The following is a 72,089-nucleotide window of genomic DNA, read 5'->3' as shown; positions in this document are numbered from 1 at the left end:
GCCACCTGGTGAGCATAAAGTATTATAGCACGTGGTGATACACAAAGAAAACCAGCCCTTCACGTATTCACTCTGGGACTTGGTTTCTTTATTACCTGACTCTTCATTTGTTTTAACAGTATTACACTATTATTTGTTTTGTGTTCTTATTTTTCACATGCGCTCCTGCTATAATTCTCTACGTACATTTGGGACCCAGTCAAAGGGGTGACTTGAGGAGGAGCAGCAAGATCACATTTTTATCACCTTATTTATTTATTTTGAACATCATCAGCCACAGAGCGCTGAGGACACGGTATTGCATTTACCAATTATATAATTAAGCATTAATAGCCTGTCCCTCCTTGTGCCGTGTATTAGATTCCCATCTGTATCAGTGCCGGGAGCACTCACAGGGATTAATAACCTCTGGGAAATACGTGCCGGCACCCACAGTTTGAACACTTTCTTTTTCTGTTCTTCACTTAAATCATATCTCTCTATATGAGACTCAAACAGATCAGAATTCATTAAAACATTCTTGTTTGGATTAAAATGTGGAATATTTTTCACAATTTTTAAAAGCTGTTTATAAACTTTAAACTGCCCTATCATAATCTAATTCTGGATCACAAAGATCCAGGATAAACGTAGATCTCTGTTCTTTTGTTATAACTGAAACCTGGTTATTCCTTTGCAAAACTGATTCTACTTCTACCAATCTCAGTTCATGCTGAGCAATCCCCTTAGCCAGACAGTCAGTACTAACTGTCACATTCCACTTTTCCCTTATCAGAATGAGAAATAGTCTTTCCTACATTATTTCCCTCCCTACCTGAGCACATCAACATATTAAATGTTTTTACCATTAACATAACATTGTTAATCTTGTGCTTAATCTTAGAAAATCTTCTAACTTTACATTTGCCCCCACACACTGACTATACAGATCTGACCATATCTCTGCATCAGATATAATTCTATGAGGGATTTTAAACTCAAATTTGCTTTTCCTAGCCAAATTTCCAAGAAAATCCATACTCACCAGAAAGCAGAATATTCCTCCTGCGCCGCTATTAATACTTACACAAGTGGTTCTTTTACTCATATAGACATCTGGAAGCTTCAGTTCAGCTACACCCTCCTGTCCCCCTTTGAAGCTGACAGAGTGTGTATATGGGGAGTGTCCAGATCTATAATTTAGGTTGGACTCGCCATCTGTTATAAATATCCTTCTTTAATATATTTGTGTAAGTACTATGGTCAGCAAACACCACTCACCAAGGTGATATTTAAAGTATATTTAATGTGTGGAAAAGAGTTACAGAAGCTTCATACAAATTACCAATGGTTTAGCCTGACAAAAACAATATTGACAGCTTCCCAATACAATACAAAGTATATGTATGTATGCCTTTAAAGTATTAAATATGTATGCATGTGTGTGTCAGGGCTGTGTGTGTGAGAGAGTGAATGTGTGTGTAAGTGTGTGAGTGTGTAAGGGTATGTGTGAGACCAGACTTTTGTTGCTGATATATATCCCTGTTGGAAACCCCCCACTGTATTACCCCTAAGACCATATGTTTCCAATTAATCACATTCCAGACTTAAGGAACAATGGGGTATGTGAGGGATAGTGTGAATGGCAAGTCAGTTGCACACTTGTAACATGTTAACCCATTCAGGTCTGGGGTATAACATACTGAAGAGTCCTAAACTGGAAACTTACAAAAGGGGTGGGGAGAGCACAGTTTCAAGCAGTTATAGAGATATTTGAACCCAAAGGTATTAAAATAAAAGAACTTACTTTTATTTTACATTATTTTACATGGTTTAGTGCATTGTAAAAATTTTATGGTGTGTGTCACGACATATGACAGGAGTCTAAAGTCCAAGCAATAAACTTACCACACACTATGTGAAAGGGGGAGATATACAACTACAACTGGTTATAGAGAGAGAAAGGAATGAGCTTCCAGTTTGGTTTCTTGTTCCTGATTTCAGCGATGGCGGCTGCCGATCTGAGAGACGAGCTGAGCTGCTCCATCTGCCTGAGCATTTATACTGATCCGGTATCCCTGCCCTGTGGCCATAACTTCTGCCGGGGCTGCATTGGGAGAACATGGGACACCCAGGTGGACACTTTCCTTAAAAATCCTTCTTACCCTGAATGCAGACAGAGATTTAAAAGGAGAACTGAACTGGCAACAGCCTGGAAGCTGCGGGGCCTGGTGCAAAGGTTCCGTCCGACTGAGACAGAGCCGGGGGAGACTGGGATCTTCTGCACTTACTGTCTCCTCTCTCCTGTACCTGCTGCCAAATCCTGTCTCCTGTGTGAGGCTTCTCTGTGTGATACCCACCTGAGGGGGCACTGCCAGTCAGCAGAACATGTACTCACTGAGCCCACCGCTTCCTTTATGGGGAGAAAATGTTCTGTACATCACAAGGTTCTACAGTATCACTGCTGTGAGGACTCTGCCTGTATCTGTGTGTCCTGCTGCCTGGCCGGGGAGCACCGGGGCCACAGGGTGGAGCTGCTGAGTGAGGCCTCTGAGAAGAAGAAAGAGAAACTGAGGAAAGTTCTGGAGAAACTGAGCCCAGAGAGAGAGGAGACTGAGAGAGGAGCCCAGAGGCTGCAGGAGCGCAGGAGAGAAGGGGCAGAAGCGGCAGCCGGTGAGACAGAGAGAGTCACTGCCCTGTTTAGGGGCATCAGGGAAGAGCTGGAAGCCCTAGAGAAGCGACTCCTGAGTGACATCTCCAGGCAGAAAGAGGAGCTCTCACTCCCACTCACTGAGCTGATCCAACAGCTGGAAATAAAGAAGGACGAGCTGTCCAGGAAGATCCGTCACATTGAGGAGCTGTGCAACATGGCAGATCCACTCACTGTCCTACAGGAACAATGGGAATCCCATGGAGCTGCCTTTTGTGGGGCTGAGGGGGCAGATACTGAGGGCAGAGAGAGAGAGGATACTGAGGGGGCAGATACTGAGGGCAGAGAGAGAGAGGATACTGAGGGGGCAGATAATGAGGGCAGAGAGAGAGAGGATACTGAGGGGGCAGGTAATGAGGGCAGAGAGAGAGAGGGGGTATAAAGGTCCCGGCTGTAGGGGATCTGGATGTGGGTCGGATCTCAGAGACATTACTCACAGGCTTAGCTGGGATTGTGACTGGGGTAAAGGGAAGGATGATCCCTGGGCAGGAGGCTACAGAGCTGGTACTGGATATAAACACGGCTGGGAATGATGTATCTGTATCAGGGGATGGGAAATCTGCTTCCTACTCACATACAGACCAGCGTCGCCCACAAACCCCAGAGAGATTTCAGACGCCTCAGGCTTTAAGCACCAGGAGTTTCCCCTCAGGGCGACATTACTGGGAAGTGGAGGGCAGTGCATCAGGGCCCTGGGGGGTAGGGGCGGCCTATCCAAGTATAGAGAGGGGAGGGGATCAGTCCTACATTGGGAATAATAACAAGTCCTGGGGTTTGTACAGATGGAATAATAACTATACAGTGATACATAACAGGAAATACACACAGTTACCCCACATCCCTTCCTGCAGGAGAATCAGGATCTCATTGGACTATGAGGCCGGATGCCTGTCCTTTTATGAGCTGAGTGAGCCAATCAGGCACTTACACACCGTCACTGCCTCCTTCACTGAGCCCCTTCATGCTGCATTCTGGGTATTGGGGGGAGATACCTGTGTGAGAATCATTAGTTAGGGCCCTGCCCACTGCCCAGCAGGAACCCCATTCCCAGAGCTGCCCTTAGCCCTGTGATGCCAGGAAAGGAAGGGGGTGCAGGTATCATGTTAATGTATTCCTAGCAGTATTTTTTAATAATAACTTGGCAACCATTTAACTAATTGTGGCTGATTTATGATGAAGGCTGCAACATTGCCTGTAACCAATAAGGCTTTCTTTTTGCAACTTCTAATACACCATCCAAAATGAAGTGCTGACTGATTGCCACTGCCCTTGTGCAATTTAGCACCCATGTTTGTAAATCTGCCCCAGGGATCAGCCATTGCTGAACACAGCTTGGATGGATGTCAGGCCAACTGCACAACCTGCCTCCCAGCCCCATAACTCCACCCATGTTGACTTGGCTGCACCCATTTATTGAAAACCAGTCCCTTGGTGATACCACCACCACCCCAGCCAGTATCTTGACCATCAAAAGGTGGCAACCCAGTTTGTTTTGTAGCGCAAATTGTTTTTGTGCTAAAACTCCCAAAATTCTAATTATGGTTTAAAAACATTAATTTTTGGTATTTGTTAAGTGCAAAAATTTATATTTAAAAATGTTCAAGCTGAAAGCTTGCGAGTTCATGTAGAAGTCAATGGGAGTTGTCCTTGGCAAAGTCAAGTCATATCTTCAATTTGAGTTTTTTGAATTTTTTTTCTAAACTTTAAAATTTGAGTTTTTTTCATTCTTAAAATACAGAAACCGTGCTCCCAAACTAAAAACTAAATCAAATATTCCTTATTTATTGGCTGAACAGGGGATAATACAGAATGTCTATTAAACTTACACAGTCACAGTGAAGGTTATCTCAGTCTGTCGTAGATAAATCTCCCAGTAGCTTCTCTGTAACAGTGATAGTTAATCACCCCCAGTTCCCATACAGCAGTGCTGTCCAACTTCTGTTGTACCGAGGGCCGGAATTTTTCCGACCTACGTGGTGGAGGGCCGATAATGGATGCCAGTTTTGACCACTCCCCCTTTTTAAACCACACCCACTTGAAACCACACCCATGTTATCACATGACCATACCCATATTAATGGTTGTAGTACAGCAAAAACCTGCCATAATCTGCCTGCCCTACCCTGCCTGTGGCCATACTCTGCCTACCCTACCCTGCCTTTGTGTGTGCCATACCCTGCCTTCCCTACCCTGCCTGTGTGTGCCATACCCTGCCTGTGTGCCATACTCTGCCTACCCTACCCTGTCTGTGTGCCATACTCTGCCTACCCTAACCTGCCTTTGTGTGTGCCATACTCTGCCTGCCCTACCCTGCCTGTGTGTGCCATACTCTGCCTCCCCTACCCTGCCTGTGTGTGCCATACTCTGCCTACCCTACCCTGCCTGTGTGCCATACTCTGCCTACCCTACCCTGCCTTTGTGTGTGCCATACTCTGCCTGCCCTACCCTGCCTGTGTGCCATACTCTGTCTACCCTACCCTGCCTTTGTGTGTGCCATACTCTGCCTGCCCTACCCTGCCTGTGTGTGCCATACTCTGCCTTCCCTACCCTGCCTGTGTGTGCCATACTCTGCCTGCCCTACCCTGCCTGTGTGCCATACTACAGTGACACAATGCTGGCACTGCTCCTACAGTCTGCACAATAACTATATATTAAAAAACTTTTTAATTGCAGTACCACCTCAGTATATGTTCTTTTTGTAGAGTGCAGGGATTATTTGTGGGTTTCTACTGCTCCTGAGGTGTGAACAGGGGAACAATGGGGGTAATTACAGCCTGAGCCTGAGGTGTGAACACTGCAGGGGGTGAACAATGCAGAGATTAAAAGGTGTGAACAACACAGGGGATTACATATTTAAACAATACAGCCTGATTACAGCCTGAATCTGAGGTGAGAACCATGCAGGGGGGGCCAGTTATCTCAGTACTGATACCATTTAAAGTTTACACAAGAGTAAGCCATCAAAGCAGCCAGACAGGTGGGGGGCCACACAGAGGGGGGTCGCGGGCCGCATGCGGCCCACGGGCCGCCAGTTGGACAGCACTGCCATACAGTAACAGCCCTTGGAAAAACAAAGAAAATGCCAATAGCCTATCAACACATTATGGCCCTCTGGTATTAAAGCTTTCTGTTCCCCTGTATCAGTCTCCCCCAGCCAATGTCCCTCCTGTTCTGCCTCTGCTCCCACTCCTATACTGTCCCTATGGATCCTCACCTAGGGTGAAGACACACGGAGCTACTAGTAGCAGCTACTTTTTGTGGCTACTAAAATAGACAATGCTGATCATTTACCAATAATTGTCTCTGTGTGTGTTAAGGAGAGGCAATTCTCAGTATTGTCTATGGCAGGGGATTTTCTAGAGTTTAGTAGCCTTGATAAGTAGCTGCTACTAGTAGCTCTGTGTGTCTTTACCCTTAGGGGCGATCAGTGCAGGTTCCTTTCTAGATCCTCCGCTGCATAATACAAACAGGCAGCACAAAAAGAGGGATATTTCAGTAGCTTTTATCCAATAACATCAATAAAAACACTTAGGGGCACATTTATGATCGCTCAAGACTTGGACTTTTTCAGTTCAGACTATTTAGTAAATGTAAGACGTTGAAGAAACGAGTTTATTTGCATTTTAAAATTGAAAAAATTAGAAATGTTAGAGTTTTAGTAAATCTGTGCAGATTCGTGTATTAGCATTTTTCTAAATCATATGAATTATTGTTGGAATGTTGCAGATTTTTAATGACTGTTTTGGAGGTTACTATATAATCTGATCCAATGTATTGTAAGCAATGAAATGTGATCCTGGTGAGATCAATGAATATATCAAATCACATGTTTTGAATTGGGTAAGTTGTTATATATTCCTGTATCTTTTTATAGTTTAGAACAGTTTAAGAAGTATTTTTATAATGGAGTAGGCGGTAAAAATCATGAGAAGCATATGAACCTAGAGAGGGATGATGAGATGTTGTTTTTAAAAAGTCACTGATTTAAATCTGATTGGCTGTTTGTGGCTCTGCCCACTTTTACTTACCTTGAGCTGCAGCCCCCCGGTCACTAAATCTGCAACGTGTGGGGAACCTGCCATTAATGCTGAGAGAAAGGCAGCAGTTTAAATAAAAACTAATGAAATTCAATTGGTGAAATCTGATTGGCTGTTGGTGGTCCCACCTATTGGGGGGAGATACCTGTGTGAGAATCATTAGTTAGGGCCCTGCCCACTGCCCAGCAGGAACCCCATTCCCAGAGCTGCCCTTAGCCCTGTGATGCCAGGAAAGGAAGGGGGTGCAGGTATCATGTTAATGTATTCCTAGCAGTATTTTTTAATAATAACTTGGCAACCATTTAACTAATTGTGGCTGATTTATGATGAAGGCTGCAACATTGCCTGTAACCAATAAGGCTTTCTTTTTGCAACTTCTAATACACCATCCAAAATGAAGTGCTGACTGATTGCCACTGCCCTTGTGCAATTTAGCACCCATGTTTGTAAATCTGCCCCAGGGATCAGCCATTGCTGAACACAGCTTGGATGGATGTCAGGCCAACTGCACAACCTGCCTCCCAGCCCCATAACTCCACCCATGTTGACTTGGCTGCACCCATTTATTGAAAACCAGTCCCTTGGTGATACCACCACCACCCCAGCCAGTATCTTGACCATCAAAAGGTGGCAACCCAGTTTGTTTTGTAGCGCAAATTGTTTTTGTGCTAAAACTCCCAAAATTCTAATTATGGTTTAAAAACATTAATTTTTGGTATTTGTTAAGTGCAAAAATTTATATTTAAAAATGTTCAAGCTGAAAGCTTGCGAGTTCATGTAGAAGTCAATGGGAGTTGTCCTTGGCAAAGTCAAGTCATATCTTCAATTTGAGTTTTTTGAATTTTTTTTCTAAACTTTAAAATTTGAGTTTTTTTCATTCTTAAAATACAGAAACCGTGCTCCCAAACTAAAAACTAAATCAAATATTCCTTATTTATTGGCTGAACAGGGGATAATACAGAATGTCTATTAAACTTACACAGTCACAGTGAAGGTTATCTCAGTCTGTCGTAGATAAATCTCCCAGTAGCTTCTCTGTAACAGTGATAGTTAATCACCCCCAGTTCCCATACAGCAGTGCTGTCCAACTTCTGTTGTACCGAGGGCCGGAATTTTTCCGACCTACGTGGTGGAGGGCCGATAATGGATGCCAGTTTTGACCACTCCCCCTTTTTAAACCACACCCACTTGAAACCACACCCATGTTATCACATGACCATACCCATATTAATGGTTGTAGTACAGCAAAAACCTGCCATAATCTGCCTGCCCTACCCTGCCTGTGGCCATACTCTGCCTACCCTACCCTGCCTTTGTGTGTGCCATACCCTGCCTTCCCTACCCTGCCTGTGTGTGCCATACCCTGCCTGTGTGCCATACTCTGCCTACCCTACCCTGTCTGTGTGCCATACTCTGCCTACCCTAACCTGCCTTTGTGTGTGCCATACTCTGCCTGCCCTACCCTGCCTGTGTGTGCCATACTCTGCCTCCCCTACCCTGCCTGTGTGTGCCATACTCTGCCTACCCTACCCTGCCTGTGTGCCATACTCTGCCTACCCTACCCTGCCTTTGTGTGTGCCATACTCTGCCTGCCCTACCCTGCCTGTGTGCCATACTCTGTCTACCCTACCCTGCCTTTGTGTGTGCCATACTCTGCCTGCCCTACCCTGCCTGTGTGTGCCATACTCTGCCTTCCCTACCCTGCCTGTGTGTGCCATACTCTGCCTGCCCTACCCTGCCTGTGTGCCATACTACAGTGACACAATGCTGGCACTGCTCCTACAGTCTGCACAATAACTATATATTAAAAAACTTTTTAATTGCAGTACCACCTCAGTATATGTTCTTTTTGTAGAGTGCAGGGATTATTTGTGGGTTTCTACTGCTCCTGAGGTGTGAACAGGGGAACAATGGGGGTAATTACAGCCTGAGCCTGAGGTGTGAACACTGCAGGGGGTGAACAATGCAGAGATTAAAAGGTGTGAACAACACAGGGGATTACATATTTAAACAATACAGCCTGATTACAGCCTGAATCTGAGGTGAGAACCATGCAGGGGGGGCCAGTTATCTCAGTACTGATACCATTTAAAGTTTACACAAGAGTAAGCCATCAAAGCAGCCAGACAGGTGGGGGGCCACACAGAGGGGGGTCGCGGGCCGCATGCGGCCCACGGGCCGCCAGTTGGACAGCACTGCCATACAGTAACAGCCCTTGGAAAAACAAAGAAAATGCCAATAGCCTATCAACACATTATGGCCCTCTGGTATTAAAGCTTTCTGTTCCCCTGTATCAGTCTCCCCCAGCCAATGTCCCTCCTGTTCTGCCTCTGCTCCCACTCCTATACTGTCCCTATGGATCCTCACCTAGGGTGAAGACACACGGAGCTACTAGTAGCAGCTACTTTTTGTGGCTACTAAAATAGACAATGCTGATCATTTACCAATAATTGTCTCTGTGTGTGTTAAGGAGAGGCAATTCTCAGTATTGTCTATGGCAGGGGATTTTCTAGAGTTTAGTAGCCTTGATAAGTAGCTGCTACTAGTAGCTCTGTGTGTCTTTACCCTTAGGGGCGATCAGTGCAGGTTCCTTTCTAGATCCTCCGCTGCATAATACAAACAGGCAGCACAAAAAGAGGGATATTTCAGTAGCTTTTATCCAATAACATCAATAAAAACACTTAGGGGCACATTTATGATCGCTCAAGACTTGGACTTTTTCAGTTCAGACTATTTAGTAAATGTAAGACGTTGAAGAAACGAGTTTATTTGCATTTTAAAATTGAAAAAATTAGAAATGTTAGAGTTTTAGTAAATCTGTGCAGATTCGTGTATTAGCATTTTTCTAAATCATATGAATTATTGTTGGAATGTTGCAGATTTTTAATGACTGTTTTGGAGGTTACTATATAATCTGATCCAATGTATTGTAAGCAATGAAATGTGATCCTGGTGAGATCAATGAATATATCAAATCACATGTTTTGAATTGGGTAAGTTGTTATATATTCCTGTATCTTTTTATAGTTTAGAACAGTTTAAGAAGTATTTTTATAATGGAGTAGGCGGTAAAAATCATGAGAAGCATATGAACCTAGAGAGGGTTGATGAGATGTTGTTTTTAAAAAGTCACTGATTTAAATCTGATTGGCTGTTTGTGGCTCTGCCCACTTTTACTTACCTTGAGCTGCAGCCCCCCGGTCACTAAATCTGCAACGTGTGGGGAACCTGCCATTAATGCTGAGAGAAAGGCAGCAGTTTAAATAAAAACTAATGAAATTCAATTGGTGAAATCTGATTGGCTGTTGGTGGTCCCACCTATTGGGGGGAGATACCTGTGTGAGAATCATTAGTTAGGGCCCTGCCCACTGCCCAGCAGGAACCCCATTCCCAGAGCTGCCCTTAGCCCTGTGATGCCAGGAAAGGAAGGGGGTGCAGGTATCATGTTAATGTATTCCTAGCAGTATTTTTTAATAATAACTTGGCAACCATTTAACTAATTGTGGCTGATTTATGATGAAGGCTGCAACATTGCCTGTAACCAATAAGGCTTTCTTTTTGCAACTTCTAATACACCATCCAAAATGAAGTGCTGACTGATTGCCACTGCCCTTGTGCAATTTAGCACCCATGTTTGTAAATCTGCCCCAGGGATCAGCCATTGCTGAACACAGCTTGGATGGATGTCAGGCCAACTGCACAACCTGCCTCCCAGCCCCATAACTCCACCCATGTTGACTTGGCTGCACCCATTTATTGAAAACCAGTCCCTTGGTGATACCACCACCACCCCAGCCAGTATCTTGACCATCAAAAGGTGGCAACCCAGTTTGTTTTGTAGCGCAAATTGTTTTTGTGCTAAAACTCCCAAAATTCTAATTATGGTTTAAAAACATTAATTTTTGGTATTTGTTAAGTGCAAAAATTTATATTTAAAAATGTTCAAGCTGAAAGCTTGCGAGTTCATGTAGAAGTCAATGGGAGTTGTCCTTGGCAAAGTCAAGTCATATCTTCAATTTGAGTTTTTTGAATTTTTTTTCTAAACTTTAAAATTTGAGTTTTTTTCATTCTTAAAATACAGAAACCGTGCTCCCAAACTAAAAACTAAATCAAATATTCCTTATTTATTGGCTGAACAGGGGATAATACAGAATGTCTATTAAACTTACACAGTCACAGTGAAGGTTATCTCAGTCTGTCGTAGATAAATCTCCCAGTAGCTTCTCTGTAACAGTGATAGTTAATCACCCCCAGTTCCCATACAGCAGTGCTGTCCAACTTCTGTTGTACCGAGGGCCGGAATTTTTCCGACCTACGTGGTGGAGGGCCGATAATGGATGCCAGTTTTGACCACTCCCCCTTTTTAAACCACACCCACTTGAAACCACACCCATGTTATCACATGACCATACCCATATTAATGGTTGTAGTACAGCAAAAACCTGCCATAATCTGCCTGCCCTACCCTGCCTGTGGCCATACTCTGCCTACCCTACCCTGCCTTTGTGTGTGCCATACCCTGCCTTCCCTACCCTGCCTGTGTGTGCCATACCCTGCCTGTGTGCCATACTCTGCCTACCCTACCCTGTCTGTGTGCCATACTCTGCCTACCCTAACCTGCCTTTGTGTGTGCCATACTCTGCCTGCCCTACCCTGCCTGTGTGTGCCATACTCTGCCTCCCCTACCCTGCCTGTGTGTGCCATACTCTGCCTACCCTACCCTGCCTGTGTGCCATACTCTGCCTACCCTACCCTGCCTTTGTGTGTGCCATACTCTGCCTGCCCTACCCTGCCTGTGTGCCATACTCTGTCTACCCTACCCTGCCTTTGTGTGTGCCATACTCTGCCTGCCCTACCCTGCCTGTGTGTGCCATACTCTGCCTTCCCTACCCTGCCTGTGTGTGCCATACTCTGCCTGCCCTACCCTGCCTGTGTGCCATACTACAGTGACACAATGCTGGCACTGCTCCTACAGTCTGCACAATAACTATATATTAAAAAACTTTTTAATTGCAGTACCACCTCAGTATATGTTCTTTTTGTAGAGTGCAGGGATTATTTGTGGGTTTCTACTGCTCCTGAGGTGTGAACAGGGGAACAATGGGGGTAATTACAGCCTGAGCCTGAGGTGTGAACACTGCAGGGGGTGAACAATGCAGAGATTAAAAGGTGTGAACAACACAGGGGATTACATATTTAAACAATACAGCCTGATTACAGCCTGAATCTGAGGTGAGAACCATGCAGGGGGGGCCAGTTATCTCAGTACTGATACCATTTAAAGTTTACACAAGAGTAAGCCATCAAAGCAGCCAGACAGGTGGGGGGCCACACAGAGGGGGGTCGCGGGCCGCATGCGGCCCACGGGCCGCCAGTTGGACAGCACTGCCATACAGTAACAGCCCTTGGAAAAACAAAGAAAATGCCAATAGCCTATCAACACATTATGGCCCTCTGGTATTAAAGCTTTCTGTTCCCCTGTATCAGTCTCCCCCAGCCAATGTCCCTCCTGTTCTGCCTCTGCTCCCACTCCTATACTGTCCCTATGGATCCTCACCTAGGGTGAAGACACACGGAGCTACTAGTAGCAGCTACTTTTTGTGGCTACTAAAATAGACAATGCTGATCATTTACCAATAATTGTCTCTGTGTGTGTTAAGGAGAGGCAATTCTCAGTATTGTCTATGGCAGGGGATTTTCTAGAGTTTAGTAGCCTTGATAAGTAGCTGCTACTAGTAGCTCTGTGTGTCTTTACCCTTAGGGGCGATCAGTGCAGGTTCCTTTCTAGATCCTCCGCTGCATAATACAAACAGGCAGCACAAAAAGAGGGATATTTCAGTAGCTTTTATCCAATAACATCAATAAAAACACTTAGGGGCACATTTATGATCGCTCAAGACTTGGACTTTTTCAGTTCAGACTATTTAGTAAATGTAAGACGTTGAAGAAACGAGTTTATTTGCATTTTAAAATTGAAAAAATTAGAAATGTTAGAGTTTTAGTAAATCTGTGCAGATTCGTGTATTAGCATTTTTCTAAATCATATGAATTATTGTTGGAATGTTGCAGATTTTTAATGACTGTTTTGGAGGTTACTATATAATCTGATCCAATGTATTGTAAGCAATGAAATGTGATCCTGGTGAGATCAATGAATATATCAAATCACATGTTTTGAATTGGGTAAGTTGTTATATATTCCTGTATCTTTTTATAGTTTAGAACAGTTTAAGAAGTATTTTTATAATGGAGTAGGCGGTAAAAATCATGAGAAGCATATGAACCTAGAGAGGGTTGATGAGATGTTGTTTTTAAAAAGTCACTGATTTAAATCTGATTGGCTGTTTGTGGCTCTGCCCACTTTTACTTACCTTGAGCTGCAGCCCCCCGGTCACTAAATCTGCAACGTGTGGGGAACCTGCCATTAATGCTGAGAGAAAGGCAGCAGTTTAAATAAAAAACTAATGAAATTCAATTGGTGAAATCTGATTGGCTGTTGGTGGTCCCACCTATTGGGGGGAGATACCTGTGTGAGAATCATTAGTTAGGGCCCTGCCCACTGCCCAGCAGGAACCCCATTCCCAGAGCTGCCCTTAGCCCTGTGATGCCAGGAAAGGAAGGGGGTGCAGGTATCATGTTAATGTATTCCTAGCAGTATTTTTTAATAATAACTTGGCAACCATTTAACTAATTGTGGCTGATTTATGATGAAGGCTGCAACATTGCCTGTAACCAATAAGGCTTTCTTTTTGCAACTTCTAATACACCATCCAAAATGAAGTGCTGACTGATTGCCACTGCCCTTGTGCAATTTAGCACCCATGTTTGTAAATCTGCCCCAGGGATCAGCCATTGCTGAACACAGCTTGGATGGATGTCAGGCCAACTGCACAACCTGCCTCCCAGCCCCATAACTCCACCCATGTTGACTTGGCTGCACCCATTTATTGAAAACCAGTCCCTTGGTGATACCACCACCACCCCAGCCAGTATCTTGACCATCAAAAGGTGGCAACCCAGTTTGTTTTGTAGCGCAAATTGTTTTTGTGCTAAAACTCCCAAAATTCTAATTATGGTTTAAAAACATTAATTTTTGGTATTTGTTAAGTGCAAAAATTTATATTTAAAAATGTTCAAGCTGAAAGCTTGCGAGTTCATGTAGAAGTCAATGGGAGTTGTCCTTGGCAAAGTCAAGTCATATCTTCAATTTGAGTTTTTTGAATTTTTTTTCTAAACTTTAAAATTTGAGTTTTTTTCATTCTTAAAATACAGAAACCGTGCTCCCAAACTAAAAACTAAATCAAATATTCCTTATTTATTGGCTGAACAGGGGATAATACAGAATGTCTATTAAACTTACACAGTCACAGTGAAGGTTATCTCAGTCTGTCGTAGATAAATCTCCCAGTAGCTTCTCTGTAACAGTGATAGTTAATCACCCCCAGTTCCCATACAGCAGTGCTGTCCAACTTCTGTTGTACCGAGGGCCGGAATTTTTCCGACCTACGTGGTGGAGGGCCGATAATGGATGCCAGTTTTGACCACTCCCCCTTTTTAAACCACACCCACTTGAAACCACACCCATGTTATCACATGACCATACCCATATTAATGGTTGTAGTACAGCAAAAACCTGCCATAATCTGCCTGCCCTACCCTGCCTGTGGCCATACTCTGCCTACCCTACCCTGCCTTTGTGTGTGCCATACCCTGCCTTCCCTACCCTGCCTGTGTGTGCCATACCCTGCCTGTGTGCCATACTCTGCCTACCCTACCCTGTCTGTGTGCCATACTCTGCCTACCCTAACCTGCCTTTGTGTGTGCCATACTCTGCCTGCCCTACCCTGCCTGTGTGTGCCATACTCTGCCTCCCCTACCCTGCCTGTGTGTGCCATACTCTGCCTACCCTACCCTGCCTGTGTGCCATACTCTGCCTACCCTACCCTGCCTTTGTGTGTGCCATACTCTGCCTGCCCTACCCTGCCTGTGTGCCATACTCTGTCTACCCTACCCTGCCTTTGTGTGTGCCATACTCTGCCTGCCCTACCCTGCCTGTGTGTGCCATACTCTGCCTTCCCTACCCTGCCTGTGTGTGCCATACTCTGCCTGCCCTACCCTGCCTGTGTGCCATACTACAGTGACACAATGCTGGCACTGCTCCTACAGTCTGCACAATAACTATATATTAAAAAACTTTTTAATTGCAGTACCACCTCAGTATATGTTCTTTTTGTAGAGTGCAGGGATTATTTGTGGGTTTCTACTGCTCCTGAGGTGTGAACAGGGGAACAATGGGGGTAATTACAGCCTGAGCCTGAGGTGTGAACACTGCAGGGGGTGAACAATGCAGAGATTAAAAGGTGTGAACAACACAGGGGATTACATATTTAAACAATACAGCCTGATTACAGCCTGAATCTGAGGTGAGAACCATGCAGGGGGGGCCAGTTATCTCAGTACTGATACCATTTAAAGTTTACACAAGAGTAAGCCATCAAAGCAGCCAGACAGGTGGGGGGCCACACAGAGGGGGGTCGCGGGCCGCATGCGGCCCACGGGCCGCCAGTTGGACAGCACTGCCATACAGTAACAGCCCTTGGAAAAACAAAGAAAATGCCAATAGCCTATCAACACATTATGGCCCTCTGGTATTAAAGCTTTCTGTTCCCCTGTATCAGTCTCCCCCAGCCAATGTCCCTCCTGTTCTGCCTCTGCTCCCACTCCTATACTGTCCCTATGGATCCTCACCTAGGGTGAAGACACACGGAGCTACTAGTAGCAGCTACTTTTTGTGGCTACTAAAATAGACAATGCTGATCATTTACCAATAATTGTCTCTGTGTGTGTTAAGGAGAGGCAATTCTCAGTATTGTCTATGGCAGGGGATTTTCTAGAGTTTAGTAGCCTTGATAAGTAGCTGCTACTAGTAGCTCTGTGTGTCTTTACCCTTAGGGGCGATCAGTGCAGGTTCCTTTCTAGATCCTCCGCTGCATAATACAAACAGGCAGCACAAAAAGAGGGATATTTCAGTAGCTTTTATCCAATAACATCAATAAAAACACTTAGGGGCACATTTATGATCGCTCAAGACTTGGACTTTTTCAGTTCAGACTATTTAGTAAATGTAAGACGTTGAAGAAACGAGTTTATTTGCATTTTAAAATTGAAAAAATTAGAAATGTTAGAGTTTTAGTAAATCTGTGCAGATTCGTGTATTAGCATTTTTCTAAATCATATGAATTATTGTTGGAATGTTGCAGATTTTTAATGACTGTTTTGGAGGTTACTATATAATCTGATCCAATGTATTGTAAGCAATGAAATGTGATCCTGGTGAGATCAATGAATATATCAAATCACATGTTTTGAATTGGGTAAGTTGTTATATATTCCTGTATCTTTTTATAGTTTAGAACAGTTTAAGAAGTATTTTTATAATGGAGTAGGCGGTAAAAATCATGAGAAGCATATGAACCTAGAGAGGGATGATGAGATGTTGTTTTTAAAAAGTCACTGATTTAAATCTGATTGGCTGTTTGTGGCTCTGCCCACTTTTACTTACCTTGAGCTGCAGCCCCCCGGTCACTAAATCTGCAACGTGTGGGGAACCTGCCATTAATGCTGAGAGAAAGGCAGCAGTTTAAATAAAAACTAATGAAATTCAATTGGTGAAATCTGATTGGCTGTTGGTGGTCCCACCTACTTTTTCTAACCATTTATCCTTAGTCCCCTAGTGACCAACTGTGAAAAGTTTGGGGACACTGGTGTTAAATATGTAAGAATGGCAGTAGTTTAAATATTCCTATAAACATTAACACATTTATACGATTCTAATGTTTTGGTATCACCGCGGCTGAACTACATCCCTGCCCATTCCCCAGTGTGTTGGAGGAATTGTGGGGAGCGGGGCGCCCTTTACCATATCTTTTGGTCCTGTCCAATTATACAAACTGGGTGGAAGTCTCAGGGATGTTACATACTACAATTCTGAAATATTCCATACTGCAATACTGGTAGAACCTGATACCTACCTACTGGGCAAGCCCACAAACCAGGAGAACCACCCAGGTCCAAATTAATCATATTCTCACAGCTACTTGCCTTTCAATAGCTGCAAAATGGAAAACTTCCATTCCTCCTACTTTGGTAGAAATGAAAGTAAGAGTTCAATCAAATATGGTATTTGAGCTAGGTGCTGCTAGGTTACATATCACTATAACACTGGCTCTAGAACTGGCTCTAGAAATGTGGTCCCGCTGGGAACTTTCCATCACTGACAGATGAGCCCTCTCATTAATGTATAATTCAGCTTGCTAACTCACTATTTCCTTTATTGTCTATTGTTTAATTAATTTACAAAAATTACGGACAGATTCATTGAACAACATATAGAATCCTGGATCTAAAAGGGTTAAATTATTGACCATTGTAGTGTTTTAAATGCCCAACATCAAGCACAAGTCACTCAGAGATACAGACGGGTCCTGGGCATCTCTGTACAAACTGTCTTGTCTCCATAGATGTAACGAATCTCCGCTAATCTCTATACTATATACTTATACATTGTTTGGTTTTATTTTTCTTTACATTTTTGATTCTTATATGACTTCAGTGTGCAACTTTTCTATATGCTATTATTGTAAAACAACTTAAATGAACCAATAAAAAAAAAATCAATTTCCCCATTAAAATCAATTAGATAAATCTGATTGGATATTGATGACTCCACCTACTTTTTTCAAACCTTGAATCATTGTCATTCGGTGACCAACTCTGCAAAGTTTGGGGACCCTGGCGTAAATAGTATGAAAATGGCAGCATTTTAAATGTAAACCAAAACATTTCAAAAGGTGAAATCTGACTGGCTGCTGGTAGCTCCACCCACTTTTAAAACCTTAAAATGCAGCCCCCTAGTGACCAACTTTGAAGAATTTTGGGACCCTGGTGTTAATACTGTGACAATGGCAGCAGGTTGAATTTCCCCGTTGAAAGTCAATAGGTTAAATCTGATTGGCTGTTGGTGGCTCCAACCACTTTTTCAAACCTAAAACTGCAGTCCCCTAGTGCCACCCCAGGGGCCCCACACCCCCAAGGAGCCCCCACTGTGTCCCCTGCACCCCCCAAAGGGGCCCCTGCCTCCCCCATAACCATCTACAGGGGCCCCCACCACCCACCCAACCCCATCCCCTGCATACATAAATTAAATGAACTTTTATTGGATTGGGGAGGGAGACCAGCAGCCCAGGGGAGCGCTGGAAGGGATCGGGCCTGGGCTGGTGGGGCCCATTGGGTTTTTCCCCGAGTCAGTCCGACCCTGCATTACACCTATTAGTAAACAGACCCTATAGAAGGAATAACCATCTTCCCTTAAAGGAGAACTAAACTCTAAAAGTGAATATGGCTAAAAATATTTTATATACTGGACTCACTGCACCAGCCTAAAGTTTCAGCGTCTCAACAACAGCCATGATCCAGGATTTCAAACTTGTAACAGGAGCTCCCCATCTTGGAAAGTGTCAGTGGCACCGCACATGCTCAGTGGGCTCTGGGCGGCTGGTGAGAAGCTGAGCTTAGGGGTCGTAGCAAAATATCAAGCAGAAAATGAGGCTGACCTGTTATATAAACTGATGCTACAGGGCTGATTATTAAATTCTGATGCTAATTGCTCTGGTTTCCGAGCAGCCATGTAGTGATTATCTGATTTAATTACTAATCAGCTTTATATTCTATATATACAGTATATTGTGAGTCAGTCACTAAGCTCAGTAACTGATAGCAGCACAGGAAGGATCATTAACCCTTTGGGTCCCTACAGATACTTTGTTGGGGGCATATTGACACCAGGCATTATCTATGGGACACAAGGTTGTTCTCTCTCTCATCCCTGGAGGGACAGACAGATCTCCCTTCCTGAGAGATAGGCACACACACACACACAGATACACACATACACACATGTACACACATACACACACACACATATATGAACCACACACACACAAACACACATATGAACCACACACACATCACATATACTTATATATTACACTTATACATGTGCAATAATATTACAGATTAATTGCTGTAAGCTGGGTATGTTCTGACTGGCTGTTTGTGTTATGTATATAATTTAACATTACTCCTGTTGATAAATTTTAATTTACCAGAACCTTATTATAGAACAAGACCCTGAGACAAGGCTCTCACATAACTGATGCTTTATTCATTAATGAAAGACAGAATCTTGTGGAAGCTTTCAGTAACACAGAACAATAGCTGAAATGTGTCACAGACAGCTTCCAATGAGACCCTGAAAGTCTCAGCCTTTTATAGATCACAGTATGGCTTATCTCAGAAGTATATAACACTGGGAATGCTGGGAACAAAGGCTACACATGACTATAGATGAAGACCAATGGCAAACAATTCTAGAAAACATCAGAAAGGCATCTATTAATACCATTATCAAAGAAACACCTACAGTTCTATATGACTGGTACCTTACACTACTGAAACTAAACAAAATTTACAACTCAGACCCCACCTGCTACAGAGGATGCAGAGAAGGGGGCACCTGGTGGACATGCCCCCCAAATATCAGAACTCAGGAAAGGCATCTTATTCTGTTTCAGCTGCTGTGGCTATGTAATTACTGATCCCTAGACTGTCCCAAGTCCCAATGGAATAGCAATAACTTACATAAGGGCAGTATCCACAGATAGGCGACTCAATGGAAGACACAGGTTAAGATCTTGAAGAAGTTTAATCTTGCAGTGCAGATCTTACAGTGACAAATTCCATAGGTCAAAACGAAGTAACTTTACCAGATACAGAAAGATGGATGCAGCACATGCTTACAGATACTTGTCTGAAAAATACTGACTGTGGGAGGGGAGACTAAATGGGAGGAACCAAACTACAGGGAAGAGAGAGGGACAAACTAGCTACAGGCAAACTAGCTGATGAACATCATAACACATGTATGTGGGACACAACACTCCCCGCCTGAAATCTTTAGATTTCACTAATATATACCGACATTAGTCTAATGTTAAGTTTACAGCTCAACGAATTAGTCCTTGAACCTGAAAAATAAGCAAACAACAATAAGCATAGCAAACATGTTGAAGAGGTCTCGGTAGGTTCTCTTGACAGAAGTTCTTGTAACACAACAAAGAACAACCCATCTTCAAGTCAGAGAGGCCACAATATGTCAAACCTCAGCTGACTCACAATTGTAATCCAAAGGATAAGCAGTTTCAGGTCTCAGGAGTCTTGCTTTGACCTGAAGAATGTTTTTCACAAGGTAGAAGCAACACCACCTCGGTAACAGGTCTGAAGAAGATTTTAGTTGTACCTCCTTTGGTAGTCTTAACTTCGACCTTCCTCACTTTCCCATCTTCACTGGGAATGGCTTTGACAATAAGTCCAGTTGGCCAGTCATTGCGAGAAACTTCTTTATCTCTCAGTAGCACAAGGTCTCCTTCTTGAAGATTCGGCTTAGTCTCTTGCCATTTATGGCGGCTTTGAAGGGTATGCAGATATTCTATCCTCCAACGGCTCCAGAATACGTTGGCCAGATGTTGGACCTGCTTCCACTGACGTCTGTGAATATTAGAGCAGTCCAAGTCCACAGGTGGTAGTGGGATGTTGCCAACCTTCTGGGTGAGAAGAGTTGCAGGAGTCAATATTGTTGGAGAATCCGGATCTGAGGACACTGGCACAAGTGGTCTTGCATTAATTATCGCAGAAACTTCAGCTAGAAGAGTAATCAATGTCTCGTGGGTAAGTCGAGAACCTGAGTCTAACAACATGGAATTTAAGATTCGCCTTGCAATTCCAATCATGCGTTCCCAGGAACCTCCCATGTGGGAAGAGTGAGGAGGGTTGAAAACCCATGAGCATCCACTGTTTTTCAAGAAATTATCAAGTTGCAGTTCCTTGCAGGCTCCAACAAAGTTGGTTCCACAGTCAGACCTGAGTTGCTTGACGGGACCTCTAATGGCAAAAAACCTGCGAAGTGCATTGATGAAACAGGAGGAGTCCATAGATTCAATTACCTCAATATGCACGGCTCTTGCACTTAGGCAGGTAAACAGTACGGCCCAGCGTTTGTTATTAGCCACGCCACCACGGGTCTTGCGTGCACAGACCGACCATGGGCCGAAGACGTCTACACCAACATAGGTAAAAGGTGGGTCAGTGCTCAATCTGTCTATTGGGAGATTAGCCGTTTGCTGATGCTGATGAGTTCCTCTCAACCTACGACACTTAACACACTTGTAAATCACTGAAGAAATGCATCTTTTCATTCCGGTGATCCAAAGACCTGCTGATCTGACAACACCTTCGGTGAACTGTCGGCCTTGGTGCTTCACTTGTTCATGGTAATGCCGAACTAAAAGAACAGCTACATGGTGACTGCCAGGAACAATGACTGGATTTTGCTCCTTGCTGGAAAGGTTGGATTTTCCAATCCTACCTCCTACTCGCAACAACCCATGTTCATCAATAATTGGATTCAATTTTAGAAGAGGATTGTTTTGGGGAACTTTGCAGTTTTCTGTGATAAGGTTGATCTCCTTTGTGTAGATCTCCTGTTGCACACATTGAAGTATAATTTCTTCAGCATGAGAGATTTCTTCAACGGTGGGATGATTCTTACAAATGTGCCAACCACGGCACTCAAGTGGCATTCCAGAATTACCCTTGAAGCAGCAAGCAATATGTTTCAGTCGTGCAACGACACGGATTATAGATGACCATGTGGAGAATTGCTGGAAGCGGTGTGATCCAAGTGTTTTCTTCTGATGTATGGTCGTGTAAAGAGTGATACTTTCAGGTCTGATTTCCTTGTCAACTTCAGAACCCACTAAGTTGAAGACATCAGTAGAGCTGGACTCAGATTGATCATATAAGAAATCCGGGGGCAATAGCCAGTTTGACCTTGCAAGTTCATTTGCTGGTAATGCCCTAGTGCCATGGTCTGCTGGGTTCTGATTAGTTGAAATGTAGTGCCATTGTTGTGGTGTGGAGAACTTACGGATACGTTCTACTCTGTTGCTGACATACACGTAGAACCGTCTGGTTTGGTTGTGAATGTACCCGAGTACAACTTTGCTGTCAGTGTAGAAGTCAAAGGAATCGATCACAGTGTCCATTTCACTCTTTATGGTTTCTGCCATTTCTACAGCTAACACAGCTGCGCAGAGTTCAAGCCTTGGAACAGTATGTCCAGACTTCGGTGTCAGCTTAGTCTTACCAAGGAGAAATCCCACAGAAGGTCTATTATCAAGTCCAGTAAGACGAAGGTAGGCTACAGCTGCAATTGCCTCAACAGATGCGTCTGAAAAGATGTGAATTTCTTTTCTTTTAGCGGAAGCTAGGGAGATAGGTGTATAACAGCGTGGGATTTGGGGATTTTGGAGTGCCTTTAAGGAATTCTTCCATGTTTTCCATGCCTTCAGCTTATTATCAGGTAGTGGAGTGTCCCAGTCTACTTTCTCCAAAGTAAGTTGCCTCAGCAGAAACTTTCCTCGGATTGTGACTGGAGCTACAAATCCCAAAGGGTCGTAGATGCTGTAAACTACTGACAAAACTCCCCTTTTTGTGAAGGGCTTATCACAGGTTGACACTTGAAAGGTGAGTGTATCTTGCTTGATATCCCAGAGCAAGCCGAGACTGCGCTGCATGGGAAGGTCTTCAGACCCTAAGTCAAGATCCTTTAAGTTAGTAGCGTAGTCATCTTTGTCAAAGGCCTTCATTACCTTGTTGCTGTTGGAGATGATCTTGTGGAGTCTGAGGTTGGCCACAGACAACATTTCTTGGACTCTTCGTAGAAGGTCAATGGCTTCTTCCTCTGTAGGAAAGGATTTAAGGCCATCATCCACATAGAAGTTTTTCTCCACAAAATGACGAGCATCAGTTCCATACTCTTGTTCCCCTTCTTGGGCGGTTCTTCTCAGCCCGTAGATTGCTACTGAAGGTGAAGGACTGTTCCCGAATACATGCACTTTCATGCGGTAGTCTATAACCTTGTCATTCAAGTCATTGTTCCTATGCCATAGGAACCTAAGGTAATTTCTGTCCTGTTCACGGACAATGAAGCAGTGAAACATTTGTTGGATGTCGGCCATTACTGCTATAGGCTCTTGTCTGAATCGGATGAGCACTCCTATAAGGTTATTGTTCAAATTAGGCCCAGTAAGGAGAACATTGTTCAAACTGACTCCTTGATATTGAGCACTCGAGTCAAATACTACTCTAATTTGACTAGGTTTGCGGGGGTGGTATACACCAAAGGATGGAAGATACCAGCATTCTTCACCTTCCTTCAATGGTGGAGCAGGTTCAGCATGATCATTTTCTAAAACCTTCTGCATAAACGATACAAAATGTTTCTTCATCTCTGGTTTCTTCTCAAAGGAACGTTTCAATGAAGCAAATCTGGAAACTGCCTGCTGACGGTTGTTTGGCAGTCTCTCTCTAGGTGTACGAAAGGGTAGAGGGGCTACCCAACTGTTTTCTTGGTTTTGAGTGAAATCTTTATCCATGATCTTGAGAAACTCTTTGTCTTCAATGGCAAGTGCTGGTTTGTCATCATTACTAGTTGAAATGAATACTGTGTCACCAATGCAATCCTCCAGGTGATTAAAGGTGGATTTACTGTCACTGGTGGTGGATTGCCAGTCTCTGGTGCTATTGAATGTCTCCTTTACACTGTAATGATAAGGACATGGTTCGAAAAGGGTTTCGCGTCCATTAGGTAGCATGTAAGTTTTGCAAGAAGAAATATTGGTAGCTCTTTTCGTTCTGTTTATACACACGTTGCCAATGACAACCCAGCCAAGATCAAGTCGCTGGGCATACGGAGCATCATGGGAACCATTTATTTGCTGGCGTGCTTTATGCACCCTTAGAATGTCTCTGCCGAGCAAAAGAAGGATTTCTGCATTTTTATCAAGTGGTGGTAAGTGTTCAGCTATAGCTCTTAAATGTGCATGATGAAAGGCAGCTTCAGGAGTAGGGATCTCTTCTCTGTGGGAAGGAATCTTGTTGCATTCAACAAGGGTAGGCAGTGGCAGTTCTACAATACCATCAAGAGAAGCTATCGTAAATCCATTAGCTCTTCTTCCCGACACTTCTGTAACACCTCCACATGTGCCAAGTGTGTATGGTAGGGAATCTCCTTTAACCCTGAAGTGGTCAAAGAATTCTGGCTTGGCAAGCGAGTGGTTGCTTTGATCATCCAAAATCGTATATAGTTTCATGGCTCTTTCAGGCTGTCCGTTGGGGTACACTCTGACTAGGCATATTTTTGCACAAGATCTGTCGCAAAGATCTTCTCCACAAACCTCAGTGCATGTGGAAGAAATTGAAGTAGAGTTTGCTGTCTGATTTGTTTTCTCCCCGCCATGACTTGTGGCAGGATCAGAATCTGCAGGTATGCTGAAGTGGATGGAGTGCTTGTACATGGGTACTGCTTCCACAATCTTTACATTTGATTTCAGCCTTACAATCCTTTGCGAGATGTTCTGTTGAAGCACAACACTTAAAGCAAATCCCGAGTTTCTTTAAGATTTCTTTGCGTTCTTGCAGTGGTTTTTTTCGGAACCCAATGCAGTTCTTAAGGGCATGTGGTTTCTTATGAATTGGACATTGGCGATTGGGATTTTCTGTATTCTCTCCTTGTCCGCCCCTTTCAAGTTTAGTAACAGGATCAGGTAGCACATTAGTCTTTTTAACTGACATGGGGCCCCTATGACTCCTGGGTTTATCCAGAGCAAATTTATCTTTACCGAAATTCGGACCTGAGATGTTTGACTCATTGAAAAGGAAGCTTGGATCGTTCTTGGTTTCTGCGATGTTCTTGACGAAGTCACAGAAGTAGAAGAATGGTGGGAAGGAAACATGTTTCTCTCTCTTGTACTTTGAGCCCATGGTTGCCCACTTCTCCTGTATTCCATATGGCAGTTTTGCGGCAATTGGATTCACACCATGGGCCGTGTCAAGATAGCTGAGGCCTGGGAGGTGTGGATCTGCCTTAGCAAGCTGTAGTTCAAGCAAAAGATCACTCAGTTCCTGAAATTTCTGATTATCCTTACCGGATATCTTGGGGAAGTCTTTCAATCTTTTAAGCAGAGCACTTTCTACAGCTTCCGGACTACCGTAACTCTGGTCTAGGCGTTCCCAAGCTGCATGTAGGCCTGCAGATGGATTGTCAACGTGGACAGCTTTCAGCCGCTTCACGCGTTCTCTTGACTGAGGACCTAGCCACTTTATTAACATGTCAAATTCTTCACCAGGAGGTATTCCAAGGTAATTTATGGCAGCTTTAAAGGTAGACTTCCATCCTCTATAATTTTCAGGGTGGTCATCGAAGCTTGCGAGGCCAGTGCTTGTGAGCTCACGGCGAACCATGTATCTGGCAAGATCTGACACATCGGCACATGGTGGCCTAGGGTAGTATGGGTTCGCATGGGGGTTTAAGCCAGGAACGGGTTGGAAGTTCATTGCTTTGGCAGGACGTGATTCAGAAGAAATGTTGTTATCAGGAAGCATATCAGTAACTGGAAGAGGTGACGGTAACTTGGCCAGGATGTTGACCCCTGGGTTGACAGACTGATACTTAATAGTCTTGGGCTTGTGAGGCGAGGTATGGCTTGAGGGCCTATCTTGATGGGCAGAGGGACCAGAAGGTTTGAGGTCTTGCGTGGTCACAATATGTTCAGAAAGCTGATGTCTTAAAGGAGTGTATGTGTCATCAGGAGCCTCAGAAGTGGCAGAGAAATTGCTGTTCTGGTTGAGGACATAGTTCTTAGTGCGCTCCATGGCATCTTCTGAATTTGCCATGCTGACGCCGTCTAAATCACTTCCAACAGCCTGTTCTAAAACTCTTAATTTTGCTTCTGCTGTAGCTTGATCACATTTTCTGTCTAAGACTTCAATTTCAGCCTTCTTGCGGGCAGCTTCTGCCTCCATCTCTGCTTTCTTGTCTGCGAAGGCAGCTCGCACCTTGGCTGCCTCTACCTCTGCACGAGCCCTTATAAGTTCACTGAGCGTGGAACTTCTTGAATGGGATGATCTCGAAGATCTCTTAGAGTGTCTAGTAGATGTGGAGCGATGAGATGTAGTTTCTTGCAGCTGTGCAATTCTTGCCTCTGCATTAGCTTTGGTTTCAGACACCTTTTTACTTCTCTCCTGGTTCAGATGTTCAAACCTTTTCAGTTCTTCTAAAGATTCTTCTGTGTTTGTGCTCTTTAGGAATGACATGTACTTAGTGCAGAGCTTCTGGTAAGTTTCATATACAGACTTGAAGCGTAAGAGAGCGCCCTCTAGTTGCAGTACTCTCTGGCTAGGCTGTGTGACTTCAGACATGTAGTGTACAGTCCTCTCCCAGCGATGTGCTAGATCAACTGAGAACTCTTCCATGGTAATCTCAAAGTTTTCTTTAGATTTCCAAGAAAGTTTGGTTATACGTTTGGGTTTGACACTTGCTTCTGTCAGATTATCTGCACCTTCCTCTTGCAGCAGAGTGTCAGCCATTTGCTGATCTTCAGTGTTTTCAGCCTGGCTCAGAGGGGAGACTTGCTCAGCCATGAGTGTCAGGTTACAGGGAGCTGCTGCGCGTGGGTTGATACAATGTAACAGTTTGCAGAGGGTGGGCACAGGGGGGATGCTCTGCAGGTAGAAATGCTGCCTCTCTTGGCTTAATGCAGGCTGATAAGCAGTATTGAGAGTACACAGATTATAATGCACACAATTTATAATGTAGAAACACAGTTTATAATGCAGACACACAGCTTATATTCCTACTGGCCTTTTCACAGATAACTGTAGTGTAGCAGGAGTAGTTCTGACTGAGATGCTGCGTAAGTTCTGTAATATGCCGGATGCAATATACTGCGATCTGTAGTGTGACTAGCAGGGCTCTCAGGCTGCTGAACGTCACAGTGATGACTGTATGGCCTTCTATTCGTTTTGACTATTCTGTTTCAGCTGCTGTGGCTATGTAATTACTGATCCCTACACTGTCCCAAGTCCCAATGGAATAGCAATAACTTACATAAGGGCAGTATCCACAGATAGGCGACTCAATGGAAGACACAGGTTAAGATCTTGAAGAAGTTTAATCTTGCAGTGCAGATCTTACAGTGACAAATCCATAGGCCAAAACGAAGTAACTTTACCAGATACAGAAAGATGGATGCAGCACATGCTTACAGATACTTGTCTGAAAAATACTGACTGTGGGAGGGGAGACTAAATGGGAGGAACCAAACTACAGGGAAGAGAGAGGGACAAACTAGCTACAGGCAAACTAGCTGATGAACATCATAACACATGTATGTGGGACACAACACATCTGACTGCTTAACCAAAACTGAATTCAAACTATGTACCCAAATCTGCCTGGCAGATTGAACAAACGCAGAAAACAAGCTCAGAAAATAAAGTAAATATCTATAACAATGACTGGGTGAGGTCCAACCCCCCCTCCCCTCACCCCCCGTCCCAACTTCACTCTCTCTCTTTTTATTTTCCCCCTACATGTTTTATATGTAACTGATTTTGTCATAAAGCAACTAATAAATTGTTAAGTTAAAAAAAGTATATGACACCCCTTTTACAACTTTCTGAGTACTCTGTGGTTATAGCTGTGCAAAGTGCATGTGGGGCTCAGCCAGTCAGCACTATCATGTCAGGCCCTTGTGATTTTATAAGATGGCATATTAGACTAATATTTTATACTTCACATATACAGCATATTGTATACTTTAGTCTCCTACCTCACCTGCCTTGGGTTGTGCACATGACTTTTCACATCTGATGCTCTCTGCCGCAATATAAGCACGGGGTAAGTACATGTTCTTACAAACCAAAATGGGTTAATATATTTTTCTACTACAAACTGCTGTAGGGACCGATAGGGTTCAACTGCCCCTATGGCTTTAAACCCTACTACTTCCTAATTTCCACTGTTACTGGGCAAAGACCCATGTATCTAGTTTATCCTTCGCACTTATACCTTATTGGTTATTAGGTTGATCACACCCCTTGTACTCCAATAAAGTGTTTAGCAAGGAGGTGTGGCTTCCTCTTTGGCTGCCTCTGTATCTCAGGAACAGGTCACTGAGCCTGGGAGCAGGACAAGGCCCCAGAAGTCGGGGACAGGGACCCCATAAATGAGGAACAGTTAAATAGCTACTCTTGTAAGAGCACTCTCTAGAAGAGTGAGATAGAGAGGAAAGGAAGCAAGAGCAGTTTCGGCTCCACCAAGGAAAGTAGCTGGAAGTATCCTTCCATAAAGGCAGGGTGGGCAGAGAGGGATTTCCTGGCAAATATTCCTGTCCATAGGTACCTGTCTCTGGATACTTCAGGCACAAGCTCATCCAATCTCAATCCCTGGGCCCCCTGAGGAACCTCAGGGTCTGGCCAGCCGTCCCACCCTTCATCCGCCATCTTGGGTGTAGTAGGTGGTGACTGGTGTCATGCGCACATTTTGTTCCTCTACTTGGTGATATGAGGCAGGGTGTGGCAGAAATAGCAGCTGATATAGTGTGCCTGGTTTATCCCACGCAGCCACATTTTGGGCAGGGTGCAACACTAATTGTGGAACAGTCTGTAGCCCTTACACAGGTTTAACCTCCCCAACTGTGTGTGGCTTGGCAGTGTGCAGTAGCATACAGTCCCCCCTCTCACGCGTCTGCAGGGTTAGGTAAGGTGGAGGTCCCAGCTTGTGTGGTGACTGGCAGCCGCATAGTCACTTGTAGCAGTTGCAGGGGTCTCTATTCACTTTCTACAGGAGAAGCTCTAATGCACCTCTGATTCCTAGCAATCTCTCCACAAAATGGCGGTGGTGACGTAAGTTCCGGGAGCCGCCTATAGAACTCTTGCGTCTGGAAGCTTCCTCACGCGAGACTTGAAAAAGTGCGCCAAAGTGTTCTCACGTCGCTACACAAGCACGTGAAACGTGATTGACAACGCAGGAAGCCAATGGGGAACCAGGAACCAGGCTCCAAAACCCAAACCCACGGGCAATTACTTTAGGTAGAATACGTAACAGGCTGATGCCTTTTTCCTAATGAGTCTGGCAGTGCCTGTCAGCAGAATTTAAAGACACAGTACTCGGCAGTGTAGTCCTGAATAAAAATCATGTTGGGCGCCAAATGTAACACTATTTTGGGATATATTGGACCAAAACCAGGCTAGTAGTAGAGCATTTGTTACATGTGACTCTCGTACATCAGGATGGGCCTCCGCTATATGGGAGAAACTACTGAAGGATGTTGTCAAACTATACCCCCGCTGCCACTGCGTAGTATATTAGATGGTAATGCAGATTAAAGAATAGAAAATGGATGCCAGGAACTCCTGCAAAACAAAGGAACTGTTTATTTCTCCAAGACCAAATTGTAAATGCAGGGATATCAATACTCACTTAGATGAGGTAAGCAGGTATTCAATAGCATGAATGATGTTAACGCAGATTAAGCAGTAGAAGTATGGTGCCTTCCGGTTTATCCCTTCTCATAAAGAGGTTGGGCAGGGTAAGGCAACCAACAGAGTGATAGGAGGAAGCTCACCGGTTTATCCCTTCTCTTGGTAGGGGTAAGGGCAGGGTTAATTGCTGGCCCTATGTCTTCTTTACGCTCTCTCCTGGGTGGAGCAAATGAGCTGCTCTTTCTATATAAATCCTGACTGTGTAACTCTCCTACAGAGTCCTATAACATTAACCTGTTCTTGCTTTACCTCGTTCACGGGGCCCTGTCCCCACCTTAAATTTAGATGGAATGGCTACTGGGGCTTGTGTCTGCACCCAGGCCCAATGGAGTGGTGCATCAGGTAGCAGCCCAGCAGCCAGAGAGGAAGTCACACACTTCTAACAGACACTATATCAGCCTGCAGGGGGCGTGTACAACCAGGATAAACCTATAAGGGATAGCTTTATATCTGTAAACTAAGTACAAGGACTTCTGCCCAATAATAATAAAGATGTGAAGAGGTAGGGTGTAAAGCCATAGGGAGCATTAAGCCTATGGGTCCCTACAAAGGCATGAAAGAGACAAAGAGAAATGCCCAGCTTATGGACAGACCTCCAGGCTCTGTGGCAAAAGAAATCATTTCTCAGCCCAGTGCAGGCAGAGCAGCAAGTCACACAGGGCACAGACAGCACAGAGACATAATGTGGCTGCAACTACAGTCGGCAGCAGGGAGTGTAAATGTGGTAAAACCACCAATGGTTAATGACTCAAATCAACTTTTTGCCACTTTTCTTCTAGATAAAAATCCCATTACGTTTCAGCTGGACCGTGGGGCAACGATTGCTATTGGCTCTGGGGCTGCATGTTCCTGTGTTTAACTGAATAACATTGCTGATATGCATCTATCCTAAATAAAGTTATTAACAGCAAAGGATTGTGTGGAACTACACCACTCTGCGTGAGAATCTGATACCAAGGAACTCTGGTAGCTCATCAACCCTGAATATAAGAGTGTTGTACAGAATAGTTGCAACATAATTTCTGGTTCCAAATCCCGGGAGGAAGGCAGAAAGAATTACTTTTTACTTAAATTTACTTAATTTACTTAAACGCAAACGTGGTGCAGTGAGAAGTTCCACTACAAAAATGCTGCAAAAGATAGAAGGGGAGTTGGGCAAGTCAGCACCTCAGGCAGACAGTTTGCAGGAGATCCCAGAGCAGCTCTCCCTCAGAGAGGCAACATTATATGAACTGGGACATTGAAGCTCTAATAATCTCTGCAGGGGAGATTGGGCAGGGTATGAGACAGTCCTATCAGGATCGCATTGTCATGTGGAAAAGCAGAATTACACGCGTAATACAAAGAGACAGGGAGGAAGTGAATGGTGCGCCCAGCTATGCTGTCCCCCAATCCAGATCAGCATCTCAGAATAACACAGTGAAACTTCCAAAGTTGATTATTGGGAAATTTTCAGGAGAGATCAGTCACTGGAGTCAGTTTGAAACAGCAATTCACAAAAACAGCGGCCTGTCAGAAATTGATAAATTTAACTATTTGAAATCATACCTGTGTGGTGCTGCTGCAACTGCCATTGCTGGGCTGCCCGTATCCAAGGAAAATGACACCGAGGCAATAGAAATACTGCAAACCAGATATGGTCGCAAGGACTTAATAATAAATTCTCACATGAATAAGCTCTTAAACCTGACTGCAGTAAAGAGATCCTCTGATGTGCCCGCTCTGCGTCACTTATATGATGAGTGTGAGATACAAGTGCGCAGTTTGCAATCTATGGCAGTTGTATCTGACAGTTATGGAGGCCTGCTATGCCCAATATTACTGAAGCTGATTCCTGAGGATATAGCTATTGAATTTAGTCGCCAGCAGGAACATCAGGAATGTAATGTGCCCATGTTTCTGAAATTCCTAAAGAGGGAGGTTGAGAGCAGAGAGCATGCATTGCACTTAACCAGATCAGAAAAGCCTTAACTTTTATGCAATCAAGAACAGAACCATCAGAAATCAAGGGCACACCTAGAATATAAACCTGAGACTAACAATGCCAACAGCAGCTGCCCTGTACTCAGCTTCAAACCCTGCAACCTGTGTATTTTGTGACCAGTCAGAGCATGAGACTGAGAATTGTGATAAATTCACCCCAGAGGAATGCAAGGAAAGGGATTGTGTTTTGTGTGTTTGGAGCCTAAGCATATTGCAAGTATTGCAGGGTGAAGGGAGTCATATGTGCAACATGGTTACATGGTGACTTACATGGTTACATAGGGTTAAAAAAAGACCAGAGTCCATCAAGTTCAACCCTTCCAAGTAAACCCAGCACCCACACACCCACACCTACCAATCTATACACTCATATACATAAACTATATATACAACCACTAATACTAACTGTAGATTTTAGCTTGCCAGTGTGGATTTAAACATCTTTATTATAGGGCATTATTTGGCACAACCTTACTCTTTGCTCACACACAAACACTAACTACAGGTTTCCATTTTTCCCTATGCATTTTCCATTACCATCCTAACCAACAGGATCTCTACAAACACACTGGCTACCCTTACTATAGGTTACCTAACCAAACACATTTCTTGTGAAATGTTTGTCTGTATATGTAAATTGTTAGGTCTTTTTTTGTATGCCTCTGTAAAGCGCTGCTGGGGATGATGATTTTGTAGCTTTGCTTTAAACACTGACTGCTTATTACATGTGGCAAGAGACATCACAACTCAGTGTGTGACCAAAGAACCAACAAGAGCTCCATGAATCCAACAAATCTGTTTTACTGCAGGCATGGGCAGAGGGGCCTACAACTAGAAAAATTGTACGCTGTTTACTAGATGGAGGAAGTCAAAGAACTTTCATACATGAGGACATTTCCAGATCCCTTAAACTTCCTGTTGTGGGGAAAGAGACACTCAAGCTGCTCACTTTTGGGCCCAAAAGGCCTGTAAGTGCCAGCCAGAGAAGAGTCAAGTTTGTCCTTAAGAACCTCCACAGATATGACAATTGGATAGAAATGGAGGCTCTAGAAATCCCAATGATCAGCAGTGCAGTTGTGAAAATCCCAAAGGAACACCTACAGTGTGAGATGAAGTCCAAGGGACTAAGGTTATCTGACTCAGCTGAACTGACCTGCCAAGACTCAGAAATAGCAGTCTTGATTGGAGGAGATTACTATTGGAAGGTAGTATTGTAACCTCCACAGCTGTGACAATTGGATAGAAATGGAGGCTCTAGAAATCCCAACCATCAGCAGTTCAGTTGTGAAATCCCAAAGGAACACCTACAATGTGAGATGAAGTCCAAGTGACTAAGGTTATCTGACTCAGCTGAACTGACCTGCCAAGACTCAGAAATAGCAGTCTTGATTGGAGGAGATTACTATTGGAAGGTAGTATCTGGGAGAATAGAAAGACTTGGAGAAACTCTTGTTGCACTTGAAACCACCCTTGGGTGGACTCTACAAGGACCAGTTCAGATATCTAGTGCAACTGGCATCGGAACTGTTGGAGTAATCAATGTAAGTGTTGCAGATGAAACCCTTGTTTCCAGTCAACTGCGAGCCTTTTGGGAATTGGAGTCCTTAGGGGTGACTGGAGAAAAAATGGTAAACTCAGAATCAGATGAGGAAATTCTACAGTGGTTCTCATCTACAGTTAAGTGCACAGCTTGAAGATACGTGACTACCTTGGCGACCTGATCGACCACACTTGGCAAATAACTTCACTGTGGCTAAAGGAAGATTTGATCACTTGATGAAAAGGCTTTAAACAGATTTCCCTCTCTACCACAAGTACAACAGTTTAATCAAGGAGTACCTTGAGGATAGTATTGTTGAGGATGTGGAGACAGGTGAACCCTCAGGTGCCCCTCAGGGTAGGATTGAGTATTACTTACCTCATCATGCTGTGATAAAGGAAGAAAAGACAACAACTAAGTTGAGAATAGTGTTTGATGCTTCTTCTCATGAGTATCACTTAATGATTGCCTACTGACAGGACCAAATCTTAATCCTGACCTTCTAAAAATCCTGGTTTATTTTAGACTTTACAAGGTTGCCTTGATGGCAGACATTACAAAGGCATTCTTACAAATCAGCATTGCAGAAAAGGACAGAGACTCTGTCAAATTCTTGTGGACTAATGATATTCCGAGACCTAACCAGGAACCACCCTTACATATTTTGAGGATGGCAAGAGTGTTATTTGGGGCATCACCCAGCCCATTTCTTCTGACAGCCACCATCAAACATCATTTGAACCAATATGAAGGATCACATACAAGGACTGTACAGGTTCTTAACCAGATCCTTTATGTGGATGACCTCATATCAGGAGCTGACACTGTTGATGATGCCTATGAGATATCCACAGCTGTAAAAATGCATGTTTTTTGTGATGCCAGTTAATCTGCTTATGGAGCTGTTGCTTATTTACAGTATATCAAGGAGGCTATTGCATTTACCTGCTTTGTTGCTTCAAAGTCATGAGTTGCACTTCTAAAGAAGGTCACTCTTCCAAGGTTAGAGTTGCTTGGAGCATTAGTAGGTGCAAGATTAATGAAGTATTTACTAGACTGTCTGAGCATCTAGTCTATTCAACCTAATTTATGGACAGACTCTATGATTGCATTGCACTGGATCCAAAGTTCCACAAAGTTGTGGAAACCATTTGTCGCAAACAGAGTAGCAGAGATAAAATTGCTCACTGAACCAACAGTATGGTCTCACTGTGTAGGTAAGGATAACCCTGCAGATTTCCTTACAAGGGGTCAAGGTTCTAGTGACAATTAAAAATCACCTTTGGTGGGCATGGGCCAGACTGGTCCACAGTCAGGCTGGCCACAAGGTTTGCAAATGGTCACTAATGTCTCAAAATGTGCAGATGTGGAATCAGATAACGAAGTGACTTTATATAACAACTGTAGCACAAAGCTCAAATGTGACCCAGTGTTCCCTCTAGAAAGGTTTAGTAAACTACGTACTGTATACAGAATTACTGCCTGGGTACACAGATTTATTCAAAACACTAGTCAGCCAAGTAAAAGAATCATTGGTGATCTGTCTGTGGAAGAAATATTGAGGGCTGAAAGGTACTGGGTCAAATACTTACAAGGATGTGAGTTCAGTGATAAAATTCTCTGTCTTAACACAGGAAAGAGCTTGCCCAACAACTCCAAAATAAGAGACTTAAATCCATTTCTTGACAAGGATGGACTTTTGTGTGTAGGCAGTAGGCTACACAAGGCAAATCTGACTGAAAGGCAGAGACACCCTTGGATATTGCCTACAAAGGGGCACTTTTCTGAACTTCAAGTGCAATATCAGCATGAAAAGGTGATGCATTTGGGGTTACAGGGAACATTAGTACAACTCAGAGAGCAATTTTGGGTCATAAGAGCAAGACAGTAAAGTTTGTGCTGCAAAAATGTTATATTTGTAAGAAATTTAACATCAAGGCTGGAAGTGAAGAGTCTTGGAAGCTCCCACTTACGAAGTATCAGGTGTTGATTTTGCAGGTCCTCTATTTGTGAAGGACAAACATCTACAAAAAAAGGCTTACATTGCATTGTTTACTTGTGCAGTCACAAGAGCTGTTCACTTAGAACTTGTTTCAGACCAGACAACTGAAAACTTTTTATTGGCCTTTAGGAGATTTATTGCCAGAAGGGGGCTATGCAAGGTTGTATATTCTGACAATGCAAAGACTTTTAAGAGATCTGATTTGTCTCTCCAAGAACTATGGAAAACTCTAAACACTACTTCATTGAGGGAGTCCTTCACTGAGAAGGGAATTACTTGAAAGTACATTGTCGAGAGAGGTGCCTGGTGGGGAGGATTCTGGGAAATACTTGTACGTTCTGTAAAGTCTTGTCTTAAGAAAACATTGGGGAAAGCAATTCTATCCTTTGAAGAGCTTACCACAATTTTGACTGAAGTGGAGGCTGTTTTAAACTCTAGGCCACTAACCTTTACTCAGTGATGCTCACGACCTGCAGCCGTTGACACCAGGACATTTTCTTATTGGGCAGCGACTTACAACATTGCCACAATCTAAGATGCCTACAGTATCTCACAACTGTTCCACTCAAGAGGTATTGTTAAAAGGGTGGAAATACAGCCTTGTGACAAAAATTCTGGAATAGATGTTGAATATTTATTACAGATCTGTTAGTTATGTTATACAGAATACTACAGTTCCCAGAATGCACTTGCCCATATGTTACCATGCAATTTCCTGTGTGTGATGTAAGTGATTGCTATTGGTTCTGGGCGTGGTGTGATGTTGCTTTTTAATTCCTGTTCCTGTGTGAGAGCTCTCTCTGTAGCTGCATGTTCCTGTATTTACTGAATAACATTGCTGATATGCATCTCTCCTAAATAAAGTTATTAACAGCAAAGGATTGTGTGGAACTACACCACTCTGTGCAAGAATCTCATACCAAGGAACTCTGGTAGCTCATCAACCCTGAATATTAGAGTGTTGTACAGAATAGTTGCAACAGACTATGGACTTAATAAAAGTGCAGTTTCACAACATAATGGCTCTACAGGGCTCTGCAAGTCTCCAAAGTTCTCCTGAAAAGCTGGACTATGATTCAGATTTACAGATAATACAAGCAAACTATGCTGATCTATTTAAAGAGGATGGGTGCCTGGAAGGCAAATATAAACTCTAGGTCAATACTGCCATAGAACCATCCAGGCTACCCACAAGGAGAGTGCCTGTAGCTTTGATGCAACCACAAAAAAAGAACTTCAGGATTTACACAGCAGGCACATTATAGAACCAGTACAGAAGGGCACTGACTGGATAAGTAGCTTGGTAATAGTAATGAAACCATCAGGCAAACTAAGGATATGTATAGATCCTAAACCACTTAACAAAGCCCTCAAAAGGAATCATTACCCAATGCCTACAATAGAAGATATTCTGCCAGATCTATCAGATGCCGGATATTGTCAGTATGTGATGTTAAAATGGATTCTGGCATGTGGAACTAGATGAGAAATCAAGTTACTTGACAACTTTTTCCACCCCATTTGGGAGATACAGATGGCTCAAAATGCTAATGGGAATAAGTCCAGCTCCAGAAGTATTTCAGCAAAGGCTACATTAAGCTCTAGAGGGACTTGCAGGTGTTAAAACAATAGCTGATACTTATTGTTGGTGAGGGTGACAGCCTAGAATCTGCCACCCGGGATCATGATCTGAAAATGATCAAGCTTCTAGAAAGATGTCAACAAAAAGGCATTAAACTCAACCTGGAAAAATGTAAGCTTAAAATGACTGACGTGCCATATATAGGGCATCTTTTGACATCAAGTGGCTTAAAAGTGGATCCAGAAAAAGTCAGGACAATTCAGTAAATGCCTGCCCCAACAGATGTACGGGGAGTTCAGCGCTTCCTAGGCATGGTTATTATCTCTCCATATTCTGTGGCCATTTGTCAGATATGTGTGACCCACTGAGACTGTTAACATAAAATCCAAACTGAAACTCACTCAAAATCGCCAGGCACAGTACTACAACAAATCAGCAAGATCTACCAACTCATCAGATAAACGATAATGTTTGGGTTCAACCACTTGGCAGAAGTGCCAGAAGTCATAAAAACCCTAGGACATCAGTCGTACCTAGTCAGAACAGAGGAAGGAAAGGTATTGAAAAGAAATCATAGACATTTAAAGAAGACTGGAGAACCTGATGACTGGAAGCCACACAAACCATTTGATGATGATCAAAATTGGCCTTCATCAAAAACTCCAACAGCAGATCTTCAAGGCCAGACAAGGCAGGAAGCAACTGAAATATGTGGGGAGCAAGAAGCAAGAAGAAATACCATGTGTCAAGAGCTGGAGAATGTGCAGAAAGCCAGCCCACCTCAAGGATTATGTATAACTGGCCACAACATAATGTTATACGTTAAGCACTGTTGTTATGAACAATAGTTGAAGTTATAAATTTTTGTTTTCTTTAACTCTTTTACTGCCAATGACGTATGGGATATGTCGTGGCAGTAAAAGGGCTTAAATGCCAATGACGTGTCCCATACGTCATTGGCATTTAAGGGCTGCTCTCTATCGATGACAGCCCCCCTGGGCAACGTGCCAGGGGGGCTGTCATGAGGGTCCTGTGAGCGATCGTGTTGCAGGACCCTCCAGGAAGCATCAGACATGATCGCATTGCGTCTGCTGCTTCCTGCTTCCTTCTTCCCCCCCTAGCGCCAGCCCACTGAGGAGGAGGCGATCGGGTCTTCAAGACAGGTAAGGAGTTTTTTTTATAAGGGGTTTTTTGTAAGGGTTTTTTTTTGTTTTGTTTCTTTTTTTTTTTTTTCATTTTACCACTTTGTTTTTAGTTTCTTTTACCTAAAAACTGTTTATTTTGACAGCGTAACTTTTGGATCAGATATTCTGACCACTAATTACACTGTCATGTGACTTATTTTGTTGTTTCACTGATTTGCACAATTTTTGTGGTTTTATCGCATTTTATCCCTGCATAAGTGTTCCTGATCTGTTTTTAGGGTAGCTTTGCCAGGTGTAACTTTGGTGTACAAAAATAACTTTGCCTATTTTGAATTCATCAGAATGTGTACTTTCCACAAATATATGGTTTTCTGGGGGTCTGTGTATAGTTGGGGGGGGGTTACTGCACATAATACGCTGTCAGGGGGCTCTGTGTGCAGGCAAGAAATCCATATGCGCTATTTTCATTTTGGGGTCAGTACATACCGCAGACTTTGGTATATCTATGCATATTGGGCATCAAACTGTTCAGTAGACCTTAGGTGTTCCTATTTGGGGTGATTTGCCTTTATCTGATCTTTATCAAGAAATTGTGAGAGATAAATGCGGCAAATTGCAACATTTTTATGTGATTTTCTAAATGTCATATAAATCTGCAAACTTAGGAAAGTTTTACAGCTTGGTACTTTGGAGCAAAAAGAAATGTTTACCCATTATAGATTCAGGGGGATGTGTACTTTCCAAAAATATATGGCTTTCTGGGGTGAGTGTACTTTTTTTGTAGCATTATCCCACATAAAGGATGTAAATGTGTTGATTTTGCAGGAGCTGAAATGATACATCATATGGGGGTATGTTCCCATTGGGGCCCCTACATGCCACATACTTAGCTAAACCTATACATATTTGGCATCAAACTGTTCAGTGGATCCCTGGTGTTCAAATTTAGGGTGTTTTATCTTGGTACTTAATGCTATGTGGGAGATAAGATGCTGCGAAGTGGAAGCTTTGAGGGGATTTTTGGAAATGTTATCAAAATTGCTAACTTTAGAAAAGCTGTGTGGCTTGGTACTTTGGAGTAGAAAGACATGGGTACCCATTTTAGATTCGGGGGAATGTGTACTTTCCAAAAATATATGACTTTCTGGGGTGAGCGTACTTTTTACTAGCTTTATCCCACATAAATTATGTAAATGTGTTGATTTTGCTGGAGCTGAAATAACAGAAATGATTGATCATATGGGGGTATGTTCACATTGGGGCCCCTACATGCCACATACTTAGGTAAACCTATACATATTGGGCATCAAACTGTTCAGTGGACCCCTGGCGTTCAAATTTAGGGTGTTTTATCTTGGTATTTAACACTATGTGGGAGATAAGATGCTGCAAAGTGGAAGCTTTGAGGGGATTTTTGGAAATGTCATAAAAATTCCTAATTTTAGAAAAGCTGTGCGGCTTGGTACTTTGGAGTAGAAAGACATGGGTACCCATTTTAGATTTGGGGGAATGTGTACTTTCCAAAAATATATGACTTCTGGGGTGAGCGTACTTTTTACTAGCTTTATCCCACATATAATGATGCAAATGTGCTGAAATGACAGAAATGATAGATCATATGGGGATATGTTCACATTGGGGCCCCTACATGCCACATACTTAGCTAACCCTATACATATTGGGCATCAAACAGTTCAGTGGACCCCTGGCATTCATATTTAGGGTGTTTTATCTTGGTACTTAATGCTATGTAGAAGATAAGATGCTGCGAAGTGGAAGCTTTGAGGGGATTTTTGGAAATGTTATCAAAATTGCTAACTTTAGAAAAGCTGTGTGGCTTGGTACTTTGGAGTAGAAAGACATGGGTACCCATTTTAGATTCGGGGGAATGTGTACTTTCCAAAAATATATGACTTTCTGGGGTGAGCGTACTTTTTACTAGCTTTATCCCACATAAATTATGTAAATGTGTTGATTTTGCTGGAGCTGAAATAACAGAAATGATTGATCATATGGGGGTATGTTCACATTGGGGCCTCTACATGCCACATACTTAGGTAAACCTATACATATTGGGCATCAAACTGTTCAGTGGACCCCTGGCGTTCAAATTTAGGGTGTTTTATCTTGGTATTTAACACTATGTGGGAGATAAGATGCTGCAAAGTGGAAGCTTTGAGGGGATTTTTGGAAATGTCATAAAAATTCCTAATTTTAGAAAAGCTGTGCGGCTTGGTACTTTGGAGTAGAAAGACATGGGTACCCATTTTAGATTTGGGGGAATGTGTACTTTCCAAAAATATATGACTTCTGGGGTGAGCGTACTTTTTACTAGCTTTATCCCACATATAATGATGCAAATGTGCTGAAATGACAGAAATGATAGATCATATGGGGATATGTTCACATTGGGGCCCCTACATGCCACATACTTAGCTAACCCTATACATATTGGGCATCAAACAGTTCAGTGGACCCCTGGCATTCATATTTAGGGTGTTTTGTTTGGTTACTTTATGACCTGTAGGAGATAAGATACTATAGACTGGAATCTTTGAAGCTATTTTTTTTTAAAAAATCACAAATTTTGATAAAAACCAATAACTTTAGGAAAGCATTGCGACTTGATAGTTTGGAGCAGACAGACAGTTCTACCTATTCTGGATTCCCCAGAATCTGTTCTTTCCAAAAATGTACAATTTTCTGGGATAAACTTTCTGTTAGCGGAATTTTTGGCCTTAAAATCTAAAGTATGCAGCTTTCTGGAGCAGTGCTTTGGGAATTTGGTAGGGTACTGCTGGGAGTTTTTGACCTATACAAGTGACAAATCTCCATAAAACTATATATATTTGGTATTGGCACGTTCAGGAGACATGGGACTTTCCAAATCAGTTGTATATTCGTGCATAAAATAATTTTTGTTTCTAGTATGTGTGATTATATTATGGAAAATTTGTTTTTTTTTTTGCATTTTTAGACATTTAGAAGCCTAAATCTTGTTACAGAATTGGAATTACACAAAAATTTTACCATATTTTGAAAGCTTAGGTTGATCTGAAAAAAATGATATATTGTTTTCCTGGGTAAACTAAAAGCCCCCCCGAGGTAAGGCCCCTAAAGTGAAACAGTGCAAAATGTTCAAATACTGTCTGGCAATACAAGTTCCGCTTTGACCAAAACAGCTGGCAGTAAAAGGGTTAAAAGAGAAAGGATGTAGCAATATGTGTTAGACTTAGCCACTAGAGGTCTCACTCCTTTTAGACCTGGGTACAAGTTAGCTAACAGAGACTTGTGGGTAGCTGCAGAGAGTGTGTTCAGCAGTAATGGCTTCTGTTCATCATCTAATAAAGTTTGATCCTGAGACTGTATCACCTTGATTTGGCAGCTGAACACTACATACAGTTTACCACAGAGACATTTTAAAGCATATATTACATGGCCTGAATTACAGGTATGGTACTGTTTGATAGGAATTTTGTGACCTTTTTGGGGGTGTGTAATGTAATCCACTTTTATAATGGAGTTATTGAAATTTAAGCATGCAGAAGTACCATTCTTTGGTTCAGCAAGAAACCTAATTTGCTTAGTATTAGCTGTATTCAGTTCAGCCCTCACGAGATGATTAGCAATATTTTCCCCTGTTTTATAGGAGAATATGGGATTTTCCTTAAAAAGTCTTTCAAATGTAAAATCCTGTGATAGAAGGGACCAATGTTTTCTTACAATATTCACAGTATCTCTCACCACAAACAAGAGATGTCTGAAGAACACACCTGTACCAGTTCTCAAGAGAATATCAATACGTTGCTTACACTGGAGCAGATATCAGCCTTGTTATTGCAGCAGTTGATACTACTATTCCATTACATGACTCAACAGATGGTAAGGATTTTCACCATCAATTGTTGAATTTATACAAGAAGGAACTGAGCCTCATTCTACACAGCTCCACCATAGTTGAATTTATCAAGAACAATATAATTCCTCATGGATTGAGAGTGCAACTATTACCGCTTGGTTGTTATAATAATAAGGAATTCCGAACAAAATGGGAGGGAATCTGGAACAAAGCCACCCTGGATGCCATGGTACTTACAGTAGAGTACCTACAGCCTGAGCTAAACCTGTGGTGAGATCACTGCATTGAAAGATTCGGCTATTATCAGCACCATTAGCAAGAGTGACTACGAAAAAACTATACAAGAGATTAATTGTAATATAAAGAAGTTACAAAAAGAAATAGAAGCATGCAAACTAAAGAAATTGGCGTGGGGCACGAGAGACTACTCTACTGGCTGTGTGTATACCTGGCAAAACAAATCCCCGAGGCAGCAGACTTGCACTGAAAGAAGGTTTGGCCTGCCGGGACACCGTACTGAGCCAAGGGAATCCCCAGCTGTGCCTCAGAGGTACCCCCCACCCCACTGCAGTGCAGAGAGTAAGGCGGCTGACTGCATTTTTTCGACACAAACCGGAGAGGAAGTTAAAAGGGGAGACAGTGATTCTGGAGCACAGGAAGAGACAGGGAGGTGAGGAGACACCCAGGGAACAAGCGCCGCACCACAGAGGAAGTTGTGCACCAGTGAGATGCCAGTTCTACCGGCCATAACAGCCAGGAGACAGGAGGAATGTGACTGATATTATTATCAATCTCTCTGACTATACACTTACAAAAGCTGAACAGGCTGTTTTGAATAAAGGCTTGGGTTTTATTCCCACTCACTTCCCTGAATTATTTCAGTGGAAAATAGACTTCTATAAGTTCATTAAAAGACTAAACCTTAAAATGCACATTATGGAAAAGAAACAAGAGAACACTGCCATAATTACCCATAAAAGTGACAAGCTGCAGATTAAAAGTGACTTTATACCTGAAATTACTAATCCAGCATTGGAAACATTTGTGTTCTTTGTGTGCTTTGCATCTTTAAATAAATAACACAGAATTTACTTGGCTCTCCAATGGAATTTTTATTTTTTATGCTTTTCATGCCTCTGCCCCTCACTCCTCTCCTCCTCACTACTCTCCTCCTCACTCCTCTGCCCGATACCCCTCTCCTCCTCACTCCTCTGCCCCTCACTCCTCTACTCCTCACTCCTCAGGTGGGTGCAGAGGCCCCAGCATTACTATAAGGTACAGGGAGAGACCCAGCCTGTGTCTGTCAGTGAGAGAAGCGCTAATGCTGATTGGCCTGTAACTGGCAGAGCTGGCACTTTGGCTCCCTAGGGAGTGTGTATGTGCTGTGCCTGCTGGGAAATACTCAATTAACTGTGTAATCACCCCACATTTGTTTCCTGCGAGAGTTTCATTAATGGTGATAAACAAATGAGAACTTATACAGTTAACAGGAATCTAAAGTCCAAGTAATAAACTTGCCCTTCCCTGTGCGAAAAGGGGAGATAAACCCACTGGTTATAGAGAGATAATAAAAAAGACTAAAGTTCAGTTTTGTTTCTTTCCTGATTTCAGCGATGGCGGCTGCTGATCTGAGAGCTGAGCTGAGCTGCTCCATCTGCCTGAGCATTTATACTGATCCGGTATCCCTGCCCTGTGGCCATAACTTCTGCCGGGACTGCATTGGGAAAACATGGGACACCCAGGAGGACACTTTCCTTGAAAATCCTTCTTGCCCTGAATGTAGAGAGAGATTTAAAAGGAGACCTGAACCGGCAACAGATTGGCAGCTGCGTGGCATGGTGGAGTGGTTCTGTCAGACTGAGACAGAGCTGGGGGAGACTGGGACCTTCTGCACTTACTGTCTCCTCTCTCCTGTACCTGCTGCTAAATCCTGTCTCCTGTGTGAGGCTTCTCTGTGTGATACCCACCTGAGGGGGCACTGCCAGTCAGCAGAACATGTACTCACTGAGCCCACCGCTTCCTTTATGGGGAGAAAATGTTCTGTACACAATGAGCCCCTAAAGTATCACTGCTGTGAGGACTCCGCCTGTATCTGTGCATCCTGCTGCCTGGCCGGGGAGCACCGGGGCCACAGGGTGGAGCTGCTGAGTGAGGCCTCTGAGAAGAAGAAAGAGAAACTGAGGAAAGTTCTGGAGAAACTGAGCCCAGAGAGAGAGGAGACTGAGAGAGGAGCCCAGAGGCTGCAGGAGCGCAGGAGAGAAGTGGCAGAAGCGGCAGCCGGTGAGACAGAGAGAGTCACTGCCCTGTTTAGGGGCATCAGGGAAGAGCTGGAAGCCCTAGAGAAGCGACTCCTGAGTGACATCTCCAGGCAGAAAGAGGAGCTTTCCCTCCCACTCACTGAGCTGATCCAACAGCTGGAAATAAAGAAGGACGAGCTGTCCAGGAAGATCAGTCACATTGAGGAGCTGTGCAACATGGCAGATCCACTCACTGTCCTACAGGAACAATGGGAATCCCATGGAGCTGCCTTTTGTGGGGCTGAGGGGGCAGATACTGAGGGCAGAGAGAGAGAGGGTATAAAGGTCCCGGCTGTAGGGGATCTGGATGTGGGTCGGATCTCAGAGACATTACTCACAGGCTTAGCTGGGATTGTGACTGGGGTAGAGGGTTTGTGCTTCCCTGGGCAGGAGGCTACAGAGCTGGTACTGGATATAAACACGGCTGGGAATGATGTATCTGTATCAGGGGATGGGAAATCTGCTTCCTACTCACATACAGACCAGCGTCGCCCACAAACCCCAGAGAGATTTCAATATTTTCAGGCTTTAAGCAGCAGGAGTTTCCCCTCAGGGCGACATTACTGGGAAGTGGAGGTCAGTGAATCAGGGGACTGGAGGGTAGGGGCGGCCTATCCCAGTATAGAAAGGGAAGGGGATCAGTTCTACATTGGGGAGAATAACAAGTCCTGGTGTTTGTGGAGATGGTGTAATAATAGCTATTCAGTGATACATAAAAGGAAAGTCACACGGTTACCCCACATCCCTTCCTGCAGGAGAATCAGGATCTCATTGGACTATGAGGCCGGACGCCTGTCCTTTTATGAGCTGAGTGAGCCAATCAGGCGCTTACACACCTTCACTGCCTCCTTCACTGAGCCCCTTCATGCTGCATTCTGGGTATGGGGGGACGGTGCCTGGGTGAGAATCATTAGTTAGGGCCCTGCCCACTGCCCAGCAGGAACCCCATTCCCAGAGCTGCCCTTAGCCCTGTGATGCCAGGAAAGGAAGGAAATGTGGGTGCCATGTTAATGTTGGGCAGTACTAACTAATAACGTCTTAGTGGGCTAAGTGGGACTGATTTATGATGCCAGTGCAGCTGCCAGTAGCAACCAATAAGGTCTTTCTTTTCATTTCCAACCTCTAATATAATCTAATATTCAAAACCAACTGCTGACTGGTTGCTATGTGTTTCTGCCCTATCAAACTGCATGTATTCTGTTATATGTTCTGTTCAACTGAGTCGTAATATTCCCAATAAAGAGCAGAGCACAATTTGTGTTTCTTCAAATGAGATTGTAATAAGGAAACTTCATAGAAAATAGACAAAGAGAAGAGAATGGGAAGTGAAAAGAAAAGTTGGGGGAAGCCGGCTGATCCATTAGAGGGAGAGAAACAATAAGAGAAAAGATAAAGTGATAAGAAAATAAGCACTAGATAAGCCAAGATGTTGGGAAGAGAGAAGGGTCGGATGTTACACATATTTATCCATCTATACGGTATGTACTAAGGGGCAGCATTGATTTTCTAAACACACCGCCCAGAGGCCGCCGCCCCCATTCTCCGCCCCTTCGTTGGATCACGCTCAAGCACATCCTTTTATCTCACACACGGTGCAGTGGGGACAGGACGAGCAGAAAACTTCTAGAAACTTCTAGTAACCCAGACCCCAGAGCTCTGTATGTGAACAAAGTTCAATTGTGGCTGGGGGCCAACCCATTTGTGCCACCCTAGGCCCGGGCCTTTATGGCCTCCCCACAGATCCTGATGGGAATGATATATATATGTATAATCTCTGTAAAATGCTGCTGAATATGTTGGTGCTATAGAAACAAAGGGTAACAAAAATATGATTACTCCAGCTGATAACTAGCCCTGCCCCTAACTGGCAAACACCCAGCAGCCATTATTTTGCCAGGAAGGCCATCCCTGCCCTCTACCAGCAGGTGGCGTGGAATGTGTCCCTGTCACTGAATCATGCTGTTGGAAGCAGGGCTCACTGGGCCATGGATATTTGGACTAGAAGGCATGGGCAGGGGTGGTGTGTATCCTACACCGCCAACTGGGTCACTCTATTGAGTGCTTGGGAGGGTGCAAATAGGGGCGCACCACTCAGGCTGGAGGTGCCTCCGCGTGAGATAAAGGGGAAACCCAACAGAGCCACTGCCTCACTACTTCTCTGCTGCTGCACCCCAAGGTATTGATAACTGCCCCATAACTAAGCTTTAGTCTAGCACAGCTACTGCCCGGCTGGGCTGCAACTCATCTGCCTAAGGAAAGGGAGTCAAACCGGGTCTGTGCTCCTGGCCACCTTCCAGGCTCAGGTCCAGTTATGGTTCATTGTCCACCAGCTCTGACCAGAAAATGTGTATGTGCAACACCAAGGCCAACTGACCCACATGCCTTGCTTTCCACAACTTTCCCAACCTCATGTAAAGAGCTACCCGGGTTAAGGTGATGTACTGGAGAGGGCATGTAGGGTAAGTGGCCACTTCTGCAGGTCCCGAGCCAACAGCATTTCCTTGGATACAGTGGCAGCACCATTTGCCACCCCAACAGGCAATCTGTGAGCTGCCAGACTGTAACCCAACCCTGGGCTGCCAGTAACTGCCTGCTGGGGCACAGTGCCAGGGGAACTCAGGGGGCACAGCTGGGGTACTTCAGTGCAGAGCAATGGCAGCTCCACTAAGTTATTCCCCCCTATGAGCAAGCTACATGCTTTGTTAGCTGTCTATATCTAGACTCCCTGTCTATTTATAAAACATTCACTTGGGCTGCGGTACCGTCTCTAAGATAGTTACATAGTTACATAATTAAAGGAATACTGTCATGTAGCGATATCTGCAGAAAATGCAAAGTCTGTGTGGCATTAGCCTAAAGTTATTGTTTTACTACAACTCCCAGCATCCCCTGCCAGCTCACTTGGTATGTAGGTTTCAAATTGCTGGGCCTTTGTGCTAAATAACCTGATTGCTGCTGCTCAGGAAAGCAAGTGATTTGTGGCTTTATGGTTTTCTCATAAATAACTAAGAAATAAAGTTCTAGGTGTTTGTTAGTGACTCGGGTGAGTGAGAGGGAAAGTGTCAGACAGTGTGAGGGGAAATTGGGTTAAATGTTTAGACCTTCATCAAAGTCTTTTCCAGGGTTTCTATCAGATAGGAAAAGTGGGCAGGTGGGGGTTAAACTTTAGATGTCAATCAAGAAGGGTCAGCCCCTCCTACTCCCCTCTGCTCAGAACACAAGCTGTCTGTCAGAACTGAGCCAAGTTGGGCTGATTCCCATTTATGATAGTTCCCCTTTAACCCTTTCACTGCCAACCATTTTGGTCAAAGCGGAACTTGTATTGCCAGACAGTTTTTGAACATTTTTCACTTTAGGGGCCTTTCCTCAGGGGGCCTTTTCGTTTAGGAGACATTTTATATAAAGTTCATATTCAGTTATAATATTCATCCTCCCTCAAAATGTGAAATGATGCAGAAAAAAAGATGTTTTGAAACCATTTTACCTTCTAAAACTGCCATTATATGAGAGCTGCATAGACAACCTCTCAAGTCAGAAGCCAGAATGAAATGAAAGATGGGAGTGTCCTTCAGTCTCCCACAGGAAGTGGTCACAGCTCTGACTGACAGGCTTTACTCAACGGTAGCAGGGAAACCCCTCCCAGTTTCCTCCCTCTGTGTCTCTCTGCTTGTGCTGCTGCGGGGGGGGGAGAGGAGCGATCATAGCAGGGAGAGCAGCACCGACTGCCTGTGACATCATAAAGCCCCACCCACCCTATACATATTCACTGCACTTTAAGTAGCTGCTGCTCTGTTACTGAAGTCCATAGGCTCCCAGCCACATACGGAAGAGTCTAAACCGGAAGCTTGCAAGAGGGGTGGGTACACAGTTTTCAAGCAGTTACAGACATATTTGAACCCAAAGGTATTAAAATAAAAGCACTTCCTTCTATTTTACATTATTTTACATGGTTTAGTGCATTGTCAACATTTATGGAATATGTCCCCTTTAAATCTAAGGGTCTGCAGATCATTCTCCCATACGGGAGCTCAAAAGGAGAAAAAACAATGGAGGCCTGGGGTACTTTCCTGTATTCACACAGTAATTCGGGAAGATATCACTCCCAATCCCTGCCCTGTGAGTCTATAAATGTCCTTAACTTTGTTTTAGGGTGCCATTAAAGTGTTCACAAAGGCCATTAGTTTGTGGGTGGCTTGGACTGGCAACAAGATGCTCCGCCTGTACCTTATTGCTTAAACTCTGCACTAAATTACACATACATTGTGTGCCATGATCTGTGAGCATTTCCCAACTCTTGGGAATATATAAAGCAAGGGCATCAGTAATGTTGTATGCCATATGGAAGGCTACTGCTTCTGGGTATCTGGTTGCATAATCAACTTTTATAAGAATTGACCTTTTCCCACAACTGCTGGGTATGGCCAAGGGCCTGATGATATCCACAGCCACCCTCTAAAAAAAGACTTCTCAAAATGGCTGTAGATGTTGAACCTATAGAAATCAAGACCATAGCCAGAGAATCATTACCCCTGTTTCAGAACAAGGGGACGTAGAAGTATTTTCTTTTTCCCCTAGGTCTACAAACAAGGGCTGAGCTTGCACTTCATGTCACAACTTCAACAGAACAATCAACATTACAACCCCTCTTGCCGTTTCTTATAGGTTTGTGGGACACATTGTTAATCTGTGCAATAGGAGGACATTGTATGACCCCCAGGCAACCAGATTGCATAGAGTCATAACACAGTACCTTCAGATGTTCAGAAGTTTCTGATAGTGGAACAGACTTCTGGGAAGCAGTTGCAGGCACATACTGGGATACCAGCCTGCCCAAGTCAGTACCCAGCAACACATTGGTAGGAATAGCATCAGACACTCCCACCTATAAGAGAGGTCTCTTATACCACTTCCTGCTCCCCAATCAAGATATACATGTGCAAGTGGCACAGCAGGGGGCTCCACCAGTTCACTAGATCTGGGCAAACTAAAGTGATTTTAGCCTATGTGTCTCAAAGTCCAATAGTGACCCTGCTGCCCACAGTGACAGGGTATAAGTTATCTTCACCAGTACTCTCTTTTCCAGCAACAAATAAAACAGCAGGGGGTGAGCCCATCTGTTCCATTAGGTGCAGATCTCCTTTTCTAAGGACAGGTGACACTTACACGGCCCACCTTGTTACACACAAAGTACCAATGGGTATCCACTGCTGCAAACATAACTGCAGGAGTACTGGGGCAGGGGGGCTGGCTGGCTTCCTGCTAGCATGTGAAGAAAAATTTCCTGTTGTTTCCCCACCTTTCCGGTTTTAGAGCTTCGCTTTACGGCTGTCAGACATCTTATTTGCAGCATTTTTGGCTGGTACCTTTGCTGCCTCATTTGCAGTTTTGGCTCACGTAGTGGCATTTCTGGGGCTGCTGCTGCCCATGCTTACACATTGCTGCTGCCCATGCTTACACATTGCTGCTGCCCATGCTTACACATTGCTGCTGCCCATGCTTACACATTGCTGCTGCCCATGCTTACACATTGCTGCTGCCCATGCTTACACATTGCTGCTGCCCATGCTTACACATTGCTGCTGCCCATGCTTACACATTGCTGCTGCCCATGCTTACACATTGCTGCTGCCCATGCTTACCTGCTCCATGCTTACACATTGGATCAGGTCCTGGGTTGCCACATCGCTAGTGCAGAGAGTTGTGCACTAGAAGAGCTGAATTTCTATATTTCTATTTCAGACATCAACCAGGAGGAAAGCTTGTTAATCATTAAAGGACAACTAAACTTAAAAAAAATTAAAGCTGCAATTAATGGCAATCAGGTGAACATATACTTACTGTTAATGATTCATTCTAGTGTTCATTGGTTTCTGCACAGTGCTCCTTCGTTTGCTAAACTTTCTACCTGTAGTACAATGCACAGAGAGCTTCTCTTTCTTAATGAAGTTTATTTTGGGTGCATGCATGCGCATTCCTTTCTTACTGCGCCCCAAACATGCGCAATAGCCAGCGTCAGTCCCCTGCTGTACTGACACTTGGGTCACATGACATTCCCAGCCTTATCATTGACCTCTCTGCCCCTCCTGTCAGCTCACATCGCCAATCACAATTACGCTTCTGCACAGTGTTACTATAGACAGAGCGCTGAGCGACAGAGAGCTGAGTGACAGAGCGCTGAGTGACAGAGAGCTGAGTGACAGAGAGCTGAGTGACAGAGAGCTGAGTGACAGAGAGCTGAGTGACAGAGAGCTGAGTGACAGAGAGCTGAGTGACAGAGCGCTGAGTGACAGAGAGCTGAGTGACAGAGCGCTGAGTGACAGAGAGCTGAGTGACAGAGCGCTGAGTGACAGAGCGCTGAGTGACAGAGAGCTGAGTGACAGAGCGCTGAGTGACAGAGCGCTGAGTGACAGAGAGCTGAGTGACAGAGAGCTGAGTGACAGAGCGCTGAGTGACAGAGCGCTGAGTGACAGAGAGCTGAGTGACAGAGCGCTGAGTGACAGAGAGCTGAGTGACAGAGAGCTGAGTGACAGAGAGCTGAGTGACAGAGAGCTGAGTGACAGAGAGCTGAGTGACAGAGAGCTGAGTGACAGGGAGCTGAGTGACAGGGAGCTGAGTGACAGAGCGCTGAGTGACAGAGAGCTGAGTGACAGAGAGCTGAGTGACAGAGAGCTGAGTGACAGAGAGCTGAGTGACAGAGAGCTGAGTGACAGAGAGCTGAGTGACAGAGAGCTGAGTGACAGAGAGCTGAGTGACAGAGAGCTGAGCGACAGAGCGCTGAGCGACAGAGCGCTGAGCGACAGAGCGCTGAGCGACAGGGAGCTGAGCGACAGGGAGCTGAGCGACAGAGCGCTGAGCGACAGAGCGCTGAGCGACAGAGCGCTGAGCGACAGAGAGCTGAGCGACAGAGCGCTGAGCGACAGAGCGCTGAGCGACAGAGGGCTGAGCGACAGAGGGCTGAGCGACAGAGGGCTGAGCGACAGAGCGCTGAGCGACAGAGGGCTGAGCGACAGAGGGCTGTTACTATAGACAGAGAGCTGAGTGACAGAGCGCTGAGTGACAGAGAGCTGAGTGACAGAGAGCTGAGTGACAGAGCGCTGAGTGACAGAGCGCTGAGTGACAGGGAGCTGAGTGACAGAGCGCTGAGTGACAGAGAGCTGAGTGACAGAGCGCTGAGTGACAGAGCGCTGAGTGACAGAGAGCTGAGTGACAGAGCGCTGAGCGACAGAGCGCTGAGCGACAGAGGGCTGAGCGACAGAGGGCTGAGCGACAGAGGGCTGAGCGACAGAGCGCTGAGCGACAGAGGGCTGAGCGACAGAGGGCTGAGCGACAGAGCGCTGAGCGACAGAGGGCTGAGCGACAGAGCGCTGAGCGACAGAGGGCTGAGCGACAGAGGGCTGAGCGACAGAGGGCTGAGCGACAGAGGGCTGAGCGACAGAGCGCTGAGCGACAGAGGGCTGAGCGACAGAGGGCTGAGCGACAGAGGGCTGAGCGACAGAGAGCTGAGCGACAGAGCGCTGAGCGACAGAGCGCTGAGCGACAGAGGGCTGAGCGACAGAGGGCTGAGCGACAGAGCGCTGAGCGACAGAGGGCTGAGCGACAGAGGGCTGAGTGACAGAACGCTGAGCGACAGAGCGCTGAGGTGCAGTTTAGACTAGCAGGGAAGCAGTGTTCGGGTCTGCCTGACTGAGGTCTGTACTAATCCTGCATAACTAACTGTTTACTTTATCTACTGACAGAGCGTGTGTGGGGCCACTAGGAGGCGCATGTGCAGTATGAAGCATAGGCAGAGGGAAGTGACTGGTCACAAATAAAATGGCGGCCTAAGGCTAAGCCTCCCCAAACCTGCTCTGGCACCCTAAAAATAAAATAAAAAAACCTGGCTCTGTTTCTGCGCTGTGCTGCAAATCTTCTCCTGTCCCTGCAAGCTCCGGGTTCTGCTCTAATCAGCTGTGCTCTGATTGGATCTTTCTTCTTGTATATTCTCCAATCAGAGCACAGCTTTCTTGACAGACAGTAAAATTGACCAATCAAGACACAGATGCAGACAGGGATCGGGAAATTTTGCAAACTGCAGAAATGAAGACTTAAAAAAGAAGAATCTGCAGACTGTAAGTTTACCCATGAGCCAGCTTTGAACTTTGCTGCAGTTTTCATCCCACAGGCACTATACACAGGCACTATACACAGGCACTATACACAGGTACTATACACAGGCACTATACACAGGTACTATACACAGGTACTATACACAGGTACTATACCCAGGTACTATACACAGGCACTATACACAGGCACTATACACAGGCACTATACCCAGGTACTATACACAGGCACTATACCCAGGTACTATACACAGGTACTATACCCAGGTACTATACACAGGTACTATACCCAGGTACTATACCCAGGTACTATACACAGGTACTATACACAGGCACTATACACAGGCACTATACACAGGCACTATACACAGGTACTATACACAGGTACTATACACAGGTACTATACCCAGCTACTATACCCAGGCACTATACCCAGGCACTATACACAGGTACTATACCCAGGTACTATACACAGGTACTATACACAGGCACTATACACAGGCACTATACCCAGGTACTATACCCAGGTACTATACACAGGTACTATACACAGGTACTATACCCAGGCACTATACCCAGGCACTATACACAGGTACTATACACAGGTACTATACACAGGTACTATACCCAGGCACTATACCCAGGCACTATACCCAGGTACTATACACAGGTACTATACCCAGGTACTATACCCAGGCACTATACACAGGCACTATACCCAGGTACTATACCCAGGTACTATACCCAGGTACTATACCCAGGTACTATACCCAGGTACTATACCCAGGCACTATACACAGGCACTATACCCAGGCACTATACCCAGGCACTATACCCAGGTACTATACCCAGGTACTATACCCAGGTACTATACACAGGTACTATACACAGGTACTATACACAGGTACTATACCCAGGTACTATACACAGGTACTATACACAGGCACTATACCCAGGCACTATACCCAGGTAACATAGTAACATAGTAACATAGTAAGTTGGGTTGAAAAAAGACATACGTCCATCAAGTTCAACCATAATGCCTATACCTAACCTGCCTAACTGCTAGTTGATCCAGAGGAAGGCAAAAAACCCCATCTGAAACCTCTCTAATTTGCCTCAGAGGGGAAAAAATTCCTTCCTGACTCCAAGATGGCAATCGGACCAGTCCCTGGATCAACTTGTACTAAGAGCTATCTCCCATACCCCTGTATTCCCTCACTTGCTAAGAATCCATCCAGCCCCTTCTTAAAGCTATATAATGTATCAGCCAGTACGACTGATTCGGGGAGGGAATTCCAGAACCTCACAGCTCTCACTGTAAAAAATCCTTTCCGAATATTTAAATGGAACCTCCCTTCTTCTAAACGGAGTGGGTGCCCTCGTGTCCGTTGGAAGGACCTACTGGTAAATAAAACATTAGAAAGGTTATTATATGATCCCCTTATATATTTATACATAGTTATCATGTCACCTCTTAAGCGCCTCTTCTCCAGTGTAAACAGACCCAACTTGGCCAGTCTTTCCCCATAACTGAGACTTTCCATACCCTTTACCAGCTTAGTTGCCCTTCTCTGGACCCTCTCTAACTCAATAATGTCCCGTTTGAGCACTGGAGACCAAAACTGAACAGCATATTCTAGATGGGGCCTTACCGGCGCTCTGTAAAGGGGAAGAATAACCCCCTCCTCCCGTGAATCTATACCCCTTTTAATACAGCTCAAAACCTTGTTTGCCCTTGCAGCTGCTGCCTGGCATTGCTTGCTACAGGTACTATACCCAGGTACTATACACAGGCACTATACCCAGGTACTATACACAGGCACTATACCCAGGTACTATACCCAGGCACTATACCCAGGTACTATACCCAGGCACTATACACAGGCACTATACCCAGGTACTATACACAGGTACTATACACAGGTACTATACACAGGCACTATACACAGGTACTATACCCAGGTACTATACACAGGCACTATACCCAGGTACTATACACAGGTACTATACACAGGTACTATACACAGGCACTATACCCAGGTACTATACCCAGGCACTATACCCAGGCACTATACCCAGGCACTATACCCAGGTACTATACACAGGTACTATACACGGGTACTATACACGGGTACTATACACGGGTACTATACACAGGCACTATACCCAGGTACTATACACAGGTACTATACACAGGCACTATACCCAGGCACTATACCCAGGTACTATACACAGGCACTATACACAGGTACTATACACAGGTACTATACACAGGCACTATACCCAGGTACTATACCCAGGTACTATACCCAGGCACTATACCCAGGTACTATACACAGGTACTATACCCAGGCACTATACCCAGGTACTATACACAGGCACTATACACAGGTACTATACCCAGGCACTATACCCAGGTACTATACACAGGTACGATACCCAGGCACTATACCCAGGCACTATACCCAGGTACTATACACAGGTACTATACCCAGGCACTATACCCAGGCACTATACACAGGTACTATACCCAGGCACTATACCCAGGCACTATACCCAGGCACTATACCCAGGTACTATACACAGGTACTATACACAGGTACTATACCCAGGCACTATACCCAGGTACTATACACAGGTACTATACCCAGGCACTATACCCAGGTACTATACACAGGTACTATACCCAGGCACTATACCCAGGTACTATACACAGGTACTATACCCAGGTACTATACCCAGGCACTATACCCAGGCACTATACCCAGGCACTATACCCAGGTACTATACACAGGTACTATACCCAGGCACTATACCCAGGTACTATACACAGGTACTATACCCAGGCACTATACACAGGTACTATACCCAGGCACTATACCCAGGTACTATACCCAGGCACTATACCCAGGTACTATACACAGGTACTATACCCAGGTACTATACCCAGGCACTATACCCAGGCACTATACCCAGGCACTATACACAGGCACTATACCCAGGCACTATACCCAGGCACTATACCCAGGCACTATACCCAGGTACTATACCCAGGCACTATACCCAGGCACTATACACAGGCACTATACACAGGCACTATACACAGGCACTATACCCAGGTACTATACACAGGCACTATACACAGGCACTATACACAGGCACTATACACAGGCACTATACACAGGTACTATACACAGGCACTATACCCAGGTACTATACACAGGCACTATACACAGGCACTATACACAGGCACTATACACAGGCACTATACACAGGCACTATACCCAGGCACTATACCCAGGCACTATACCCAGGCACTATACCCAGGCACTATACCCAGGCACTATACCCAGGCACTATACCCAGGCACTATACCCAGGCACTATACCCAGGTACTATACCCAGGGCACTATACCCAGGCACTATACGCAGGCACTATACGCAGGTACTATACGCAGGCACTATACCCAGGTACTATACCCAGGTACTATACACAGGTACTATACACAGGTACTATACCCAGGGCACTATACCCAGGCACTATACGCAGGCACTATACGCAGGTACTATACCCAGGGCACTGTACCCAGGCACTATACCCAGGCACTATACACAGGCACTATACACAGGTACTATACCCAGGTACTATACCCAGGTACTATACCCAGGTACTATACACAGGCACTATACCCAGGCACTATACCCAGGCACTATACCCAGGCACTATACCCAGGCACTATACACAGGCACTATACCCAGGTACTATACACAGGTACTATACACAGGCACTATACCCAGGCACTATACACAGGCACTATACCCAGGCACTATACCCAGGCACTATACCCAGGCACTATACCCAGGCACTATACCCAGGCACTATACCCAGGTACTATACCCAGGGCACTATACACAGGCACTATACTGTATATGTTCTAAAGACTGACCCACTAGCTGGAATTAAATTGTTTTTTGTCATCTGACATTTATAATATCCCCTACCCTAAGTTAATTTTTCCCCCTGACAAAGCTCATTGTGCTTTTATATATTTGTTATGGTTTTTTGCACATTCTATTTTTTTTTTACTTTTGTCATTGTTTTTTTCATTTATAGTTAGTTACAGTGGAGCCAATGCTGTGTATCAGTGCCAGTGTTATAGTGCCAGGGCCTGAATATCTGCCATCTGTACCCACTGCTCCTCACTGCATATAATGTGTTGGTTTTGTATATAAAGACTGTGTCTCACTGTATATAACGTGCCTGGGATGTCAGTACCTGCTGCCTCTCTCTCTGTAAAACTAACTTAAACACATCTAATGGGGAGGTTCACTTTTAAGTTAACTTGTAGTATATTATAGAATGGCCTATTCCTAGCAACTTTGCAATTGGTCTTCCTAGTTAATTTTATATAGTTGTTGAATAATTTGCCTTTTGCTTCTGCCTCTTTCAAATGAGGGTCACTGACCAAAAAGTATTGCTCTGTGAGGCTACAGTTTTATTTTTCCATGCAGGCCCCTTAACTATTCATATTCCCATCTCTTGTTTAAACCACTACCTGGTATATAAGACCCTAGCAACCAGATAGCTGCTGAAATACCAAATAGAGAGCTGCTGAACAAAAAGCTAAATAACCGAAAAACCATTAAAAATAAAAGAGGACCAATTGCAAATTGTCTCAGAATATCAGTGTCTACATTATATTAAAAGTTAATTTAAAGGTGAACTACCCCTTTAACCTAACTGAACACAAATGTATAGAGAACCCCTAACAAAAGTGCACGTATAAATGCTTTTACATCCTAAGCATTTTAGGGTTAAAAAAATCCCCCCCCACCCGCACTTTTGCACAGTATCCCTGGGAGTCAGTGGGAACTGCCAGAGGTAGTTGGGAGGTTAATTTTTTACACCAGCAGCGAATCCACTAAGTGTCACATTAGCTGTAGGTCAGTCTGTGTATGGGCCATATTTAGCCTCCCCAAACAAAAAAGTCACCCTCCGCCTATGAAAGAAGCCAATATTCGATGCATCGGTGCGATAATTATGCAATTATATTTAAAAAAATAAACCAGCGTTTCAGGAGGGGGGGTTCTAGGGAACATTTTAGTGTAGTTGATTGAAAACTGCTTTATTTCTTCTTTAATATCAGTCAGAGATCCCTTTCTGAGGTGGAGATGTGAGTACTCAGCAAGGGACTTGGGTATGTACCTACTTATGAAGGGAACAAACTGGAGTCGGATGTTTTTGTTTGCTCAGATTAAAGGCTTCTTTTTCACAGAATATTAAGAATGAAGGCTCCGGTGCTGAGACTGACTCGGAAGAAGGACAGTCCAACATTAGATTGTGGTTTGACTCTACCAAATGGAAAAAGAAAAGTACGTTTGTAAGGAGGTCACCCCGTATGTCGCTCTTCGTACCAAGGAAAGGCAAGCACTTCCAAGCAGTAAAGCAAAATAACTTTAATCGCACATCACAAGGGAGTCACAGCATGCGGGAAAAGATTCACGGTGTTTCAAACAGGGCTTTCTCCACAAAACATGTACAATTCCCCAGTGGCCGGCGGATGTCAGTCTTACCAGGGGTAGCTACGTTTGGGCTGTCACATTTGTCTCCAGTCTCCATGGGATCTCCTGCCCCCACCTGGCTCAGCAATCCGTCACTCCCTGCGGTGCCCCTTTGCTATTCCTACCTAACCCTGACTCAGACACCTAGGGGCAGATTTACTAATCCAAGAATCTGAATCCCGAATGGGAAAAAATCGTATTGGAAACGAACATTTTGCGACTTTTTCGTATCTTTTATGATTTTTTTGTCGCCGTCACAACTTTTTCACGAATTGTCGCAACTTTTTCGTAGCCGTTACGATTTTCGCGAATTTATTTGTATTGAGCGCTCGTAAATGGCGGGCAAACCTTTCTGACTTGATTTTGGAAGCCTCCCATAGGACTCAATGGCACTCTGCAGCTCCAACCCGGCCCAAGGAAAGTCTCCCATAGGACTCAATGGCACTCTGCAGCTCCAACCCGGCCCAAGGAAAGTCTCCCATAGGACTCAATGGCACTCTGCAGCTCCAACCCAGCCCAAGGAAAGTCTCCCATAGGGCTCAATGGCACTCTGCAGCTCCAACCCGGCCCAAGAAAAGTCTCCCATAGGGCTCAATGGCACTCTGGAGCTCCAACCCGGCCCAAGGAAAGTCTCCCATAGGGCTCAATGGCACTCTGCAGCTCCAACCCGGCCCAAGGAAAGTCTCCCTTAGGGCTCAATGGCACTCTGCAGCTCCAACCTGGCCCAAGGAAAGTCTCCCATAGGGCTCAATGGCACTCTGCAGCGCCAACCTGGCCCAAGGAAAGTCTCCCATAGGGCTCAATGGCACTCTGCAGCACCAACCCGGCCCAAGGAAAGCCTCCCATAGGGCTCAATGGCACTCTGCAGCTCCAACCCGGCCCAAGGAAAGTCTCCCATAGGGCTCAATGGCACTCTGCAGCGCCAACCTGGCCCAAGGAAAGTCTCCCATAGGGCTCAATGGCACTCTGCAGCACCAACCCGGCCCAAGGAAAGCCTCCCATAGGGCTCAATGGCACTCTGCAGCGCCAACCTGGCCCAAGGAAAGTCTCCCATAGGGCTCAATGGCACTCTGCAGCGCCAACCCGGCCCAAGGAAAGCCTCCCATAGGGCTCAATGGCACTCTGCAGCACCAACCCGGCCCAAGGAAAGCCTCCCATAGGGCTCAATGGCACTCTGCAGCGCCAACCTGGCCCAAGGAAAGTCTCCCATAGGGCTCAATGGCACTCTGCAGCGCCAACCCGGCCCAAGGAAAGCCTCCCATAGGGCTCAATGGCACTCTGCAGCTCCAACCCGGCCCAAGGAAAGTCTCCCATAGGGCTCAATGGCACTCTGCAGCTCCAACCTGGCCCAAGGAAAGTCTCCCATAGGGCTCAATGGCACTCTGCAGCGCCAACCTGGCCCAAGGAAAGTCTCCCATAGGGCTCAATGGCACTCTGCAGCACCAACCCGGCCCAAGGAAAGTCTCCCATAGGGCTCAATGGCACTCTGCAGCTCCAACCCGGCCCAAGGAAAGTCTCCCATAGGGCTCAATGGCACTCTGCAGCTCCAACCCGGCCCAAGGAAAGTCTCCCTTAGGGCTCAATGGCACTCTGCAGCTCCAACCCGGCCCAAGGAAAGTCTCCCTTAGGGCTCAATGGCACTCTGCAGCTCCAACCTGGCCCAAGGAAAGTCTCCCATAGGGCTCAATGGCACTCTGCAGCTCCAACCCGGCCCAAGGAAAGTCTCCCATAGGGCTCAATGGCACTCTGCAGCTCCAACCCGGCCCAAGGAAAGTCTCCCATAGGGCTCAATGGCACTCTGCAGCTCCAACCCGGCCCAAGGAAAGTCTCCCATAGGGCTCAATGGCACTCTGCAGCTCCAACCCGGCCCAAGGAAAGTCTCCCATAGGGCTCAATGGCACTCTGCAGCACCAACCCGGCCCAAGGAATGCCTCCCATAGGGCTCAATGGCACTCTGCAGCTCCAACCCGGCCCAAGGAAAGTCTCCCATAGGGCTCAATGGCACTCTGCAGCGCCAACCTGGCCCAAGGAAAGTCTCCCATAGGGCTCAATGGCACTCTGCAGCACCAACCCGGCCCAAGGAAAGCCTCCCATAGGGCTCAATGGCACTCTGCAGCGCCAACCTGGCCCAAGGAAAGTCTCCCATAGGACTCAATGGCACTCTGCAGCGCCAACCCGGCCCAAGGAAAGCCTCCCATAGGGCTCAATGGCACTCTGCAGCTCCAACCCGGCCCAAGGAAAGTCTCCCATAGGGCTCAATGGCACTCTGCAGCTCCAACCCGGCCCAAGGAAAGTCTCCCATAGGGCTCAATGGCACTCTGCAGCTCCAACCCGGCCCAAGGAAAGCCTCCCATAGGGCTCAATGGCACTCTGCAGCTCCAACCCGACCCAAGGAAAGTCTCCCATAGGGCTCAATGGCACTCTGCAGCTCCAACCCGGCCCAAGGAAAGTCTCCCATAGGGCTCAATGGCACTCTGCAGCTCCAACCCGGCCCAAGGAAAGCCTCCCATAGGGCTCAATGGCACTCTGCAGCTCCAACCCGGCCCAAGGAAAGTCACGATACTGAAGCTTGAATGAATCCGAAACTTTCGTACTCGGCACGACAGTACGTTTTTTTCGCGACGGCGACAAAAAATTTGCGACAATTCGCGAAAAAGTCGTTACAGCGACAAAAAAGTCGCGACAATTCGTGAAATAGTCGTGATGGTGATGAAAAAATTGCAAAATATCGATCATTACGAACAAAAACGCATTCGGACGCTTTCAGTCCGTTCATGGATTAGTAAATCTGCCCCCTAGTGCCTGCTCAACTTTCAACTGCCTTGTTCTGACCTCTTCTAACCCTGTATGCTGTTCTTCCTCGCTTCCAGCTGGTCTCTTCCTGTGTTCTCCCATAAAGAGCACTAATTCTGGGTGTGGTCCCCTTTTATACATTCTGCCCCACACTGCTCTCTAGTGGTTGGGGATGTGAACTACAGTCATAACTTTTCAGTTGGTTTAAACAAAACTCTCCTGCCACCTACTGGCCATTTAAAGAAAACACATGTAATCATAACACATTATATACAATTAACCTTTTCCACCCCCTTACAAGTTCATGCCCCCGACAAATAATCATGCTGTCACATCGCTTTACATGATTTGGGTATTGAGGTTATCCAAGGGGTTTTGGAGGGTATAGAACTTCCACATGGTGCACTGGGTATTCTGGTGCAATTTTTAACATGGGTCCTCCAAAAAACTTTTTCCTTTTTGAGGATAAATTTATGAACAATGTCAGGGGACCTCAATAGGTTCTAATGTTGCTCCAGCATACGCAAATCTATTTATGGCAGACTTTGAGAAAAAGTATGTGTATAACAATGGACAATATTGGCCCTCCATTCTGATATGGCTTTGCTACATTGACAATTTGTTCTTTATTTGGCATTGATGGAGTTCAATGACTATTTGAATTCAAGACTGCCTACTATAAGTTTCTCCTTGGAGTTTGATCCCAACACAGTGAATTTTCTTGATGTGATAATTACCTTGAGAGATGGTCACTTACACACTGACATTTATCATAAACCCACAGATAAAGTCACGTATTTGGATCCATCCAGCTTCCATCCTTGATCATTAATTGAAGGGCTGCCTTTCAGCCAATTGTTAAGGGTAAGGAGAATTGTCAATGATAATGATTTATTCAATCAGAGAACTATGGAAATGATTGCAAATTTTGAGAAAAGGGGATATGGCAATGAGCAATTGCATCAGACATTTGAGTCAAAACACTGAATAGGGAGGACTTACTACAAAAGAGGGTGAAAGAACCCACAAATAGATTTGCCTTTTGTTGCAACCTTTTCTCTACAGTCAGGATCTGTCAAAAATATTTTAATGAAGCATTGGAATCCTTTACAGACTGAGTCCTTGGGTTGCTGAGCCCCCTATTATGGCTTATAAACGTGCCACAAATCTACGCGAGTATTGACGTGAGTGGAACAAAGGGTATGTACCAGGGATGCACAGAACCTACTTTTTTGGGTTTGGCCAAACCCCCAAACCCACCCCGACGGATTTGTCCGAGTACCGAACCTAATCCAAATCCTATCCTTATTAGCATATGCTAATTAGGACTGGGAAGGGTTAAAAATTGTGTACAAGGCAAAAAAAGTCCCCCCCTAACATTTAACCCTTTCTGAATGCTAAAAAGCACATGCAAATTTATGCTAATTAGGATTCAGTTCGGACAGGACCGTGGATTCGGCCGAAACCGAACCCTGCCAGAAAGGCAGAATCCTGGCCAGATACCGAGCCGAATCCTGGATTCAGTGCATCCCAAGTGTGGGAGATACACCAATTGCAACTTTGTAATACGAAGTGAGAGCTTTGCCCATCCAGGTACAGGTCATTCATTTAAAATGACTGACTATATAAACTGCCAGTCTGACTTTGTTGTATATATGTTGACGTGCCCTTGTGGAAACTATATGTTGGTGAAAGTATGAAATGGATAGGTGAACATAGAAATGATATCAGACTTGGTAAAGTGACATCACCGGTTGCTAGGCATTTCTTAGCTGAGAGACATCAGGTGAGTCAGTTATGATTTATGGGCATCGATAGAATAAAGATCCCCAAGAGAGGTGGGAATAGAGAACTACTTCTTAAGTAAAGAGAGTTACAGTGGATTTAGAAGCTCAATACTGGAGCTCCAAAGGGGATGAATGAAGAGAAAAATTTTCATTGTTCTTTTAAGATGGGTTTTAGAGGCCCTTGGTAGCTCCCCCTTCATAAACTATGGCCTCAGCTTGTTTGTGTTTTTTGGAAATGTTTTTTTTTTTTTTGCTCAATGCGTTGTCTTTATTAAACAATTCAGCAAGGTACATACATTCATGCAGTGCGAAATTTACAGTGGTATGGGTAGGCATATAGTAGTACAAGTTACATACAGTTACATTGTTACCCTGGTAGGTGTTGCGTTTTGGGAGGTTTCCCTTTTGAGGTGAGACTTAGCCTGTTTTGGGTTAGGTTGTGTGGGTCTTGCTACATGGGGGACTGGTTATTGTTGGGTACCATCTGCCCAGTGACGCCAGATTTGTAGGAATTTTAGCATCTGGCCTTTTTTGTCCAGTATTGTTCTTTCAAGTGTTGCCAGGTCCTCCATTGCTTTCCTCCATTCATGTATGGAGGGAGGATCAGTGTCCTTCCAGTGCAGGGTTAATATCCTCTTGGCTTGGAACAGTGTCTTTGCAATAAATATCTTTGTATGTAGGTCCAGTGAGGGATTGAGGTCAAGTGCCAGGAGACATTTTCTGGCGTCACCGGGGCCCCATTCTGGAATTTTATTCATTAACCAGTCGCAGACCCCATCCCAGTAGGCTTTGAGATGTGTACATCCCCATAGTGTGTGTACCAATGTGGCTATTTCGGTTTTACATCTATGGCAGTAGGGAGAACTTAGTACTTTCATTACATGCAGTCTTTGAACTGTGTAGTAGGCCCTATGTATTGTGTAGAGTTGTAGTAGCTTATGCCTTTGGGAGAATGATACTATCTTTGGGGTTTCAAGGACCCAGTCCCATTGGTCATCTGAAATTGACCCTAGTTCCTCTTCCCACCGGGCTCTAGACCCTATTTCGGTGTTGCTATATACTGGCTTACTGAGCAGTTTATACAGGGTAGACATCTTGCCTTTTTGAGTAGGGTTTAGCAGACTCTCTAGTACCTGGGAGTTATTTACCTCGAGGTCTGTACCAGGCTGGCGTGTTGTTAAGGCTGTTTTGAGCTTGTGGTACATTAGCCATTGGTTGGTCGGCAGATGCCTGTCTTTTTGCAGGGTAGAAAACGGTATAGTTTGGCCGTTTTCCCATACATCTCCCAAGGTAGTTATGCCAAGGGTATGCCAAACTTTAGAGGGGTTACATTGTGCCATTTTGGGGAAGATAGCGTTTTGCCATATTGGCATTTGTGGCGGGTAGCCTGTATATTTTATCAGTTTGTGTGCTGTGGACAGCACCGAGCATTGTAGTGCCGTAATTGGAAGGTGCTCATTGTTTATGTGCTTGATTAGCAGGGCATGCCAGGGTGTTTCCATGCCGTTGGTTGCTTGTGACCACAGCTGAAAGAGCGGGGGTGAGAGCTCATTGTGGATCATAGGGGAGATATGAGTTAGCTGTGCCGCTAGGTAGTACATATACATGTCTGGCAGGGCTAGTCCACCTTTGTCCCTGGGTCTCATTAGGGTGCTGAGACGGAGCCTTGCTCTCGAGGTTCCCCATATAAATTTGGTAAATTGTGAGTGTATTTTGGTAAAAGTTTTCTTGGGGATTCGGATCGGAGAGTGCCATAGGATGTATAACATTTTAGGTTGTATGAACATTTTTATCAGATGTATTCTCCCTGTTGGTCCTAGTGGTAGCGTTTCCCATGTTCTGAATTTCTCCTGAACCCACAGGAGCAGGGGGTTTAGATTAAGCTCTGTGTATTTTGCAATGGGTAGTGCTACCTGGATGCCAAGGTAAGTAAATTTGGTGGTGACTTGTAGGGGGCAGGGCTCCCCTGGGTTGCCTCTGTATTTATCATCTACTAGGAATAGTGTTGATTTGGACATGTTCGTGTTTAGCCCTGGGATTAGGCCAAACTTACCCGTGAGTTCTGTCAAAGCTGTTAGCGATTGGCCCGTGTCTCCCAGGTATACTAAGGTATCGTCAGCGTATAGCTGGATTTTTTCAATTGTGCCTTTTAGTTCGTAGCCCCGTATCTGTGGGTGCTTACGTACTGCCTGAGCAAAGGGCTCGATGGCCAAGGCGAAGAGTAGGGGGGATAGTGGGCAGCCTTGCCTTGTGCCCCTGGAGAGTGTGAAGTTGGAGGTGCAGAGTGAGTTGATACGCAGGGTGGCCCTTGGGGATTTGTATAGTAGCTGGACCATATTTATGAACGTTGGACCAAAGCCTAGCTGTTTCAAGACACACCATAAGTATGACCATTCCACCGTGTCGAACGCCTTAGCTATGTCTAAGGCTGCTATTGCTCTGTTGCCTGTGTTGCTAGGTGTGAGTGATAGGTTCAAGTAGAGCCTTCTGGTGTTCAGGGCAGTTGTTTTGGTAGGTATGAACCCTATTTGGTCTGGGTTGACTAATGTTTTTATTACTCTGGCTAGTCTACGTGCTAAGATCTTTGCGTATATTTTGACATCTGTGGTTAGTAGGGATATAGGTCTAAATGACTCACAGAGCTGCGGGTCCTTACCAGGTTTGGGTAGTAATATTATAGCTGCCTCGTACATTGATTCAGGGAGAGTACCTGTTGATATGGCTTCCCCATACATTTTGGTAAGGAGTGGTGTTAGGGATTTGGCGTGTTTCTTGTAGAGTTCTATTGGGATTCCATCGGAGCCTGCTGCTTTCCCTTGTGGGAAGGAGTCTATGGCTTCTTGAGTTTCTATGTCTGTGATCTTGGCATCTAGGAATTCCCTATACTCTTGAGGTAAGGATGGTAGGTTCAGTGGTTCTAGGAAGGCTCTTATGTCGTCTGTTAGGACCTGTGATTTAGCAGAGTAGAGGTCAGTGTAGTATGCGACTAGCAGGTTTTCAATCTCCCCTGGGTCTGTGCATAGTGTGCCATTGGTGTCCTTTAGAGCAGGGATAGGGGGAGGGGTGGTATGTGCCTTGGCCAGGTGGGCTAACATTTTACCTGAGCGTTCCCCGTGCTCGTAGATATTAATTTTTGAGAAGTAGTGTTTATGTTGGGCTCTTTGTCTGAGGCTATCTGCATATTTTTCTTGTGCCTCGCGTAACGCAGCTAGGGATTCAGGGGTTTGGAGGTTGGCTGCCTGTATGTCTAGTTGGGATACCTGGTGTTCTAGCTCTGTATGTGCGGCTTTCGCTTGCTGTTTGTATGCTGATATTTCAGCTGATATAGAGTTGCGGAGATACACCTTTAGAGCGTCCCAAAAGGGAAGTATCTGGTTTACGCTCTGGTTTAGCATCATAAATTCTTTAATGCTGGCTTCTACTGTAGCAAAATTGTCGAGTATATTCAGCCATGTAGGGTTAATGGCTGGTCTGGAGTTCTTAATTTTATAGGGGAGTTGCCATTGAAGTTGTACTGGTGCGTGATCTGAGATTCCTCTCGGGAGGTAGGATACCTTCTTAATGTAGGGAATCATTGCAGCGTTAACTAATACTAAGTCAATTCTAGAAAGGGATAGATAAGATGTTGAGAAGCAGGAGAATTGGCGAGTGTTGGGGTTGGCTATTCTCCAGGGGTCTAACAGTGCCAGTGACTTTATCACCTGTGCAAGTTGGGTTGTTTTGGGGGGTACCTTGTCTGGTTGTCTCCGTGTCCTATCAATGCTGGGAGTAAGGACTTCATTAAAGTCTCCTGCTATTATACACAGTGCGTGTGGGAATTTGGACATTTCGTCCGCAAGTACCTGCAGTACCTCTGGGTTATATGGTGGAGGTATGTAGATATTTGCCAGTATAAGTTCACATGCATATAGGTAACAGTGTAGAAATAGGTATCTGCCTTTGGGGTCTGACTTCAAGGATTCGTACCTGAAGGGGACTTTTTTCCCTATGAGGATAGCAACACCGGAGGAGTGTGTGGAGTAGGTAGCGTGGTAGGACCAACCAACCCAGGGCCTTTTAAGGGCTAGTATTTTAGATCCAGTCAGGTGTGTTTCTTGCAGAAATGCAATAGAGGTATTGTGCTTTTTCAGGAAATCTAGAACTAGTCTGCGTTTAATGGGGCAGTTTAGGCCCCTAACGTTCCAGCTAGTCAACTGAATAGCCATAGTCTCTCCGGGTTGGGTAGTACCACGCACCTACTGTTGGCCATTTTCCTTGGGTTTTCCCTACGGACCATTTACCGTAAAGCATTGAGCATATAACATTGAGCATTAAACATTGAATATAACACAATAACAGGATTGTCAGAACTGCTTTGCTGTACTTAACCGGCGTACAGATAAGTAAACTTTCCCAACCGTTGCCCCCCTCCCCTTCCACCCATTCCCCAATTTTGGGTAGAATTGGTCCCATAAGTAAACTTGTAAAAACTTTTAGTAGCTTCTTTGGGGGTGAGTCGTGGCGCCCTGTTCGGCACAGTGCTTTCCCAGGTTACCGGGAACAAGTGGCTTGCGGCTCGTAAGGAGAAGAGCTGGAGCCGCTGGGGTGTCACCCGGGATGGGATGGGTTCTCTATCGCTGGGGTGGTGCTGGGCTAGCAGTGTACGCACTGCTCGTGTCTTGGGCCGCATGGTAAGTGTCGTGTCGCAGTGCATGGCAGGTACCTGGGAGCCCTTAGCTGGTGTAAGGTATAGGGAACAGGTTCGTTTCTTTGGCAGTGGGCGGGAGTTAGGGAGTGCAGAGTACTTACGGACCCTTAGGGTGTTTCTGGGTCTTTGAAGCGGCTTGCTCAGGTGTTATGGTGGTATTCCTCTGGCGTCTAGCCAGGTTAGCAGTTCCTGGGGTGCCGTGAAGAAGTGCGATTTACCATCCGCTTGGACTCTTAATCGCGCTGGATACATCATGGCGTAGGTTAGGCCTGCGGTACGTAAGCGGTTTTTCCCACTCTGGAAGCCTGCTCGTTGTCGTTGAATTTCGGCAGAGTAATCCGCATAAATTGATATGCTTGCAGCTTGATATCGCAGTTGGCCTTGCGTCCTCGCGAGTGTTAGAATTTTGTCGCGGTCTCTGGCGTTGAGCAGCTTAGCGATCAGCGGTCTAGGCGGTGCCCCTGGGGGTGCTTGTCTGGTGGGGACTCTGTGAGCCCTTTCTATTGCAAAGGTGTTGGAGAGCTGGTCTGCTCCGAACGCTTCTCTTAGCCATGCTTCTAGGAAGGATTCTGGCGCACTCCCTTCTGACTGCTCCGGGAAGCCGACAAATCTTAAATTGCTGCGTCGTAGGCGGTTCTCCAGGTCGTCCGATTTGCGTTGGCATTCCGTTACCAGTTTTTGTACTGATTGGCACTGCTCAGGGAGGTTTCTGCAGGAGTCTTCAAGGTTGCTCACCCTGGCTTCGACCGCAGTAGTTCTCTCCCGTAGTTTCTGCAAGTCGCCTTTTATAATTGACAGATCGATTTTGATTTCTTCCGTTTTGTTATTTATCAATGTCGTGCAGGCGCTGTTTGCCGATCGTATCTCTGCCAGTACATCATGGAGGGTAGGCTCAGTGGCCGTTGGTATTTCGGCTTGTCGTTGGTTTGCAGTTCCCGCTGCCGGTTGCTCGCTGTGTTTAGTAGGGGATCCTGGGGTAGAGGCAGGCCTTTCTGCCGCGCCGCCATTTTGGACAGTCTCGCGGGCAAACTTTTCTAGTCGTGCTGCTGCTTCCGTGGCCCTTTTTTGTGCCCTGTTTTGCCCCATTAGTTCCCTCTGTGGTAAGGGGTCCCAGCTGGGATCGTCGGGCTCCGTATTTAAGTGGTGTAGGGAGTTAGTTCAGGATATTTTCCCGGGTGCTGCAGCGGAGCTCCAGTTTGTGCGTGTGCTCACATCAGCGTCAGACCACGCCCCCCCCCCTGGAAATGTTTTTAATTCTGATGTATTTATTGTTGTTTTTTATTATATTTATATAGTACACATATTGGGTGAACTGTTCTGAATGACAATTGATCTTAGACTCCCTACCTGGTGAATGGGACAATCTCATCACTGAAAATGGGTTTTTACCTCTTCACAATAATGTTACTATTGGCACTTCCAGACTCACTGAGACTATTTCAGCTGCCATTTTACACTTTCAATGTTATTAACAATATATATTGATGTATTTATATGACACTTATGTATTGACAGTACTGCACTTTATGTAGGAACTCTCAAGCTAGGGGTTATCAACCTGAGGACTGAGGTGTCTATCCTGACTGCTTCCATAGGGTGCCAGGCTGACAGGTGCATTTACCCATAGAAACGCATCAGCGGTGAGAGAGGACGCAGAGGAGAAGCACTATACAGGGCAGGACTGCTGAACCCAGGAACCACACTGCGGGTCGGGAACAGGGAAAGAAAAAGGAGCAGCCCCCTGATCCATCCCAGTGACTCCTGCGCAGCCTATACTCTGTGTGTGAGTGTATTGGGGAGTATTATTTATATTAAAGTATTTAAGTTTTTACACATATGGCGTATGCATTTATCCCACAGTAAGTGCACAGAAGGGGAAGGGAAACAGAAAGGTCGTGGAATTAACCTAAAGTTGCTAAAGTTGGAAATTTACCTATGGGAAGTGGTTCCTAACACTGCCTGAAACTAAGAGGTGGGAAAGCAGAGAGTCGGGAGCTACAAGTGAACCAATTGGCTGCCATATAAACCCGAGGGGGTCTGTAAGTAGATTGGCAATGGGAAAGGGATATCACAACTGGGCACAAAAGGGGGATATAAGTAAAAGTTATCACTGGTGTTAAAAAGCACATGGGGGGCACATTGTGAAGTAATAACAGTATTACACTATATTTTATTTTCTCTTTTTTTCTTTTCCTCATAAGACCTCATCGCTAAGTCTAAAGCAGAAGAGGGCACTTTGGGGCAATTTATTGAACTGTATTTGGCCTGGGACACGAGGGATCTGAAGTGAGGAGCACTCACTGAGAATTGCACTTATTTATATTTGTATAAGGTGCATTTACCCTGCCCAGACTCCTAACAGAGGTGGGATAAAATGGTGTGTACCCTCTCTTGTTCCTCAGAGTACTACTATCATTTAACATCTGTATCTGCATTGTGAGTATAACCCTGCATTTCAATTGTCTGTGACAATAAATTTGTGCTATAGTTCAACTGCAAGAACCTTCTGGCCTCCATCTTTGCTAAATTGCACTGCACACAGTTACAGTAGTTCCCCTACTCCCCAGCTCCGCATGGTCTCTTCCATATAACAAAGGCCCATCCTGTCTGAGAGAGTCGCATGTACCCCATGCTCTAACCCTTTTAGTGCCATGGGACGTAGATTCTACGCCCTGGGTAGCAAACGACCAAAGTGCCACAGGACGTAGAATCTACGTCCTACAGCACTATCAGGTTTACAAGCGCTGCGCTCGCTTTTAAAGCAGCGCAGCGCTTGTAAACCCTTCACAACCCCCTAGGCAACGAGCAGAGACAGTCATACTCACGGATCCGGTCCCCCGATCGCGTCGCCAGCCAATGACAGCAGTGGACACGCGATGATGACGTGTCCACTGCTGTCCCTTTAAATATCGCCGCCCACTGTCGGCTCCTCATTCCTGCTGCGCACTTCGGACCTGATGGAGCTCCCCTGCTGCCTTCCTGCTGCCTTCCTGCCAGATTGATCGCCCCTGATCGCCTGCCTGCCTTGGGTAAGCTGAACTACAACTCTCTACCACTGTTTATTTTGCTTATTTCTATCTCAACTGTCAAATTTTTTTTTTTTTTCAATTTTTTCTTCTATCTTTGTCATTATTACACTTTTGCACACATACACACTTATTTACAACTTTCCCAAGCACACACAGACACTTACACACACACTTACACTTTTTTTTTTTTTTCTATCTTTCTTTTCTTTTCTTTCTTTCTTTGCTTTCTTTGGCAGTCTTTTTTTTTTACTAAAACTTTATTTCTGATCTTGCTCTATAATTATCTGATTTATTTGGTTGCATTTTAGTGTTTTTTTGGCATTTTCATAATTGATTTCTGTTTTTTTATTATTTTATTGTATTGTAACTTTTTTTTATTGCTATTGGGTGCTGAATTTGCAGTGACGTTGGTGGATCCAGGGCTCTGGCCACTGATTTCATTGCAATTATTGTTTTTCTGTTGGTTTAGGTGGTTTTATTGGATTTTACTGATTTTATGGTGTTTTATCTTTGCATTGTTCTTTGTGTGTTTAGTGCCCCCAAAAAGGTTGCTTTTGCAGTGACATTGGTGGATCCAGGGCTCTGACCACCGATTTCATTGCAATTATTGTTCTTTGATTGCTTTTGGTGGTTTTATTCCATTTTAACTTCATTTGATTTCAGTTGTTCTAGAAAGGCTAAGATTGTTCTGGTAGTTTCTATTGCCAAGGGTTAGGCTGATGCCACACGCGGCGTAGGGCTGATTTTTTCAGCAAGTGGAAAAACGCTTGCTGAAAATTCAGCCCTACGCCTGCTACTTGTGCCTGCACCCAAATGAATGGAATACGCTGGGTTGCAGGCACATGTAGCCGATATACGCATGAAAACGCGAGACTTTGCATTCTCACGCGTTTTCATGCGTATATCGGCTACATGTGCCTGCACCCGAGCGTATCCCATTCATTCGGGTGCAGGCAAAAAAAAAAAGGGGTGCATAGAGTGCAGCCCCAATATTATGCATTTTCAGGTTTGGTGGCCATGTACTTATGTGCAACCAGACATAGGTATCGTTTTATTCAGGGGAACTTGCAGATTGATGTTTAGTAAGTTTTTGGTAGTTGCCATGGAAATTTTGGAGAGAAATCTAGGTTTGTATCTGGTTTTTCCTTGATTTCTGACCAATGCGCTGACTTCTGCAAGGGACTGCGGCCACAATTTTCCATGTAGAAAGAGAAGAGTGGTGTCTCTGAATAGCTGAAGGTGTGCACTTTTCGTAAATATATTGATTGTGGGGGTTATTTCACAGGTATGGGGGTGTTTAGACTAAATAACTGCAGGTAGAGCACATAGAGCGCAGCCCCCCCTTATGCATTGCCCCTGTTTGGGGGCATTTGGTGGCCACATCTTTATGTGCACCCATACATATGGGGTATCGTTTTATTCAGGGGAACTTACAAATTGAGGTTTAGTAAGTTTTTGGTAGTTGCTATGGAGATTTTGGGGAGAAATCTAGGTTTTTTATCTGGTTCTTCCTTGATTTCTGACCAAAATCTAGGTTTGTATCTGGTTTTTCCTTGATTTCTGACCAAAGCGCTGACTTCTGCAAGGGACTGCGGCCACAATTTTCCATGTAGAAAGAGAAGAGTGGTGTCTCTGAATAGCTGAAGGTGTGCACTTTTCGTAAATATATAGATTGTGGGGGTTATCTCACAGGTAGGGGGGGTTAACACTGAAAAACTGCAGGTAGTGCACATAGAGCGCAGCCCCCAAAATTTCAACTGAAATTGCCCTTATACATTGCCCCTGTTTTGGGGCATTTGGTGGCCACGTCTTTAAAACGATACCCCATATGTATGGGTGCACATATTCAGGGGAACTTGCAGATTGATGGTTAGTAAGATTTTGGTATTTGCCATGGGGATTTTGGGGAGAAATCTAGGTTTGTATCTGGTTTTTCCTTGATTTCTGACCAAAGCGCTGACTTCTGCAAGGGACTGGGGCCACAATTTTCCATGTAGAAAGAGAAGAGTGGTGTCGCTGAATAGCTGAAGGTGTGCACTTTTCATAAACATATAGATTGTGGGGGTTATTTCACAGGTAGGGGGGGTTAACACTGAAAAACTGCAGGTAGTGCACATAGAGCGCAGCCCCCAAAATTTCAACTGAAATTGCCCTTATGCATTGCCCCTGTTTTGGGGCATTTGGTGGCCACGTCTTTATGTGCACCCATACATATGGGGTATCGTTTTATTCAGGGGAACTTGCAGATTGATTTTTAGTAAGTTTTTGGTAGTTGCCATGGAGATTTTGGGGAGAAATCTAGGTTTGTATCTGTTTTTTTCCTTGATTTCTGACCAAAGCGCTGACTTCTGCAAGGGACTGCAGCCACAATTTTCCATGTAGAAAGAGAAGAGTGGTGTCTCTGAATAGCTGAAGGTGTGCACTTTTCAGAAATATATAGTTTGTGGGGGTTATTTCACAGGTAGGGGGGTTAACACTGAAAAACTGCA

General features: G+C 44.8%; 1 protein-coding gene and 1 pseudogene across 1 annotated transcript; both read left to right on the top strand.

Moving 5' to 3' along the window:
• The first annotated feature begins 32,249 nt into the window (after positions 1-32,249).
• LOC116412609 lies at positions 32,250-35,214 on the top strand (annotated as a pseudogene).
• A 7,733-nt stretch (positions 35,215-42,947) lies between these two features.
• LOC101731211 (E3 ubiquitin/ISG15 ligase TRIM25) lies at positions 42,948-44,878 on the top strand. The gene has a single exon (XM_004919672.4). It carries the CDS (start codon positions 42,954-42,956, stop codon positions 44,553-44,555), a length of 1,602 nt encoding a protein of 533 aa, XP_004919729.2. The 5' UTR covers positions 42,948-42,953; the 3' UTR covers positions 44,556-44,878.
• Positions 44,879-72,089: the final 27,211 nt, after the last annotated feature.

The sequence above is a fragment of the Xenopus tropicalis genome, chromosome 1, assembly GCF_000004195.4.
Source record: "Xenopus tropicalis strain Nigerian chromosome 1, UCB_Xtro_10.0, whole genome shotgun sequence".
NCBI classification, from domain to species: domain Eukaryota; kingdom Metazoa; phylum Chordata; class Amphibia; order Anura; family Pipidae; genus Xenopus; species Xenopus tropicalis.
The sequence above is the reverse complement of the archived record's forward strand: the minus strand, read 5'-3'. Positions and strand labels throughout refer to the sequence as shown.

Excerpts from the sequence above, each read along its gene's own strand:
- LOC101731211 (XM_004919672.4), top strand. The coding sequence starts at position 42,954 with ATGGCGGCTGCTGATCTGAGAGCTGAGCTGAGCTGCTCCATCTGCCTG.